The sequence below is a fragment of the Larimichthys crocea genome, chromosome VIII, assembly GCF_000972845.2.
Source record: "Larimichthys crocea isolate SSNF chromosome VIII, L_crocea_2.0, whole genome shotgun sequence".
In the NCBI taxonomy this organism is placed as follows: domain Eukaryota; kingdom Metazoa; phylum Chordata; class Actinopteri; family Sciaenidae; genus Larimichthys; species Larimichthys crocea.
In genome coordinates, this window is record NC_040018.1 from 5,278,487 (window position 1) to 5,350,575 (window position 72,089).

The 72,089-nt window shown below is 39.5% G+C and overlaps 1 protein-coding gene across 1 annotated transcript; it reads right to left on the reverse strand.

Annotated features, from left to right (window-relative positions):
* Positions 1-3,197: 3,197 nt before the first annotated feature.
* Positions 3,198-7,911, reverse strand: slc35c1 (solute carrier family 35 member C1). The gene is made up of 3 exons (XM_010739554.3): positions 7,764-7,911; positions 5,639-6,150; positions 3,198-4,780 (listed from the first exon to the last, which is right to left on the reverse strand). Exons 1-3 carry the CDS (start codon positions 7,880-7,882, stop codon positions 4,203-4,205), a joined length of 1,209 nt encoding a protein of 402 aa, XP_010737856.2. The 5' UTR covers positions 7,883-7,911; the 3' UTR covers positions 3,198-4,202.
* Between the last annotated feature and the right edge of the window lie 64,178 nt (positions 7,912-72,089).

The window sequence follows — 72,089 nt, forward strand, 5'->3', positions numbered from 1 at the left end:
AAGTTACTCTAGTAAACAATACACTGGATATGAAGCAGCAAAAGGTTCAATACTCAGTTTTTTAGTTTGGTTTCCACCAGGGACGTCACTAGGTTTAAGAAACTGGGGTGGCTTAGCCCATAGAGGAGAAAAGTTAAATTTTTTCAGAGCACCAATTAAAGCTTTGTCAATCAATTGATTAATCTAAGACGATGACGCCTCCATACACCTTCAGCTGCTTTACCAGCTAAACAACACCAGTTAAATTGTGCTAAAATACAAATAAAAACAATTGCAGGTGCCATACATACCTGCACAAAATGAAGAGGGCAAGTGTTTCATAACTCATCATCTGGAAATCATACAGGAGCAGACGTTCTCTAACCACCAACACTAGACTTTAACATCGTTCATAAAAAGGCCTCACGATGGTTAAACTCTCCTGCCCTGTCTTTAACCCATCTATTTCCCCTTCCACCTGCCGAACAACTAGGAAATTCTGCACATGTTGGAAGCCATTAACCAGGAATGAAATCTTGGTCTCAACCCCATATGTCTGCCCCATTTATTTGCAACTACCTTTTAACTTTAGATTACTTTTTAATACCTAACCTAACTTTACTGCCTGTTAGCTAACGTGTTCTACCAGCAGGTATGAATGTCTTTACTTTCTGAAAAATCTTAAGGCTCAATGTACATCTTCACCCATGCTGTTCGCGCCTATCTGCCTCTTGCCGCCTGTGAGGTTCGGCTCTGTGTACTTCAGAGGTAAACAGGCAAGCGGCAGTGAGCAGGGTCGCATGGGAAAAATGGACTGGAATTTCCAGTGATGTGGGCGTTCTCTATTATGAAAAAGTGATGGAATGGATTGTATAATAAGGGGCTCTCCTACGTCTACCGATTGAAGTGAGAGATTTTATGATCATATTTAAGTGGAATAATGGAAGGCCAGTTTATATGATTATTCCGTTTTTTAAATATATTCTGGCCCACTTGTTATTGCCATTAAATAGGCTTTTTTTTTGCATTTTTTTGCTGAAGCCCCCCTAAAATAGGCCTAGTGACGCCACTGGTTTCCACCAATTCTTGTCATAAAAAACTGATCTGAGCTTGCTACATGTTTGACTTTTCTTCACAAGCTTGTCTTCATGTGTATGCTGTTTGGTGCTGCATGGACAGTTAGTGTGATCTTGAGTGTGAGCAAACATGCAGGAGGAACGGAGAAAAAAAATGATATGTGAAAATTACAGATGCCAAAGAAAATGAAAGCAGTAATAAGCAACAGTGTTGCTCTTAGAAGACACATTCTCACAGTAGATATTTCAGCTGGAATTAGTTTAGCAATAATGATCACACTTCTGTGTTGTTTGTTCCATGGCGACATCGTTTTCTCTGCTATCACAAAACACAAAGATGTTGTCTCACAAGTCAACGAAAATGAGTTTTTATCCTGAACATATACAGCTGGAGTGTCACACTGAAAAATACATGGTCAGGCAAAGATTTGTCGATACCTAACTTTGGCCCATTATATGTTGTTGCGTAAGGAAATATTGGTTGCTGGAGACCAAAACAGAACTAAAAGACAAGGGAATATTGGACTTTAAATTTGTCCGGTGACTGAAACATGATTTAATACTGATGTTGCTCCATATGACTGTTTGCTATGTGAATTTTATATGGTGATATAACATCAGGGTGGTGTTTACAACTTGTTTTGCTGCCCTCAAGTGCCCCAAAAGTGAGATTGTGTTTCTGCACACATTAAGAAGATCCCAAAGTCAGAATCTTTGACTGAAAACATTCCAGCAGTAATTAACTCTCATGTCAACGTGAAGTGACAGCCACATTCTGACCACCACTTTGAGCTGACACACATAAAGAAACATGAGCGACCGCCCGTGATTCTTGCAGTCTTTGAACTGTCAGTCATTATTTAAGATGTTGCCTCACCCTGTCATGTTGAACCTGACTCCCGCCAGACATGAGAGAGGAAGATGAGGGGTGGGTGGATGGGGTGAGGATTATGCATTTTTACATTATGACACAGTTATAAAACTTTCATCGGTGTCACAAGGCCAACTTCACTGTCGAAATGAGTTCTTGACATCAGAGACCAGTGTTTTTTGGTTCGAGTAATTACCCATGGTGCTCTTGTCAGCTATTTTTAGCCCTCCTGTTGCTCAGTGAAATATTCCATCTGGAGCCCAGAGACTCCCCCGCCCTAGCCCTGCACCACCATCCACTGACCTTCTCCACCTCCATCCACTGTTGATTATGAACCACATCATGTTGTTCCATGGCAAAAGTGACACACAGAAGCGACCTCACACCGAGGCACATCTTGCCGCCTTAAACAAGGCTCCAGAAAGACCAAGAATTATGAAGATGGATATCAAGCTTTGCTCTTCATAGACTCAACAATATATAGTAATAAAACCACTCACTGTATTGCAGCCTCGAACAATGAAAATAAAAATTATTTTCTGATTTTCTCATATACACACTAGTATTAGTAGTTCATTAGTAAATAGGCATCCTCAACAATGTACTAGTTTTGTTCATGGTCTTACCAGAGACCTACAATTGGATAATTGAATACATCTTTTATCTGTCGAGGTCTGCATATTCATCTTTATGTATTTATTCCTGCAGGTCAAAGGCCTGCCACGTCTTAATGTTTTGAATAATGGCAGTTGTGCAATGCATTAACGATGTTTGCACGGAGGAGTTCTTTCTTTGTTCTTCTGCCTTCAAATCAAACATGGGAGGAGGTAGCTGTTAAAATATTCACCTCTGCATCTCTGGATGACTGCTCCATATGCCAAGCATTGGTCACTTTGATGAATGTGATCCAGTGGTCCGTGTGGAGACACTCTGCGGTTTTTACGCTTGAAGCAGACTACTCAACACAGTATTGACCTTTTGAGGTCTACATACGATGGCAGCGTGTTTGTCAATGTCTCGCTTCGACGTGACCGTCAGCTTCATTAACTTCTCATACACTTTGGCGATGAGCAAGGACGCGAGGGAGCTGACGCTGACTTACTGTCTTACATATTTTCTTTATAATTATCAGACAGATAATAGGTCACACTGGGCTACATTTGTTCCTGTTCTTATCATGAGATAAGATTTGTATTTTAAGATGTAGAATTAATAATAACGCAGTCTCTGAATTTAAGCAGCATGCAAAGAATGTAGACTGACACAATAAGTGTATATAAACTATACATATTTTATTTGACAAGAGCGCCAACATTTTTATATTTAAATACAAATAACCAGTGAAAGTGCAATGTTCCCTTCAACAATTGAATTTACACACCATCTTTAATGTTTTTCACCGGCTCTGATTAACTGTTACAATGATTCAAAGGCATTTTTAAAAAGACACAACGATTTACTCAAACATTAATGAGCCGGTAAAGACGTACCGGAAATGTCACGTCCTTGGTTAAGAGTGTTAACAAAGACTTCTCGGTTGTAGTGCAGTCGCGCATTATTCAGATGAAACATGAGAGTTATAACAGGACCCTATTTCACGCTGTCCCACTTTTAAAATGCAATTATATTTCATAGAACACGTGTGTTTGCTGTTTCATTCTCAGCTCGGAAACTTAAAGCGTCGTAGAAATTAGTGTAAAAGCGCTTGACTGCAAAAGTTTCAAATGCAGGAGTGAATTCTTTGGAGACAGAAGCCTTTTTGTGTTTGTCAAGGTTTGTGATCACCATACCTGTCATATATCCGTTACAGGATATGACAGATCCAGCCTCGTCTTGTTCATATTTGACAAAGCAGAAATGTTCCTAGCCAGAGGCTACCGTAAAAAAAACATTATCAAGATAGTGACATACATTCATCATAATGGCATGTAGCTGTAAAAAAAAGAAAAGAAAAAAGGTTTGTATCTCAACGGCAACACCCTCAATTTAGTGAATAAACCATACCCTCCCTGTGAATAAAAACATGATTTTTTTTATCCTTCACTAGTAGTCTAGTCCATAAAAGACACATTATTATATTTCTCAAGGCCCCAAACAAATGTGAACATATCTTTAAATAAAATATATATATATATACAAATGCCTTCAAGCTTTAAGTAGGATTGTATAAAATCACAAGACTATTAAACCCAACCAAAATGACACATCAGTCATATTCTAAATATTATTTCACATTCTCACATGACACAGAAAAATTTAAGCTTCCCCCCAGAAGGTTAAACACCGATGTGTTCTTTCTCTGGCAGTAGTTTTTCCTTGGCTGAGTCCACTGGCGCTTTGTAAGAGTCCTTCTTCATTTCAAGACTTCTAACCCAAGTGTAAGCCGACGAGCCACCGAGAACCATCATGTTACTGGTCCACCACAGCAGGCTTTTGCTGGAAGAGTTGTACACCACGGCGATGACAGTCTGCACGCATGCCTTCGCCGTGCCCGAGACATTGTGCGTGAGAGGACTGGTGAACTTGATCTGGAGGCCTGTGACGTAGCCGATGGCGAAACCAAACACTCCCCCGATTGTCATCATGCCCCAGAAACCGAGGTCGGTGAGGCGGCTGAAGCCGGCGACGCGCGGCAGCTCGCCAAATATAACAATGAGCGGGAGGAAGAGGACGCAGGCGTTGATGTTGTTGTAGTAGGACAGTTTCCAAATGTTGCCGTCCACCGCGGGCATCACCTTCTTGGTGTAGATGGCGTTCATGGACACAAAAGCGCTGGCCAGGACTCCAAAAAAGACACCTGTCCACGAGAGGGAGCCTGCCAAGCCTTCCTGGTCCACGCCGAGCCAGAAACCACCTGAGGGGCATGAAAAAACATGCAGGACTGTGATATCACGCAGAGGAAAACAAGCTGTCACAGCTGAGAAAAACACAACAATGACTCCAAGTTTGGTCTACAAGAACTTAAGTGGCCTGCACAGAACGCTGATCTCAGGAATGAACAGGAATGTCAGGTTCTGTTGTCTCAGTCATGCAGCCAGTGATACCGGCTGCAGGCTTTTCCCAGAGGAGTAGAGGCTCCTATATCAGCGTGACAATGTGCATGAAATGAGAAATAGGTGCTCTGGTGTCCTGAATGCATGCAAGTTAGAAGTATGTGCATGAGTGCATATCTCATGCACATCCCAGCACTGTAAGACCTACACAGATCCTATTGTCTTAAGAAAGCCCACAACATCATAAGGGACACTTCACACCCTGGTCACCCCCTGTTTAAAATGCGATACAGAGCCATTGGTGCTAGAACAAATAGACTCAAACACAGTTTTTATCCAACTGCAATAAAAACACTGTGAATGCTGCTTAAAAAATGATGTGCACAATGTTTTAATGTTTCACGTTATGGGTGTATGCTCCTTTTAGCATATTTAGTATTTATTTTGATTTTAGCACATGTTTAATTTTATTTATTTTAGTACATTTTAATGTGTCAGGTATTTTTTATTCTTATTTATTCTAGTTATTTTAACACTCACTAGTCACTTTAATGCTAGGATTTCTATTGCACTGACTAGAAGCACTTTCAATCTCGTTGTACCTGTGACAATGACAATAAAGATCTATTCTATTCTATTTCTGCAAAATTCAACAATACTGTTGGTGCTAAAACATGCATTATTCACGCAAAACACAGGAAGAAACAAAGTCCACGTACCTAATATGACTCCACAGCATGCCAGGGCTCGATATGACGTGGTCTGCTTCAGGACAACATATGAGAAGAGCACGTTGAACACCGTGCTGAGTGAACGACCCACCGTGTAGAAGGCCACCCCGACATACTTGAGGCACAGGTTGTTGAAGGTGATCATGCAGATGAACACCACCGACAGCGGAAGCACCTCCCGGGCCGTCTTCAGGTCGAGTTTGACCGACGGGAAGTCGATGAGCTGCGGCGACAGTTTGGACAGCAGCTGCATGAGCCAGCACAGCCCGACGGTCACCACACACTGGTAGAAAGTGACGAACAGCGGCGCGTCCAGGTCTCGGTTGTCTAGGAGATAGTTGTTAAGGAACACCATCGTTATGGAGACGAACCAGTACAGAACGACCACCGCCGCTATCTTCACTGCCCGGACTATGAACGGCTCTCCACGGCCGTCCTGGTCCACCGTATCCGGGTCCGCTAGAGCCATCCTGAGGATGCTGGAGCGCTTCAGCTGAGTCCTGTTCATGGTTACAGACAGAGAACAAGTGTGTGCAGCATTTACAAGAGCTAATATGAAGCTACACACCGGCACAAACAAACATGACGACTGATTTCCGCCAGCGGCAACAACAGCGCGACTTCCTGTCGGTTTCTTTCAGAATAAAAGCATCTTAAAACTTCATTGACCCCCTTTTTCAGTTAAATAATTCTTCTATCTGTTTCATTGTTTTTGTTCTTTATTGTTGAGTATTTTGTCCCATTTTTATTTTTGTATTTTAGATAGATTTAGATAGAAGAAGAAGATATACTTTATTAATCCCTCAGTGGGGAAATTCTTTTTTCACTCTATTTTTTTTATTTACATGCATTTTAACCCGGACACACACACACACACATGCAGTACAACGGCATAGACATGCAAATGTGGAGAGAGATGGTGGAGTGATGGGCAGCCAGCTAGACCAGCGCCCAGTGAGCAGTTGGGGGGGGATCGGTGCCTTGCTCAAGGGCACCTCGGCAGTGCCCAGGAGGTGAACTAGCACCTCTCCAGCTACCAGTCCACCTTCCATATTTTTGGTCCATGTGGGACTTGAACCAGCCACCCTCCGGTTCCCAAGCCAAGTCCCTATGGACTGAGCTACTGCCGCCCCTATAGATAGACATACAGACAGACAGACAGACAGACAGACTGACAGACTGACTGACTGACTTACTTACTTACTTACTTACTTTATCCCAAGCTGGGAAATTACAGTGCAGCAGCAGCACACACAGTGACAATAGACAACAACTTAAGAATAAAAATATAAAGAACAAACTATACGTGATAAAATATCAAAATAGCAATAGTAAATAAAATATATTGTACAAAAGTATATACAGCAAATTGGCAGTGTTGATTTGGTGCAAAGTAAGAATGGAGTTTTTTTTAGCTCTTATTATACAGTGTGATGGCATGCGGCAGGAAAGATTTCCTGTATCTTTGGGAGAAGCTGTCTGTGTGTCCACTGTGTGATTTGTTTTTTAATTGTCTGATCTTAAAAGTGTAAAACATCATTATTATATTATTACATTTTATATATAAGAAGAAAAAGAAGAAGAAATACTACTATACTGTTTGCAAGAGTCATTCATCTGTAAATGAAGCTGACATTAGCCACCTTAGCTTGGCCTACTGTTAAACCAGAACACATATTTGAATATAATTTGAACATTGCTCTGACAACAATAATGGGTAATATACTGTATGTGTAATGATGCCAAATATAAACATAAAAAAAATAAAGTTTTTTAATTCCCTACTTTTATTTTGAAGGAGACGCTCAAACCAGAAGTCTTGTTAACCGTGACTGCTTCCTTGTTTGAACTCACTTTCTCCTTATTTAAAAAGATAGTGCCTCGGAATAAACACGTTCACCGATCAGGATACTGTCCATAAAATCCCCATTATATAAATAAATACATAAATAAATAACTCCTGAACTCTCGTTAATCAAACTAGTTCACTCATTCAGGCCAACCACTGCATATAAAGTTTAGTTTATATGTAATATCACAACATACAAGTATCACATTGTTTTTTATTGATTGACAATATGAAACATAAAAAAAAAATTAAACGTTTTCATACCTTAAACCGTCGTGGACTGTCCTGCGTCTGGTGAATCCAGCAGGCAGGTTGGGTGCGTAATAAAGTCTCTGCCTTGCCTTACACACCCATCCAGGAAGCAGGATTTGTTTGACCTGCATTTCCTGTTACAGCCTTATGACACAATGCATGCATGCACTGAATCATGCCAGGTGACACACACCAGCAGGTGAATGCAATACACAATGCAGTTACCAAAATAAAATGCAATATAACAAAGAGTTTAAAACTTTGACACCCTTTTAGATTAGATATGTTGGTATTGTTGGTATGGTACTGTACCTGAGGATCTCTGACTAAACTCTGGCTCATTGAAGAGAAGAACATCCTGACCTTTAAACTCCCTTTCACACACACACACACACACACACACACACACACACACACGCACACACACACCAAAGAAAGGCAAATAAGAGAAATTACCTCCCATCAAACATTACATGTTTGAACAGCACATGCCTGTGGAAGCAAAAAGGATGCGAACAATGGGAATGACATCATGGATGTGTGTGTTTCAATAACAGGTGAGGTTACCATACCAGTTTTTCAAGTCTAATAGTCACACAGCCAAGCAGGTTTTCATTATTACCAGCATGTGGATTTGTTTTATTTTGTGTGGATCAGTCATTTTAGATAAGACTAAAGATTTGCTCATGCAGCCTGCATCGCCCTGAATTACAAGGCAGGACAACACACAGACTTTACGCAGCCATCTATTGCATCTTTTGCCCAGAAAGTGCAGGTCTACAGTTTGCATTCACCAAGGCAACAAGCCATCAGTGAAGCCATTATCTGAGATTTACTGTGTTAAGTGGATGGTAAAGTTGATTTCAGCTCCTTAGTGTTTGCATTTGTTTGCTCATAGAAAACAGAGGGAAATTCCCACACGTAAAATTCATCTCTGCAGTGCCTTTTTATTTATTTTTTTAAAGACATTTCATTATACATACATAATGAAATGTGAACTATACATAATATAGGTCAACAAAAAAGGTGAATTAACAGGAATCTTTATTTGTTTTCTGTGGGTGTTTTATGGGAATGTGGATTACTTACAGATCTATTTGAGGGTGCTTATGGTTTGCATGTTCCACATTTTATCATAAGTGTGCCATGCAGTGTGGGACACTGGTCTGGTCTTGGTCTTGACTCGGTCTGACCCTGCCTCGGTCTTGGTCTTGTCTCGGTCTCGACCCCTCAAAGTGTTGGTCTTGTCTTGGTCTCGATACACTGTGGTCTTGGCCTTGACTTGGTCTCGGTTTAGGTGGTCTTGACTACAACACTGCATGCAGGCGTATTTTATAGGTCAGGCTGTTTTTTAAATTCCAGTTGTCATAGGTTTTGATACATTTATTTTAAGTGCTAACCCCCAAAACAGTTCTTTGCAATGTTTGTTGTTATTCTCATTGACTGACCTTCAAGATTAGGGTTTTATTTTGAAAGTAAGATGATAATATCCTATGCATTATTCATAATTAGTTTGAATGAATTCTATAAAAAGCAAACGATTCAATTAAAGTAAACCTCAGTGTTAACTTTCAGGATAGTTGACCACACTTTCTGGGCACAGTTGGACAGTGTTTCTGAGGCACCTGCAACATCAGCCATGTGCTTTAATTAACCCATCATCTGTAACGAGATGTGCACTAATAAGCCCAATTCATACATTTGAACCAATTCTCATTTCTCAAAAATCCAAGTTACTTTTCAAGATGCTATAAAACTTGAATAGTGAAAAATCATAAAAATACCAACACAGTTTTCCCCTTGTGTGTTCTTTTTATCATTCTACTGCACATAGACAGCAGCAGGCATTCACAATTCACTAACATTACTAATAATACTATTGTACTATAGCTTCAAGACACTAGGTGGCAGCAAATAATCAGCGCTGTTTATATGACCAGCTGCAGGATTATGACACCTATAACTCGTGCTAGGTACTGATCAGCATAAATATATTTTAAATAGTGAATGAAACAGTACAGAATAGTATTTTTAACAAAGTGTACAGTGACCTCAAAAACACCGCCGCTGATCTTTTCTCATTCCTTTTCACATGCCTCAGAAAAGCGGTCCTTAATCAGGAACAATGTCAAAATGTAAGTCTATCCATGGGTCTCTTTAATGAATACTGTCTGTGTGTATACTTAGCATTATTGTTTTTTATTTGACGGTGAAGACAGACATAAAATGTGGTGAGAGACTTGGCTGACACGCAATAAAAGATCCCCTTTCGGATTGTGATTAATGGCATCTCAGACCACTAATCCCTAAGGAGGCCAGAGTTTAGAATATTTTCTTATCCCTTACACTACAGAACCATCTTCACCCATCTATTATATCAGCTACAGCTGCTGACTGCTTTAAAAGTGACATTATGTAACTTTTCTACCATAAAATAACAGATTTTAAATCATTTTGATACCGCACTGACTTTTAATAAGATGAATGGTGCCTCTGCCGTTCCCACTCTGTGATCCACTTGATCTTGCACTATGTAACGTTGTGCTTGAGCTGGGAGAAGTACGCAATGTTTTACAGCACTAAGTCACACACCACCGGCTACATGTCACTGATTTCGATGAAACTGGATCAAATTTTATGAGGAAATGTTTCATGGTTTCTCTCTGATGTCGGCTGTCTGCAATCCTGATAGACAGTCAAGGAGATGGTGTGAACTGTAGTTGCTGTTAGATAATGTAAGCTCACTTAGTTTGCTGTGCTGCCCAGACTGTGAGCTCAAAGCACTAGGAGAGTGTTAGTATTTACACTGGTACCACAGACGTTTTGGACCACCGGGAAGAGATCGTTTTCATGCCTGAGGTTTGTGGGGGGGGGCCACAGGAATGGGCACCAGAACTGTACCTGGATGAGTGGGCAAGAGTAAATCTGAGACTGGTTTTTAGTCGTTGGTAAGAGATAGATATGTATAGATAGGCTAAGGATAGATGCTGGACTGTGATTCTCGGGATTCTGTAAAGAAAGTTAAACTTGCACTTCACTTTCCCATTTAGACCTCTTGTCAAAGACCCGTGTCTTCCTGCTGTCATCGTTCACCTGCTGCACAGTTGCAAGCTATCTCAGTTTTCTGGGAAATTGTTATAAGCGAATCTTGTCTGTTGGCGTTATATTTTCTGCTACAATACACCGCAAGTCACTGTAGCTGGTGTCCCAGTGTTGACCACTGAGCTGGCAAGCTATTCCCGTGGACTCATATATGCTCTCAGCAAGGATGTAAAACTCCATTTCCCTCTAAGAACACAGAGGCAGTATTTGTGGAGCCTGACTCAGCCTATACAACGCATCCATCAGGAGGGTGTCTGACCCTTCATTGTGCTCCCTTTTGCTCAGACTTTGGAAGGGGAGAAATGCTGAGCTGGAGCCAAGTTTGCTATTCACAAGACGGTCTCCCTTCCTGACCCCTGTCAGCTGGAGAGATTTCCACACTTTATTAGCAAGCACACACACAAAAAAAAAAAATAAAAAAATGGAGAGAAGCTACCGCTTGTGATATCTTGGATCACGGAGGCTCTGGAGCATCTACACTGTGCATTAGTATATCTTCACCTAACAATTCGGTGAGACGCTCACGTCAAATACAAATGTCAAATATAGCAAGCAGTATAACAAGCAGTTGTCCATCTCAAAATAAAGACAAATAGAATAGTTGCATTGGATAAATACAACACCAGTTTTGATGATGCTGTGTTATAGTCCAGAGACACCAAAGGCTTGTTCTTGATTCTGGATCTCAAAGATTGCAATGAGAATAAATAAATTTAGGAGTTTTAGAATAATGATTGTCTTCCTGTGAAGCTCTGTACCTAATTCTTGCCTACATTTTATTGTCTCATCTTTTTACATCAACAACATTAGACTATACTTCAGTGTCTTTCACTTTGTTATAAAGAGTACTGGATACACATCTAATGAGAAATTTTCTATGTTGCTATGTTATATATTATGTAGGCCAAAGATTTTGCCATGTTTCTACATGTTCTTGTGAACTTTTGTCCCTCAGTAGCCTACTTTATTCACATAGACTCCAGATGGCACATTTTTACAACATAAGTGATCTATGCTTGCATTAATTTTCCAAATATGGCACATTTATTTTGAAAACATTACAGTTTAATCTGTGTCAACTGTGTAATATGTCTGATACTTTATTCACAGAGATTCAGGCAGATGCTAGATTGCAGACGGACAACACCTGTCGGGAAACAGTGCGATGGAATGGCAGAATGACAAAACTATATGTTGCTATGCTGATATCATGTTGTTAAAAAGACTAGAATAAAATATATGAAACTAAATCCTTTCTCCTTGTCTATTATTTTATGTAATTAAATAATTATTAGCTTTTGGTGTCCAGATTGTGCATGTTTTGTCCTTGTGTGAGTGCATTACATAACATCTGGTCGTATATTGTGGCGCAGAGAACAGCAAAAAGTAACTCAACCTCAACTAATTTTATTGTCCTGCCCTTGTCCTATTGTGACACATCAGCATCACAGAAACATACTGGCTCTTTATATAATATCAAGCTAGATCATTTAAACATAGGCTACTAGATTTGGTCAAAAGCTTGTTGTGATGCTACAGTTATCAGTCAGCCAACACAAATCAACCACTGTTCCTCAGAAGGATGTAAACCATCTCACAGTACATAGGCCTACATACTGTATCATCCATGTAAACATCAGGGATGTAATTTATAGACAACCCTTCATGGCGAGGCCTCGTTCAACAAACATCGACGATGGATGATGTGGCTGCATGACAATCCAAATGACAAATATCCCTAAATGTTGCTCTAGTTTCAAAGCACATCATTCTATGTCAACACTCTATTATAATGCAGTAGATGTTTGGTGCACAATAAGCAATGTAACAACAGCAGGCTTAAGACCATATAGAACAAGGAGTAGTTTTAATTAAAGATTTATAATGAAGGCAAGGCAAAAACAAACACACAACTTCACAGCAAGCTGTCACCTTTTCTCCCTCTGCACACCACTCATTTCTCATCCTCACCTAAACTGGAACATACCATCTGTTCAGGAAAGCACGAGGTGAGTTAAACAGGTGCAAACATGCCAAGACCACACAATGGAAAAGATATTTAAGATTCCCATTGTTTTGACATATGAGAACACGTGACGACAAAAATAACCTGAACAGAAGATGAACTGCTGAACAAAAAATGTGCCCCTCCTTTTAACGACATAACCACACACACCACATGTTTGTACTACCGCTGGCATGAAAAAAGACAGAACAGACAAAAACACACAGGCCACTCTGGAGAATAACAGAAAACTACACAAGCTTGTATTCCATTATTTGTTATAGTTGGCTGGGAGTGATTAATTGATGCAGGGCTGAGTGCACAGAAAAGTCAAGGAAGGAGCCTTTTCCCCCGACCAGACACAATAGACCTCCTTTTTTATTAGAACTATGGGCTTTTATTATTAATGACCCCACTATCATTAAATGAGCCAGTTGTGACTACAGTTTCAGTAGCACCACATGGGTAAACCAACGCTGGTGTTGGCAACTGCTGTTCATTGTGAATCTTTCAGCAAGTAGGGTGAACAGATATTAGGCCAGAGAGGGTGATCTGTGCGGTACAGTCCACAGGGCAGCTTAATTTCAAACACATATAATCCTCCCTTGTGAAGCTGGTTTCTCAGCTAGACTGCTTTTACTACTTTGATCTCCCTGTCGTTGTAACAACCTCTGCCTTCTCACTATCTAGAGAGAAGAAAGAGCAGCAGGTCCTTCTTAAGAACGTTTCCTATCAATTGAAGTGGTATAATAGGCTTGAAAGAAGAAAGAAAAGAAAAAAAAAACAGGTTGATGGACAAAACATAAAAATGTAATGTAGAGCTTGCATGTAGACCTGCACTATTGGCTAAACAAAGCTATTCCAATACACTGATCAAATGTACAAGGCTGGTTTTTCTTACCTTTCTTACAATTGTTCAACATATTCATTGTGAATCGGGGCACCTGTGGCTCAGGTGGTAGAACGCTTTATCTTGTAATTGGAGGATGGCTGATTCAATACCTAACTCCCCCAGTGCAGTCAAAGTGCAAGGTAAACTTTTTTATGCTGCCCCCAAGTGGCCAAAAAAAAATCTGTTATTGCAGATTTAAAATCGAGAAATTCATATTTTTTTATTTCACAATTATGCTGCTAATTCAATGCTGAATCCCCCAATCCAGTTGAAGTGTCCTCCCCCAAATTGCTCCCAATTGCTGTGAATGTGTGAGCTTTGGACAGGAAGCGCTGTTCCGCTCCTGATGAGCAGCTGGCACCTTGCATGGCAGCCTCTGACATAAGTGTATGAATGTGTGAATGTGACAGGGGTTGTATACACACTGAGTGGGTCAGTAGATCAAAAAGGCACAATGTAAATACAATTTACCAACTGTCTATAGCTAGAATTCTCAAATGCATGTTTGTGTTGCTGAAGTTGGCCAGAATCTAAGCTGCTCCCTGCAGTGAGTACTGGAGTGAAAGGCCTTTAATTGAGGGGACACTTCTTTGGCCATCGTGACACATATCACATCCTTGTAAAACTTTTAGAGCCAAGAAAGGAGGACACCCTCCTGAAGAACTAAGATCATAAAACATGAATGAGCTATCCTCAGAATTAAATTGCACCATAAGAGCTATTAAGAATCCCTTTAACTATTCAGAATAAGCTGACCATCGTCCTCACGGCTCTGCAACATGAAATACAGCTGCAGTATGAATGCAAATGTCCTTTTTGTCACTGTCAGACTGACATGTTTGGCTTTGTCGAGTAGGCTGGCACACTCCAAACTACTGTCATCCGAGTCTGATGACTCACCCTCCTCCTCATCATACTGTGGAGCAAGCGTGATGACAATGGGGCCGCTATTTTGTCCAACAAGGCTTTCCATCCATCAATTCTCCCATTTACTCCTTTTCATTCACGAGGACGGCAGGAAAAAAACAAAAACCCCAGGCCAGTCAAACAACATAAGAAAATCATTTACACCAGTCACCTGAACTGTGTGTCCTTAAAGCGAGGAAGGTACATAAAGCAAAGCCACATGAGCAAAGATGGAACATTCACGCAGAAAGACCTCGAATGGTTTTAACTGAGCGTATTTATTTTCCCTCACCTGTTTTTGGTGTTTGTGCTTGTAGTGTGTAAGCACTCACCTTTGAGAAGTGGCTATGATTGGTATCTGTTAGATTAACAGCAGTTCACATGATTTGAATGTGAAGCAGGCTGCTTGTAGTGCAACTCCTACAGAGCTTTATGGCACATACGGCTTTTAGCTCATTGTTTTGGTTTTCTGGCCTGCAAATGGATTTATTTCTCATACCCAGCACAAAGACAACGTTTACAACCATCTGTACAACACACAGAGAGAGAAAGAGACAGATATTTTTCTTACAAGTTAGTGGAAAGCACCTTGGAGAACTAAAAGTACAGTGAGCTTTGGACGAATGGACACAAAGAGAACTCCAAGTTTGTGCGATTCTTGCTGGAAATGTGCCTGTTTGCTCATAGTTCATCATATCTACTGCAAAGATGACAATACAGGATGTTCTGCTGCCCCCATGTGGCCAGAAAAAAAATCAGTTATTGCAGATTTAAAATCATAAGAAAAAAATAAAAAACCTTCCAGAGTTTGTCATATAGTACAACATTTCCCCATAGCTTTTGAAAGTCTTTACAGTTGAGTTTGCAGTCATACTGGAACACTATGTCCTATTTTTAAATTGTACACAGCATTAGAACAAAAAAATAAATCCTACCTGGACTGAAAATATGTGGATTCAGTGGAAAATACATGGAATTAAACTAAGTAGAAAGTTTTCTGCTCATTTTTTTTGCGATTTTGTCATTTCTTTGTGAATTAAGTTAAACCAGTTCATCCCTGTGAATTGAACACGGCACATAATGGGCATATGAGTGCAGTACAAAGGTCACCGGCAGACTACCACACTGACTGAGTCACTGCCTAAAACGCTGCTAATGAAGCTAAAGTGGTTGTGTACCGCACGCTTGTGTTTCCACTCCCCTGCACTGCTGCCCGAGGGCTTGGTTAATTATCTCCTTTGTTTAAAATTGTTCTCACACCAGCTTAGAATGTGCTGTTAGAGGGCTAAATGAGCAGGTTGTGCTTGATCAATAATAGGACTCCTGTGTAACATAAAAAAAAAAAATCCAACTTTTTCTCATCTTGTGTTTTTCTTTTCTTGTTCTATCTTTGCTGCGTATTTCTTATGTTCTTTCCTCAATTTGTCAGTTTCTTGCTTTAGTTTCCAGCTCTCCAGTCTGACTTCTCTTCTCTAAACAAAAGAAAAAGGCCCAGTAGGTTTCAAAGTCCAAATGGATGCAGGTAACACATCCAAAAGTGCTATTTTTATGTGATATAAATAGAAGTGAAATGATTATTTTATAGATTCTTCTCACTAGATTGGTATTGTTCCCTTTCAGGATTGTTATTAAGGAAATGAAGGGCACTGCCTGTGGTCTCTTCAGCTGTCTGCGGTCTGGGGTGAAGTGCCATATTAGGACGTTTGTTAGTAGTAGTTTTGGCATGCATAACCACCTCCATCACTCTTCAGGAGAGAGTGAGTGCAGGTGGAAAGCAGGGCGTCATGGTGGCAGTGCTTTACCATGCCACGAAACATTTGGTAAGGTCAGTGAATTACCATCCCACAGGGAAATCAAAAGGACTGCCTCAAATTACTTTTTGTAGTTGACAAGGCATCAAAACATAAAACCAACTAGAAATGTAGCAGAGAAAACACCAAGATCATTTTCTTTTAGACGGGTGAAAGTATAAAGTGTCAAACAGAAACAAACACAATGCCTCAGCTGTGGAATGTAATTGATTTTTGTCAGTGATGGAGCTTTTCCTCATTACCAATCTTCTGTTTTATTACACTCCTGACTTGGGCTTCCTTCAAAGCCAGGCTTCTGGTTGTGTTTTACTTAATAGCAATACATTAACAAGTTTAAGCTGAACACCATCAATGACAAGAACCTTTTCATCTGCAATTCATTCATGCACATTGAGTCCATTGCAAAAACAATGACATGTTGCCTTTGTTAAGATTTCTTTACCTTGCACAGGCATTGAATAACCTGATCACATCGACATGAATCACTAGGTTTGCTATTTTGTTAGCATATACTGTATGCAACTACATATAATCTCAAAGCCTCATGGGGACTCTTTGACAGAGTAATCGCTTGTAACTAGCAAACTCAAGTCTTGAAGTGTCAAGTCATTCCCTTTCCTGGAGCCTTCGATGGCATTCCTTGGTCTCAGTTGTCATGGAGATGGTTCACTCATGATTACTTGACCTCAAATGGAAATTCGGTCATGTGATAACAGGTGGTCATGTATGAGGGGAGATCCTAACCCTCTCTGTAGCATCTGATGTGGAAAGCCTCTGTGATCTTCTACGCTGTCTGCTCGAAAAAAACCTTGATGCAACAACAGCCCGTGTTGTGTCTTTCATGCGGTGTCTCGTCTGCAGCGTTTCACCATTGTTGTGTTCGCCACAGTTGCTGCACGTTAAGTTAAACAGCACTCCAGGTTTCCTCTTAGGAGGTCTATTAGCCATCTGTGTGCTGGGAGAGGTCTTCGAGTGTTTAATAGGTAATGGTAAGTGTTGTGGTGCTGCTCCTTGTGAACTGAAGACTGCTGATTGAAGTGTATTCCAAGGATCTAGCCAGTTATAATCAGAACATAAACAGCAAAAGCATATCCAAGCATGTTTCGTCCCCATGTGGACAGAATGACTCGATGCAAAAACAGCCAGTAAATGTGTATATGAACTACTCTAAAACATGTTCAAGGTAGAGCCACCAAAAAATAAATCCCTACTTAATTTCAGCTCTCACTTGAAGGAAGTCTTAAACAAACCCGATTTCCTAAATGGATGAAGCCCAAACTCATTACGGTTTTATTATGTAGGCCTGCAGCATCTGAGTAATAACAGCTGTTAGGACTTTGTCACAGACATTTAGTTATTTCTTAATGTCTCGGGATAATACATTTTGAGTGAGAATCTTAGCTCACTTGTTGTGCTTTCCTGTGTAAATTCACTCGCTCACTTGAACCCTGAATAACCTCTGTTTTTTTTTTTTTTTGGTGTCTTGCCCGTGCATCTGTTTGCCACATCCAGCTGCCTGCAGTCTTCAGTTGCAGGTTTGGATTTCGCCTCTTCGTCTGGACCAAAACCTTGTTTGTCTCTAAACCAAACCCTGAAGAACCTCCCTAAGCCAAGCCATCATCTTCTATCCAACCTCTGTGACAATAAAATCTCTTACGGCTGCCTGGTCTGTGTTTGTATTTGGGTTCAACAATTCTGTCTTAACACAAATTCATGTGGACTCGCCATCTGTTCTGGGACAATTCAACAATAGGTATCGTCCTTCAGCTCATGGGATTTGTCAAAACACAATGGAGTACGAGAAAAAAGCCAACATTTTCCCACAAAATAGCGATGGTTTCATCCTCGGAACAGTTTTTATGTTGTAAGGCAGGGGATGTTCGATGTTCTGTAACTTGAATTATACATCATACTGTACTCAAGTTCATGCTGGCAATCATTCAGAGCGTGTCTGTCTAATTTTGGCAGCTCCTCAGTTGCGGTTTGGGCTTTAAATACTTGGTCAACTTTTGACTTTTCATATCGTGAATCACCCCATCCCTCAAAATCAGCCACGAGGGAAAAGAACTCATCAGTGTGAAAAGACAGATGATTAAGTAAGTGGGTCGGGCATATGTGTGTATGTGCATGTAGACTATACACGGCAGTGTGATAGTGTAGAAGGGGGCAGGCTGGTAAAAAGGAAGCTGTATTCTCCATTATCTAGTGGCCAAGGCTGTGTTTCTGCTGACATAGTGAAATATTGATGTGGAATAAATTCCTGTCTAATTAGAGTGGCTGAATTAATCAGGAAGCGTTTAATTAGCAGAGTTTTCTTTTCAGTTGAGGGGAGGTTTTGATCTGAGCCATATGGCTGCTCCCTCTGATGTGCCGTGGTTCACAGGCTTTTAAATATAAATTACTTTTGTTAGAGGCCTCATGAAAACGAGCTTTTTGGTGACAGAAGGTAAACTGTATAGGCTAATAGAGCGTGATAGTATGGGACACTTGAAATAGCATTACGTATGGTATTCTAAGTAGCTTGGAATTGGCATACTAGTATAATAACTAGGTTATTGGTACTGGTCTTTGTGTTTTGGATTATAAAAAACATCTAACAACTACGTGTTTTGCATGCTGAAATAGTTGAACACACTCACGCACAGTAGTCTAAATTTACAGGTTATATTACACACACAAAAAAAAAAACAAGTCATCCAGCTCTGTGAAGCTGAACAAACCCTACTGTATGTCATGCTTACAATGATATTATAAATGCTGATGTTCAGCAGGTGTAATATGAAGTTGAGCCTCTTGGAAATGTCATTAGAAAGTATAGAAACTGAAAATCTTACATGGTGATGGAGCCAGATTAAAAGTTAGGATTCTGAGAGGAACATGAATGTTTGTGCCAAATTTATGTCATGGCAATTCACTGAAAAAAAACAAGTCAAATGTCAACCACATGGTGCTGATCGAGGAAACGTCAGGAGTAGTATCCGAAGCTTTCCTCCGCTGCAGACCATGACTGTATGTACCAAGTCTTCATGGCAATCCAGTAGTAGTTGAGATATTTGTGATATCTGGAACAAAGTGACCGCCAGACCATCATTGCCATCCCTTGAGCCATGCAGCATTTGTCTTTGTCCATTTTTTTGCCACGTCCTATTTCAACCAGCTTTGCTTTGGTTAGGGTGGGCTGAGGAAAATGAGAAATGTTGTACACATGAAATAGATATTTGATGAATTATGTGCCAAGACCAAGGAAAAAGGAGTGAATGAGTAAAAAAAAATTAAAAGTTCTCCAATCAATCACCTAAGATCCCCCAAAACACTGAATGTCATCATATCAATTTAATCAAATTCTCACATTTTGTGAAGCTGGAAACAGATGTTAGTGTTACAGTTCAAGGATACTTCCACAAAAGAACTCCAGCGACATCCCAAAACTATTAGAAAACACAAAGAAGAGGCATACTGTTCTCTCGCTACAATGAACATGTCAAGTGTAGTTAATTCTTGTCATCCCGTCCCCGAGTATGCTCAGTGATGTATGCCTGACATGAGGCAACTCTCTGGAGACTGAAAATGCAGCAACAAAGTTGTTTCAGAATAAATGTGTGTCTAACCAGTTTGACAAAGCTTTTTGCTTTGTGATCCACCTGTTGTAGCAGTTTACAGCAACGCAGAGTGTCTGAGTCAAAAGCAACCTTAATTTACTAACAAATGAGAAGCCACGGAGCAGATTCTACAGTGGAAGTGCATGTAAATAAGGATACCTGTGAAATTAAATGTGCTCACCACTGCTCAGCAAAACAAACATGAAAGAGATGACATTTAAAATTACCTAGCACAAAGCTGTGAAGTACACCGCCGTGTCGAGCAATAATCTCAGATAACACCAGCGTGTGTGTGTGTGTGTGTGTGTGTAGGGTTTAATGTGCAAACTCACAGTATCGTTGGGCGTTTGCACATTTGATTGATGAGATGGTCAAAAAACAATCTGCCCTGCTGTCATCAGCCCATCAATGATGAGTGGGATGAAGGGAATAAAGATGGCAGAGCAGTCAGCGGTGGGATTTATGAGTTTGGGCTTAAGTATTGGTGAAGATGTGGATGCATACAGATGACTGTCACACATGTATCAGCAAAGGTAGAGGAGGTTCATTACTGAAATGTACTTTTTCAAGCACAACTTATCTGCTCGCAAAGCCTCACAATATTGTCAATACTCCATTTATTTATAGTGTGTCATCTACAGTTAGTGATATATGTTAGTTATACACAGTATATTTTTACTTTTCCGGCTAAATCACAATACGCCAACAGTTTGACTGACTGTCCAGCTATCTTCTTTAGCTATCAGTGAATACAGCATTTTCTGTCTAGTTTGCAGTCCAAGTTTTAGTCCAACATTATCATGAATAAATTGTCTGTCCTGAGGCAGGAGCATGTATGGATGGTAATTATTTTTTTATCCTTTTTATTTACTTTTTGCCGCCAAATGATGAATGAGGAAAACGCACGAGGACTGTGAAAAGCACAAGTCAAGTTGGACGTCCATCTCTTGTATAGAAGAACTGGATATCGGACTCCAACGTTTCAGACCGTGGAATGTTTTTTTTTTTTTTTTAATATTAATAATACATATTTCCAAAACTTAGAAAGAGTAATGACTAATGGATTACTCGCTGCACTGCATCTTCATACATACACAATTTATGGCTCCCAGCTCCTGTTTTGTGACTTTGAAATATTAAAAGAAGTGACGCCTGCTAGCTCTCTGTCAACAGACATCATTCATGCTCGTGGAGCGAACACTGATTCTACTGTTGGTTAAGTGCAATTGAGACTTGTTCCATTTATATTCCTTGATGAGACGCGTTCAAGACAAATAGCTAGCTGTGTTCTTCTACCCACCCAGACCTCTCCGCTGCGGCGAGATAAATGCGTTACAGCATTAGCGTATGTGGCTAACATGGGCAGCATTCAGACTGAGAAGTCAAGGAGACAGGAGATATGATGATATACGATGTAGGAAGTTGGTCTGAGTAATAGACTTGTGAGTTTGGAACCTTATTAGACACAAAACCACTACAGAGAGCTTCATAATGCCACATGACAACATTGTTTTGGTCTGAACATGGATTTGTGAATGCCTCCATCCATGCCAACTCTCTCTGGCTTTTGAGGCTTTTTCATTTTTGACAGAGACAGTGTAATATAACACGGTCCAGCAGAGTTTGTTAGTGAGATTTGATAGTAGCCACCTGCTACAGTTAGATAAGTAATGACAAATACTCCTTAGAAATGTATAAGAATCAGTGTGGGACTGCCCCACCCTGAACATTTTCTGCAGACTGTCTTGTGCATTTGTAGAACTGTACCTCTTGCAAGAATAAAATGACAAAACCTTTAAAGACCAATTGATTGATTCAAGGTCCTTATTTTGTGTCGGCGAATTGCTTCCCAGAAATTTCAGCAACAAACTTGGCGTTGTCGGCAGGATCTCAGGCTGATCGCTCGGGACCCGGAGAAGGTGACTGATCATCTGAGACTGATCAAAGTTGTCTCACCTCCACCTCAGTTCATTCGAGACGGGAGGACCCTCTCCGTGGACCTAGAAGCTGTCACCTCGAGGTCCAACGAACTCAGATTAACAGAAAACATCCTAAATTCAGGGTAAGCAAAATTTTCAATTGTTTAATGAATCTAAGTCAATCAGTCTTTGAATATGGAGAAGAAGGTTACTCTGGTCACTTCTTAGGACAAGTGTAGTAAGGTACTCTACACTGAAAATCTCTGAGAGATTAACTGAAGAGTGACAGGAATGTGGGGAGAGAGAAAGATGGGGAACGACATGCAGCAAAGGGCCGCAGGTCGGATTCGAATCCAGAGCCGCTGCTGAGCCTTCATACATGGGGCGGATGCTCCACCAACTGATCCAATCGACACCCCCTACTGTGATGCTATTTAACTCTAGTAAGCATTATGAGAATTCACAACATCATTCAACATCATACAGTGGTTAGCACTGTCTCCTCACAGCAAAAAGGTTCTGGGTTCAGACAGCCGGCTTAGGTCTTCCTGTGGCTTGGGAGTTTGTCGCCGGGACCTTTCGGAGCGTGTGGGGCTCACACGTTCTCCTGTGTCTGCATGGGTTCTCTCCAGTTTCCCTCCCACAGTCCCAAAGACATGCAGGTTAATAGGTTAATTGCCCATAGGTGTGAATATGAGCGTGAATGATTGTTTGTCTCTATGTGTCAGCGACCTGTCCAGGGTGTACCCTGCCTCTTGCCCAATGTTATCTGGGATCGGCTCCATGTCCCATGACCCTCCAAGGGATAAGCGGTTATGGATGATTGAATATATTAGCTGCATAGCTCAGTATACTGGTCCCTGGGCCTCCTTCAGATGACCTCTTATTCATTAGATGGAGACAAGGGCAGAACATTTTCACTACATGGGTAAACAGTCACAGTACTATTATCATCCTGGCGTCAACCGTACACTTCAGAGTTGTGAGCGGGTAATGTGTGCAGATGTTGTCACCTGTTTAGATATCACAGCTGCTCAGCTTGCAGACCAAACATGGCGCTGTTTGTTTGTCATTGGGATCTGTCTGTTTGCAGTGGTAGGTCATTACCTTTGAAAACTGTATGTGGATGATGACCCTTTTACAAAGTTTCCACGACTGCGTGTGATTCAGGTCCAAAGTTTATCCGTGTTGATTAGAAAAGGTTTAAGACTCAAGATCATTTAGTAAGAAGGGTGGCTGAAAATTGGTTTTAGCAGCTAGTATGTACCGTGTAAAGAAGGATTCAAAGCTCGGGTGGTAACTAGAAATGTGCCCACTGAGGTGCATTGGAAAGGACGCAGAGATGTTAGGATGAAGTCATATTTATTAATCACAACAGATAGTTCACTAACAAGGACCACTGCAATATAGATTTATGTTTGGATTGGTTAATTGCAAGTGATGGAAAGGATGCGCCCTGGTGACCTGTAGGAGAGAAGAAGGGGTGAACAGCCTTATCAACAGTGGTCATTAAACAGTGCTAACAACTGTTATTAGCAAGCCTCATGAGTAAAAGGTACGCAGCTAATAAGCAAACCACTGGTATTACAGCATGACCGAGTACAGAGTACAGATGTGCTGTCGTCTCTGCTCCGCTTTGCCCTGCAAACTACAACTAGACGAAACACATGTAAGCATGGCAGAGAAACTGATAACAAGGGTGCCAATTGGCTGATCCCTACTCTCAGGCGAGTGACCAGGCTACTACAATACGTGAATGAGTGAGTCCTTCATTACACAGCTGATTACACTTGTTTCCTGTGCTGTAGTTGTGCAGTAGACGATTAGAGTTGTCATCAGCATTCACAAAGCTACAGCGCAGTCAGTATTCATTTAAACACATTTGAAACGGCGTGTAAATATATGCATGATTAGAATTTGATGTTGTAGACCTGAAGAGAGGGCCGCAGTCACAGCAGTCAGGTTGCCAGTATCAATATGGTTTTAAACAAAGAACAAACACCTCGAGGAAAGATGGGAAGCCGCGACTATTAAATCTAAGTCTTCCTCGCTGTTTCCTACATCATTATATGAGTCGCTGCAGCAGAAATGCGACCAGCTTTGATATCTAACATCAAAACACAGTTTGAGTGCATTTACTAGCCACACAGTGTAACTGTTCTATCCGAGGGGGTGATGTAAACGGACTCTCTGTCTTTCAGCATCAGCACAAGCACAAAGATGTGCAGCGGATATATCAAACATGCCACTCAGCCACCTGTCTCAGACAAAATGGCCAGTTTACTCTGCTCTTTGTTATCATCGATGAGCACAGAGAGAGCCGGGGTGCCGGCTCGAGTGAAGTGCCAGGGATCTCTTTTGTTGCCTGGTGAAATGTGACACTGATGACTGAGCGGGGAAGGCGATATCACTCGTCTCTTCTTTTATTCTGTTTTTTAGCTACTTCGCCATTCAGTAAGTATCACAGAGGCACGATTAGCGGCCACATCTCTCATCTCGTCATCTTGTCACACCAAATTGAATTGGTAATGCGCACAGATCCAAGAAACAGACTGAGAGAATATGGATTTGTATTTGAAGTGCGCGAAGCCGAGACTAATGCATTTGAAACTTATGGATCAAGTCGAGCCATTTTTTATAGATTGCATGCATATGAATTTAACAGCTATTTTCTCAATCAATCATTTCTCAAGAGTGATTAAAGTGAAGAATAGATTTCTGTGCCACAATTAATCATCTGATTTTTTATTTTTTTTTATTTGCTGAGATATTTTTAAGAGGTGAAAAACATCTTCTCATCTCGTTACCTCACGTATGAGTCACAATTTCTGATACATAGTTAACACCAAATAATTGAATGCCACTCAAACTGAGGTGGGGGGGATTTTTTAATGGTGTCACGAGGGGTCAGTATCGATCACCAATGCTATCACCACCTCACAGCTGTATTGTGTTCATTCTGTCCTATAGGGCAGTAAAAAAAAAAAGTCCTCTTTACGGCCCTGTCAAAGTGGAGGTGGAAAATGCAAGAAGATTTTGATAGTTTCTCTGAGAAAATCCTCTCACACTCGATGCTAATGATGAGGAAAGTGACCCAGAAATCAATCCAGGAACAGATACTCGGGTAAGTAACTTGACTAAGGAGGCTCTTTCTTGGACACACAAAAGAGAAATGGTGAGCAGCGATGTAATCAAACAAGGTCAGTGAAGGGCCATATATTTCTGGAACAGAATGGAGTCTGTCACTGGTTTACTAATGGGCACTTGACTGAGAGGGGAGGGGGGTTGGGGATCCAGGACTACAAGACTAATTTCTTTTTAACCAGCAGCCAGCAGCTCTGTGGACATCAATACTAATCTGGGATGAGTTTTGTTACAGATTGTATACATGTCAGGGAAAGTGAATTGTACATTTGCTGGTATCACTCACATAGTGCGTTCTTTTTATTGTTCGGTCTGATTGAAGTGTTAAGTATGCAACCATTCGTATTGGTGGTCATGGTGTGGAGATAAGATAAACAAAGCCGCCCTGTAAGGATCTTAAGTGCATTGCTCAGACAGTGGTGCCCCCCGGAAGAAATGTTTCATTAGGGTGGCCAGATGGGACCACTGGAAATCTTGTGATGGATGATCAAACAAAGCTTTCCACCTTCATATGTTATTTTCTTTTATATTAATTTAAAAAAAAAAGATAAAAAAAAGAGATACACAATGATGATGATCATGATTTAATTATACATTTAGTTTAATTAATTGATTCAAATGTATCAGAAAGGTAAATTGGACATTGGGGTGGGGGTTTGGGGTTGTTTGCAGAGGTGGGTGGGGAGTGCATTACAGTAATTATAGCATGGTGGAAATAAAAAAAGGAACTGTAAGATGTATTGTGCTATATTTTATTGTCTAATAAAAGGGCACATATGGGGTGGTCACTGATACGTGAATATGGAATAATAATTACGTTTACACCACTGTGGTTTGCGCTTTAGTCAAGTCAACTTTATATGGCACATTTCATATGACAGATTTAATGTCCTTTAAATAATAAGCAGTAAAAAAAACAAAACATGACAAATCATATTGCATACAGTATATAAGATTAAAGCATATGAGGGAATAATACTGATTTTAAAAAGGTTTTCCAAGTAAGCAGACACTTTAAATGCAATTGAATCTTGCAAAATATGTTTTTAGTCAGACTTTAGTTAGTGAATTTCAGAGACTGAAGATTTATTTTAGGTAGCGAGGAGACCTTTACTTAATGATCCAAGGGATATGTCCAGTGTGTATAATGTCAACAACACTGGAGTAGAGACATTCATAGTTTTAAAAAATAGGAAATATTGTAAAAAATCTATTCTTCTCTCTGGGAGTCAGTGCAGAGAAGAGGAAATAGGAGTGATACGTTCAAACCGTTTTTGATTTTAGTTAATATTCTGGCCGCAGCTGTCTGATTAAGCTTGATTAAATTTGTTTAACATCTGCTTTGTCCGTCCAATAAAAAGTGCATTACAATAATCATAGTCTAGTGGAAATAAATGCCTGAACCCGCTTTTCAGAGTCTGACTGTTATGGGAAACATCCAACTTCAGCTCTACAGTTGTATTTCTAAAATTTTTAAAAAAAGACAGTCTCAGAGATATTAGATACATGTTTCTGGAATATAAAAACTAAAATCAATTTAGACTAGGAAAACCCATAGGGGTCACAGTTTAAAGAGAAATACAGGGAAGATGATGAATTGGACCCAGATTCAGACAAGCAGAGGCAGAGCTTTGGCAGATCTGATGATTTAATTACACAAAAGTCAACATACAAAAGCTTTTGAATGTCAGGCAGGCTCAGGTAAAAACCAGGTTAACCAGTCCAAATGAGAAAACAAATCCACCAGGGAAGAGGAACAAAAAAAAAAAAACAAAGTCCAAATGGCAGACGAGGAAAGAAAAACCGGGCAAAAAATCCCCCAAAACACTTGAGTGTACAAAGAAACTGGTGAGAACTAATGAGGAACAAGTGAAACTAATCAGGGCAGACAATCAAAACCGGTGGTTTCCTACCGGTTTTGATTGCAGGAGATGGCAGGAAGTGAAGTTACAGACCAAGGAAGGGATGATGGTGACAAAATAAAACAGGGAAAACATGAAACCCACACCATAACAACAGGTTTCATAAGACATTCATATGACTATTTTTAAAACCAAGGGCTGCAAATGTCTGCTGAGATGGTGAATTTCTTTTTGTCCTTTCCTTTTCTCAGCATCCATGTGAGCTTACTTTGTCCTGTAGGCTTGATAGGAATGTAAATGTGTTTAAATGATTGTTTTCCGGCAGCTGTCAGAGCTTTTCACTAACACTTTAATGCACCAAAGCTATTCTAGCCTCCTTTCTTTGAAAATCTAACAAAATGCATCCAGACTTCAAAACATCTATGACAGATTTTGGATGTATTCTGTCGTGAATGAGCTAAATCATTTATTTTTATGAGATGTTATTAATCTTCTCCAGGCCAGAATGATAAGAACTCATTGGGGGAATATATAGAGGAGCCTGAGAAAAGTAATATACCTTTACATCCAGCTGAAGTATAAATATAGTATATTCCTCAGTATAAAATGAACCCAGCTAGCTTTAATCACCATCTCGCCTCTTTTCCTTCAATTGAAAGTCTATATGAATTAAAGTTTCCTTTCTACCGTTATAAATTATTGATTTCAGGACTTTTACAGTCTATTGCCATTAGGAACATATATTTTTGTGGATTTCTAAAGACATTTTATGTTTTATATTCTTCACCCTAAGTGGCTCTAACTGTTTGCTTAGGCTTGCAGCTAGTCTGTGATTTCATTAGCAGGATTGCCGATAAACTGAGCTGTGTGATTTATAATTTGACCTGAAAACGAAGCCTATAGGAGGCTGTCAGTGGGGAAACGAAGCAGGTTGTGTAGCTTGTGAAATCAGGCTTGATATCACCCTGTGTGTGTCTTCGCACCATATTCAACATGCAGTATGCAAACAAGCAACACCCGTATTATGCATATTTTTATGACACAATCTTGGCAGGCGGAGGCACAGAGCACGTCAAAATATGGCCCTGGCCCAAAGCAGGCTTCCTGGAGAAATTCCAGAGCCAGAATCAATCTATTGCCAGCTGCTGCTGATCCACAGCCTAATACAAGGTTCATGCAAAGAAGAAAAGAAAAAATAGAAAACTGTAGGATGAGATTTTTTCCCTCTGTGTTAGGGGAAAAATACTCATATGTAAACCTTTATTTTTTATCACGCAGGGAAATAATCTATCACATATAAGAACCAAAACTATTTGTTTTGATTATTAACCACCATTAATTGATGCTTACTTTGTAAGTAGTAAATGAAGAGATTGTAGTCATACCTCAAACGTCCACTTGAGGCTGGCTACAGAATGAGTTTACCCCTATGGTAAAATGTCCAACTTCACAGCAGAAATAAACATGTTCATAGTCTGGTGCAAAAAAACAGTTTTAGTCTTTATTTCTAATTTCCCCGTTCAAGACAACTGTACCTAGGCTGAATATTTATATAACTCACACATTCAGATTACATCAAGACTTACAGTTATGCATAATTAATAGTGTGGTTGCTTTGATTGACAGGTGCTGTTACAGGCGGCTTGTTTGAGCAACAGGGCTTCATTCAGCACGTCTCAGGTCTACCCACGATCCAAGTCTTTGACAAGACAAGACGGCAAGATGGTGGCTTACCCGAGCTACTACACTCTGAGCTTCACAACAGCTCTCCAGAAACCTGTGGGTGACATGACGGACACGAAGTCCACGTTTTATACTATCTTTATGCTATCTATGGTCTATGGTTAACTACACTTAGGGTACATGAACTGTCATGACTTCATGCACAAAAACGCATGAGTTTATTCATGTAGTACTTCATCCCTATCAGGAATGTACGACAGTTCACACTATCTCATGCATGGCTTTATGAAAGAACAATACATGTTGTAATGGTCCATCTTTCGTTTCATCATGTTTGAATATACAGAAGAGAGAAAGAAATGAAGAAAGAATTTGTAGTTAAATCATGATTATAACAGAATACATATGAACTTAACAGGTCACTTTTTCCCCTGTAGACTATGAAGGAACAATTTTAAAAAAAAATCTGTTGAGTTAGAATTTTTTTGCTGATTAAAACTAAAATTGTCATGCTGATTCCAGTTTTTTTTTTTTCTATCATGTCAAGTTTTTCCTCCACAGCTGACCCTCCAGATAAGCAAAGTTCCACTGATCAGCTGTAGTAAGACTTGCCAGCTGATTACGACTGGACTCATCTACAGCTACGTGGCAACTTGATTCCATCTTAGTGTTTTATTTACAAAGGTGTATATTTCCTTTGTTCCAGATCATGTCTGCTCCTGCTACTTCTCGTAGTAAATGCCTAAACAACCCTGACTCCTTTTGCTGTATTTGTGCTAGTTTCACCATTCCAAGAGGAAAGCAAACATCAGTGCATTTGTCAAAGAAGCATATTTTGCATATTTTAAAGTAAAACTCTGTGATCAAGACAAGCCATGGGCCCCTCACAAAGTGTGCAAGCAGTGTGTCGAGAGATTACGGATGTGGACCAAAGGAACACGTGAAAAGTTGGCATTTGGCGAGAGCAAAAAGATCATTGCACAGACTGTTACTTTTGTTTAGTGAAAACAAGCACATATCTGTTAAGTATTTTTCATATTTTTTTAAGAAAACAGGGATCCTGTAGTTCAAAAACTTGACGTGATAGAGAAAAAGTGAGATCAGTTTTGGATACCGCTCCCAACGATTAGTTAAAAACAGCTGTCAGACCGAACTCAACAAAAATTGTGTTCCCCAAGTGTAATGAATTACCCAGATAATCATTATGATTAAAATTCCTTAGCTGTTGCATAAAATCATGCATGAGATAATGTTATTATTGTGCATTCCTGATAGTTATGAAGTACAACTTTAATTTATGATAACTCATGTATTCCTGCTACAAAGCGTCCAAACAATGAACTTAACCCTCTCGTAACAATACACGTACAGACTAACAAACTAAAAACTGATGAAACCGCTTACATCTGAAATATATTCCTTTTCTTTTTGGATTCTGATTGAGGTATAGACATCATTTTTTAGTTTTACTTTCATAAGACACTTGAAAAGTGAATTTGGGGGAAAAAAAGAAAAAAAAACACACACCTCTGAAGTTCAGCTGAGAGAAACCGGGTCACAGAAAGAAGTTCTGACCACTGAAGCCCAAAATTAAAGCACATGGTGGAACAGTGTGGGAGCAGCTTATTTCATGGGCTAGCAGCAGACAGTTTCAGGACTTCCTACTGACTGGAGAGCATACTGTGTGTGTGCGTGTGCGTGTGTGTGTGTGTGTGTGTGTGTGTGTGTGTGTGTGAGTGAGTGTGAGAGAGAGAGAGAGAGAATGTGTGAGTGTGTGGCAGCAAGCTGTTCGGACCCCCTTTTCCCTACATTTCCATCTGTCACACTCTGCTTGGTTGCTGTGGAAAAAAAAAATAAAGTATATATCACTCAACTGCAGTTGCAGAGGATTCACTTGTTATCAGGTTCACACCTGTCCAACAAAGTCCTCTAAGTGGAATGTGACCACGGTCATGCAGCAGAGATCAGCTCAGTAAATTACTTCCATTGCTCTTCAGTGCTGTGGTAAATTTGTAAGGTTAGATCAGCCGTTTCGGATTATTTTACAAATGTTCTTTGCTTTTACAACAACAAAAGAGAACAATTAATCGAGCATGCACCATTTGCTCTGCTGCATTTATTAGACAGGTTGTATAAGTTAATACACCGTTCCACGCACACACACACACACACACACACGCCTTGCAACCCAACAGTATTCTCTAAACTCCTTCATCCACTGAAAAGACCTTTTAGGTTTTAGAATAATCCAAGAGAAAGCTGAGTGTGCAGAGTTTCCAATCAGTCTGTTAGACAAAACGTTTTGTTCGTTCAGCAATCGCGTCGCTCAAATTTGTTGACCTTGCAACGGCCATGTAGCAGTCATTTTCTACCTTTCGCTTTCACTTTCCAATCTCATGTCCAATTCTTTATAATTACTGCCCACAGCTTGCCCTTACTCCAGACCTTCAAATTGAAAGAGCACAGAGGGAAGGGAAATCCAGGGAAGGTCGGATCGTGTGCAAAGTAAAATATAGATAATGCAAGGGAAAGATTAGTTTTTATGCTGTGTAAAGAGCACATAATAAGGGAATAATGAATACTGGAAACAAAACATGTATCTTAGTTTAAGAATGTAAAAGTTCTTGATTAGACAACAAAGATTTAGGTGAGTCCGTCATCCGTCTTCTCACGATCCCGAGAAATAAAAAGTGTTCCGTTAACAAAGCAAAGGAGGAGCAAACTAGGGAACACACAAAAAAAGGAAATAAAGGCAGAAAAAGTGGCATGTAAGTAGGTCCGCTTTTTTTAGCAGGTAATCATTCTTGGTAGAGACTTGTGTGGCACCGGGTCGATTGCTGGGCAAACTTCAACATAAAAAAAATGTGGTAAGAAATCCCATGGAGTTTATCCTCTCCAGCCCAAAGGGAAATCATACTGCGGTTTACCTGGCCTCTTTCTTAAATCCGCCATCTCCGTCTTCTCCATAGATTCAGTGTGTTTGTCGCAGGCTTAAGACACTTAGGTCGAAGCTGTGGTGAAGGTTTATTACTGTTTCTTATGTTCCGTAGTGAGACACAACAACAACGGCGACAATATCTGTTACAGCACTTTTTCTAAAAGGATAAGAGTATGCGGTCTGGTTTGATTGTGAACATTATATTGTAATGTTCAAAAATACTGACATAACGAGGACTAATCCTCCATTTAATATCTGAAAAAATCTGGATTTTGTTCCAGTTTTTGAAGCAGCAGCAGCAGCAGCTCAGTCTCGACTAAAGGTCTGGTTGCGGCTAAAAAGTGTTCTGTCCTCTCGAGGGGTACAATGATAGAGCCGGTTTGATTTATAATACAGAATTACAGAATTACAGCACACTTGAATAGAAGATTACATATTTATTCCTTCCCGGGCATATCATGTGCAAAAACAAACAAACAAACAAAAAAAAACTGGGATTTAAGTTCCAGTTCATTTTCTTTTATAGATTTCAGTGCACAATCCAAAGGACAGATCCCCCCCCCCAAAAAAAAAACACACTGTCCAAAGCCATTCAACCAGATTTTACAGCACAAACTGGTATCTAGAGGTATGCAAATAAAACGAATTGAAAAGAAGCTGCAGACAAACAGAAGCAGATTTGCCTCAATCTGTGGCAGTCTGCTCGAGTGGAGAGTGGAAATGTATAGTCGGATGACTTCATGAATGCAGAGGCAGGAGCAGAAAGGAGAGGCTCTGGAGGGAAAATAAGAGAGAGTGGAGTTTGTAGTGAGGCTGGAAATCAATCTGTCTGAATTGTCACACTGACTTGCTGATTGTTGTCTGTCAGGGAGCTTGTCTATTGAGTGCTTGTGGCCAAATGACAGGTTGGAAAAAAAAAAAAAAAACACTCCAGCAGCCAAAACGGAGCCAAAAAATCACTTATATATTAATACCTAAAATGCAACCTGCTTATCATAGATTCGCTGCTGCGCTCCAAACTGAATCTCACTTATGAAATGTTCAATCCGTCAATTAAAGATTACAGTATGGCCTCTCATTGATCTGTTCCTGCGTTGTCTTCTCCATCCGTCAATGCTTCCCGCGTGTGCTCGAGGCGAAGCCTGGCGCACGTCGTGATGCCGTGGCACTGTGGAGCGTGTTTCACAGTGGAAGACCCCACTTTGCATTACACACAGGCAGCTGATTTAATTTGTGTTACATTGCCATCATAGGGTCCCATTATTGTATCGTGTGTTTCCCTTTTGTTACACCTCACATCAGCGCATATTCTTCTTCGGATGATCACGTTCGAAAAGTAAACTAATAAGCACTATGGGTGTGTCACAAAGCCATCGGCAGGCCCCTAATTACAGTTTCCTGGCACGACCATAGCAATGCTGATGTTGATGAAGTAGGACGTAATACACACAAACAATGATTCGTACAAACCGCTGAATAGCAGCGTCAGACTCCAACTTGAAACGGCATTTCTCATCTCGGAAATGAGTTTTAATTATTGACCAGCAGAAATCTTTTCATGCAGCTAAAAGCTCGGCCTTTCCCTTCAGTGTTCGCTAACAGTTTCCTCCTCTCCATTATGCTCTTATCTCTCCCCGCCGAGGTGGCAGAGAAATTAAATTACTTATCTCCAACTTCATTAACTCTCTTATCTTTACCAAGGCACATATCAAACAGAATTTCTCTTAAACATCTCCCCCTATTCCCAGCCTTTTTTAAACGCATAAGATATTTCAGCAAGGCACAAGAGAACCAACTGTATTAGATGTCGACTAATATGGGAAAGAATTTAATTCTATTTCAATTTCCTGTCATGTTGAACACGTCCTGCTTTCAACTCTTCTGGTTCGGGATGATTCTGTGGTCTGTCTGGATTTGCATTTGGGAGATGCTCTTGAATAAATTCATCAAGCCGCAGACACAAAAAAACAAAACAAAAACGGCGTAGGATTATTTCCTCACGGGAATCTGTTGAGATATTTGTCTCAAAGTCTTTCAAACTCCTTCCTTTGTCGTGAGCCAGCAGAGGTGACTCACAAACTGCAGATTCTGTCTGGCAAATTCCTGTTTTTGCCACTATTGGCGCTGAATGAATTAAACTTAATATGAACTTCTCTCTGCATTACATAACATGTCTTAGAGCTGCTTACGTTTCCAAGGACCAAACCTGGAGAGCGGTGAGCGCAATATAAACACACGATGCAAGCAAACAAAAATATTTCCAGAGGTAAACTACTTTACTCCTGACCTTGCATCAGTTTGACTTTTTTTTTTTGGTAGGTGGAGCGTTATAACATTTCTATTGGCTTTAACTTAAGTTAGGCAGTGTTTCAGCAGACACATTGATTTAACTTTACTGCCAGTGTATGGGCTGTCAGGTCCCAAATCCATCAAATGTGGTACATTTCTCTCTGCCCGGTGAATTTAGCACACTGAAATTCACCAGTTCTTCCGTTTTTATGGCTATAATACAGATTAACTGGTGGTTAAAGGTCAGTTTAATAGCATAAAATAAGAATAACTGTATTGCTTCTACCAATAAATCTCATGGCTAGACAGGCAAACAAAAAAAGAGGTTGATGAGTGTCCTTTCAGTCTGGAGGCACTTCTTAGTTTGCCTTAAACATATATTTTTTTTCATAGACAAAGTGACAGAAATCCAAAGAAGTCTGTCTTTGAATGGTAGGAGACTCAAATTTCAAAGACCAGCATCAGTTTAAACAGTTTATTGAACCAAAGAAGAATGCAGTGGCAGGGTGGGATCTTGCAGCGAAGGGGGGTGGGTGGGTTGTCGAGGACGGTGCAGGGCTGGTGGTGGCAAAACTCCAGGAGGCAGGTGCAGAGATGAAACAGGGCTGAATGTGGCAGGGGACATGGTTGGCAAGATTCCTAAAGCACGGGAAGATCAGCGTTAATCAGGCAACACAACAAAGTGTAGTTTTCAACAAAATCACACAAAGCTGGCAGTGATGCTTATTAACACAAGGAAGATTGAACGATCTGGCAGCGTCTCGAGGGGGGTTGAATCAGTCTTTTGCACTGCATGGGTTGATTGGAAGATGGGGAACAGGTGGTGAGGTGATTAGGAAGGTGAGAGGGAGTCCACGCCCAGCAACACACACAACCGAGACAGACCTAAACACAAGGGAAAGGGAAAAGGTAAACACTAGGAAGGCAAGAAGCCTCCGTCATGACATCTATCACATGAAATATAGAGTGTTTTCTCTCTCGCTTGGACTCTTCACATATTGTCAGGCTCTGAAATATATAGAAGCACACTGACCGTTGATACCCAGTGAAATGAGTGTGTTGTTGGATGTCAGATCCAGTTTGACTTTAGGTTATATACAGAGCAAATCATGAAATATGATGCAGTGTGTCTTAAATTAGGGTTGCCTGTGTCCCCCCCCAAGCCTCTCTCAAATTACAAAACTCAGATACAACCGCTCAACAAAAGAAGCTCCAGTAAGCTTCAGTTTCTATGGAAACTCTCAGGCATGCATTATGGTAATGTGTTTGCTGTTCAGAAGGGAGAAAGACCAAAAAATAACAGATAACGTAATTTTCTGTGAAAATGAATACGTATGGTAAGATCAATTTAACTCATCAAAAAACATTCACATCTAAGTGGAAATCAAGGAGAGGGAGGGACAGAAGAACGCAGCCAATTTGTTGGACAAAGCATTTCTGCCAACATTCAAATATTCCATACATTCCATACTGTCTCTCATGTTACGACTTCACTCTCCGTTGATGACTTGTTGAGGCTGTTCATGTTTGGTTCTGATCTCTCTTTCATTAGATTTAAGGCTACTGCAGCTACATGGCTGAGTCCAGATTGTGTGTGTCTGTCTGAAATATATATATATATATATATATAAATAGTTGGAGAATAATCTGCAGTAAAATCTGATTGGAAGCCTTGAGGGAACATTTTTATCACAAATTCTCCTGGATGTTTTGATGAGCTTGAACCAAATCTTATTACCCAACATCATTAAGGAACCACTCTTATCTTTCTTAAAAGTAAGACTGATATTTTACTGTTGGGTATGTTGTAAGTATTGCAGATGGAAAGGAAATATTAATGTGCCTAGTTCATAGTTAATTTGCAGAGGCTTTTATCAAAGCACGTCTTCGTAAATATCTAATTATTGGAAAATGTAGCCGTCACAAAACTAATAACTCATATAAACCAGAATAAACAAATGCATCACATCAATTTCTTCAATCTTTTCCTCTTCATTGTCTCTAGAGTCAAAGCACAGATGACACGTTTGATGTGCCGCTGCAGCGTGGACTTTCATCATGTGCAGAAACAGATGTCTCTGTTTTTATTAATTTTCCTAAATCATTTCTTTTGGTGCACCCAGGGGAATGCGAGTCAAACTGACGGTTGGTTTATTGATTTTGAGAATGGTGTTTATCTATTTTTGCAAATGAACTGCTGATATGCGTGTTTGAATATCCGCATAAACACAAACACACAAGTGCATGAGCTGCAGCTTAGATGTCCAATTATTGTTTGTTCTCTCGTGATTTAATTGTGCGTGCATTTTTCATCCCCATAAAACACATTGTGGGTAATTTCTTTTTTAGAAACCCCCGAGGACACATGACTACATTTTCATGTGTGAACATGTTTGCACTTGAAACTGTTTGTTCAGATGTAAAATTCCATATGCATGAATGCATGAACAAACAATGTAGGAATTAATGTATATGTGTTTTTCTTGATTACTGCATGAAGAATCATCATTGCCAAGTCAATGAAATATTAATATACACCCAACAAAAACATAAACACAACATTTAAATTTTTGCTCCCATTTTTCATTTGCTGCAATAAAAGATCTAAGAAGGCAGAGCAGGGATACTTGAGATGTATCTGTAGCCCCTGTGTGAATAGCTTAGTGCACTCCTTCAGATGCATTTTTATTCAAAATAAACTTGCACATTTTAAAGATGACTTTTCTTGTGATCAGTCCGAAGCACACCTATCATGCTGTTTAATCAGCACGTTCTACCACACGGCTCATAACACAATTTTGAGAGAAATAAATCTTAATGTGTATCTTTTACTGCGCTCAACAAATATATAACAAACTCAACTTTTGTGCATATAGATTACAACAAATCATGTTCTTGTAGAATGTATCTGATGTCACCCACAGGTTTCTGAAGAGCCGTAGTGAAGCTCAGAGTGTGGTGCCACTGCCACCCGCCCACCATTTAAAAATTGCGTGACATGGACCGTCGGTTGCCTCCCTTTGGAGGTGTTCCGGGCACATCCAACTGACCCAGAACCCGCTGGAGGGACTATATAGCCCCTCTAGCCTGGGAATGCCTCAGGATGCCCCAGGAGCAACTGGAACTGTATTGCTGGGGGGAAGGATGTCTAGAGCACCCTAAACCTGCTGCCACTGTGACCCCGGATAAATGAAAGAGAATGGATGAATAGATGGATGGCTCGTTGGTGGGCTGAATGAAGCCTGGGAGTTCAAACAAGGCATCTATAGCGACACCCAGCTGTCAATCAAAGCAATTTCAATCATGTATAACTTTAACTTCTTTAGAAATTCTGACTCAGTACAGTTGTCATGAATGGATAAATTAGCTATAGAGACCAAAACTGTTTTTTGTACCAGGCTGTAAACATGTTTATTTCTGCTGTGAAGTTGGACACATGAACATGGGGACTTATGGAGACTGACTCACTTCTGGAGCCAGCCTCAAGTGGACGACAAGAGGAACTGCAGTTTTTGACACATCTGCATTGACTTCACTTCACAACCACGGAGGTTTCCATTTTCCATCACACTTTTTCTCATTGCGTCAATTATGTTTCCATGAATCTCCCTTTAACTCGTAGTTGGTGTAAGATCACTAATTTTGGCTGAAGTGCAACAATATTGAACTGTAGATGTAGTGTCAGATTTAATAACTGCAAGCAGTAAAATACCTGCAGTAAAAAATACACCATTAAAACCAAGATGAAAAATGCATGTGTTATACGCTACATTTAATGTTAAATTTAGTGGCTCCATTGCTATAAAATGATATTGTACAGCTTCATAGCTTATTATGCATAGGTTCCCACTGAGGCAGAAAAATATACCTGGAATATATTTTGAGAGAGAAAATGTGTGAATAAATACATTTTCTTAGCGTTCACAAGGGAACCCGACACGTATGTGGTTTGCCCTATAGTATGTTACACTACATTAAATCAGGAAATCTCCAGCTAACCTCCACAAATCGTTCATGCATTACCTTAATTGGTTTCATTTCCCATCTATATTTCCCAGTTACTGTGTGCAGCAGTGTATGCACTGGTTTGGTTTTATGATGGTAGTAGCACTTGCAAGGAATGGAGTGCAAAATATTTATGATTGCTAATTTAGTATGTGACCCCACTTTGTGACCTTCAGATTTATAAAATTGGAATAGAGAAAAGAAGCCTGTGGTTCAGTGTTAAAGGCAATGATGACGCTGTACTAAACTTCAGGTATTCACAAAACAGGCGTATCTGTTTCCTGCTGACCTTGTGCAGTAAATTCATTTGATTGTCAGTTCATATTTTTTCGGCGAGCGCAGTTATTAAGTGCCCCCATTCTGATTAGTTGAATTATGCTAAAACAACATTTCTGCCGGCAACTTGATAGATGATTTAAATCGCCTCCACTGCTCTGCATTTTCTCAGAGCTTGAATGCGTTCCCTAATAATAAGATTTATTTAAATCAATCTCATATTTATTTCTCTTGAGGTTGAACTGTTTTGTTTGTCTAATAAATCCACTCCCACAACCTCATACATTATCACTTGAAAGTGCGACTTACTGAGGTTTGAAAAGGTGGGAATATTTCAAATTTCTTTTAAAGTTGATTGATGATTTTTAATTTTAATTGCTGCTGATATCAATGTTTTCCCAAAGGCATTACCTAAATGTTTTTTATTTCTTTGCTTCTGTTAATAATAATGTTTAGCATTATCATCAATACCATGTGTCGTATCAGCTGAGGCTGACAGACTTGCACATTGCTTCATTTCTAAATACTGGAAATGTCCATAATCAAGCTGTCAGGACATTGTGGCAGCATGTTTTCTACCCGTCTGCTGCGTGTACATCCTGGTTTGTGGGAAACCGATCTATATAAGACATTGATAATCATTCATTCTTTGCCCAGAGTGAGCTCTGACATTTTAGCCTACACCATGCAACATGCGATATCGTCAACATGTTTTGTATTCATGATGGAAAGACAGCTGTAGTGCTTATCTTCATTTTTTTTTTTTTTTACATTTAAATGTAAATGTATTGGTAAATACAGATAATAAACTACCAAGCAGCCCTGGATGTCTAAGTAACACGAATGAAAAAGCTCAATATGTGCAGAGAATTCTACCTTTAACAGGCAGTCTGCTGAATCAAATCCAAAAAAAGACTTGTTATATGACTTGTATGTTAAACTCCACACTTTTCACTCTGATAACAAAGCCAGCAGAAATCCCACTTAATGATAGGCGAGAGCCGAGGGAGCTCTCAAGAACAGCTACAGGGAGAAAAACGCAGTTTGTCCTGAGGCGCATAGAAAACCAGTTCAGGCACTAATGTTGAATTCGTGTCAAAATGGCTTTACTGTTATAAATAATGCTGACTGTAGAAAAAAAGGTGGTGACTACAAGCAGGATAATGTGTGTGTTAACAGACATGAAACGCATATTGATCAGTGTGGCTAATACCTCCTGAATTATCTGCTAACAGGAACTACATGATTAACCATTTCAGGATACTTTTAACCCTAGAACACTAACGTTAAAATTAGTAGCACCATCACTAACGCTGGGTAAATTTCACCCGATAAAATACAGTTTTCATCAATTTATGTAAAAGTACAAAACTGTATGCCAAATTGTAGTACTCTTTAATTTCCCAATATACAAAATCACATAAAATAATATAAAAGGTACTATGGGGGACCCTTTAAAAAGGCAGCAAACCTGGTCTGGTGAAGGCACAGTCTTTCTGCAATACATTGTAGATAGACAAAAAATGGCACTCTCTATCTCTATCTCTCACTAACGTCGGGTGAAAATAACCCGAACGCATGCCTCTTGAAAAAACCATAGATGGGAGGAGGGAAACAAACAAACCATTAATGACATCAGTGAGCAGCCTGAAGCTACCCAAGGACCCATGCAACTCAGACAGCAGCAACACAATGAAAATCACATGAGAGGAACTGTGTGGGTGAGAAACGTTAGTGTTCTAGGGTTAACAGGGCAAATTTATTAAAATGGCTATGTATGGGGAGATGAGTGGGTAAATGAGAATATCTGTACCTAGCTGTAGCTGACATTAGCACAGGTTTCTGTAGAGCCATTATGAAGCTCAGAGCTCATCTTGGCGCTCCCAGATAAACTAAAGAATCAGCAAAGATGTGGACGGTGGGTGGAGCTGACGTGGGGCTTGACTTACATTTGGGTCCTTGAACAAGTTACCTGTAATAGCGTCCACATCACAATCAAAGCAGCCATGCTCTTAATCATGCAAAACTTTGTTAGTTATGTAGAAATGCAGCCTCAGTAAAGTTTAAATAGTTTTTGTAGCAGGCTGTAAACATGTTTATTTCTGCTGTGTAAATGGATATTTATGGAGATCGACTCATTCTGCAACCGGCCTCAAGTGGCCATTCAAGGAACTGCAAAAAGAAGAAAAAAAAGAGATAGTAGATTGTTCAGTTTACATCCATGCAGGGACTTCATTTCATCTTTAGGGATGTAAAGTCTTCTTGTCTGAGTCATGTCGTGATAAACTGAAGAGGTTATGTTTGGTCTCTACAGGCTCAGCAGCTGTTTCGCACTCCACACTACCTGCTCACATTAATGTTTCATAATTGTGTAAAAGATGTGCTGTCTGAGTTGGTGTAGGTTTACACTATATTTTTCTCTCCAGCAGGACTTGGGTTAGCTTTGTTTCTCCCATGCGGCAGCTTTTTTTTTTTTTTTTTTTTACATATAGAAGCAAACAGCTCAGTCAGTCCCAATCAGTGTGTGATGTGTGAGGACAAATGAGTGTTTCATTTCAGATAGCAGCAGAGGAGAGCAGCAGTTTAAATCATACACCTTAGTCCAATGTGGACATTCGATTTTTCTTTTTTCAAGGGTATTGATTGACTCGTTTCATTTACACTGAGCAGTACTCCAAAGACATGTGTGCATCAAATGTTCCAAGAAATTGCAACATTATTGCAAAAAACTGCATTTATTTTGTGTGTAAATTGCTGCTGCACAGCATTTTCTTTCTTCATGGCTGTTGTTTCCTTTCTCAGATAAATGCAGCATCTGTGCATTACCACCATCACCTGCAGTCCAGATGTGCAACCGGACGAGCTGCTGAAGATATTCGTCTCGTCTCTTTTCTCGAGGACACTATGGCTCAAGTATTAGTCCATTCTGTAGAAAAAAAAAAACAACATTTTGTTCCTGTACACGTTGCTAACAGCTGGCGACGAAGCACAGGATGCAGCACTACCTTGAGCTTTAGTATTTGAAGATTTTATGTAACATCACTAGTTATGGAAACATAAAACAAACCTGCCGGCTGTTGAAAATCGATATGATGCCACATGATATTAAAGGCCTCTCATGTTCTTCATGTGAGACTTCACAACAAGATCTGTGGTCTTGTTATGGAGGTCTCACTTGGCATCCAGTGTGGACGGGTGGAATGATGCGACACACCGGCAAGTCTTTTTAACCTGCATGTGAGCGTGAGTGTGTTTCATTATTATGTTTTATACTTTCAGACCCTCTCCCCCCATTTTGCAAGTGCACATTCCTGACTTTACAGCTGAATATTATTTTATATATTTTATATAAACCTTATCGTGCATATGTGTCTGCACATTCTACAGTTTGCAGATCATGAAGCTCTCCTCCAGGACACCACAGTGAGAGTGCATGTGATCAAAAGCCAGGATGCAGACCCATAAACCAGCACGCATCAGGACTCTACTCAAGTGTTATGACCCAGGGTCATTATTTAGTGTTGTGTTATTTTTGTGTTATTGTTCCTCCCTGCCTAGGGGTGGTGCTACCACCTTAGGGTCTCTCCCTCTCTCCAGGTGCTGCCTGCCGATTGGTTAATGGACTGGTGGATCAGCTATAAATGGCCGCTGCTGGATTCATTCGCTCTCTTGTCTTGACCTCACTCCCAACTGCACCAGGCCGTATCGTGTTGTACTGTGAAGTTGTACTGGTCTGCCTTAGCAGACTTTAGTTTAGCAGTCCAGGTAGTAGTAGGGGTGAGTAGCTCTTTTGGTTTGTCTCCTTTTCTCTTGTTTATTTTATAGGGAGGCAGGTTAGAACCCTGTATTTTGTTTTCTGGTTTTGGTTAGGCAAGTTAGTTTTTTGGTCAGGTTGTTTTGTTTGTTGTTTTGGGCCATGCTCACCCTGAAGCTTTAAACTACCACTTTTGAAATAATAACAATAATAATTGAATAAATGATCTTCGGTTGGACTGCAGCTCTGTGGCCTTGGTCATTCTTGGGAGTGGGGAAAGAGGGGAGCGTCCTTTTCTTGTTATGTTCGGTTCCCCTAGGCCGGACGTAACACAAGGGTAAGGCTGCATTTTGTTTGCCCCTTTCCTCCTGAACTCAAATAGCCTTTTAGAGCACTCCTGTAGGTTGTCATGGAGCTAAAAAGCAACACACTCTCTGGAATTAATATAAAGTGTCAGTGTGTTACCAATGTGCAATGGTGGGGTAGACAGGAGGAAGTTTTCTATGTTCAAAATCTTGGATTATGGACATTACTGCTCCCCTTACTGATCATCTCAAAGACCTTCGAGTTGAGTTAAAGTCACGTCAGAGATAATGTCCAGTGAGCTGGTCATTGATGTGAAATAAACCCAGACAGGATGATGCAGGGTCTTTAGGCATATAAAAACTGCAAGAATGACCCGTCTGCTCTACAGCATCTCATCGATTACATGGCTTCTCAATTCTTCTGTGAAACGATTGACTTAAAATGACTTTATTGCATATTCTGAGGTCTTTCAGAGCCTGTGATCAGAACTGCATCCAAAGCAACTGTCCATTATTCATAGCAGCGTCCTGCTGTACGGAAATAGCAGACCATATAGCGACACTGTCCAAATGCTGTCTACAAAGTAGGCCTATTTTAAATGTTAAACACATGACTGCTTTCAAGTCGCAGCAGTGAGATGTCGTCCTCTTCTTTCACGTCCTCCGATATGATCTGAACATGACATAAGCGCAGAAGATACGCTACATTATTACCCACAGACAGTGTCGTGACTAAGCTGCATGCATTTCCATACAGATTGCATTTGTTTCCGCTCAGCTGCCACGGAGTAATGAACAGCTCTGGTATGTAGAAGATAACAGGATGGTGCTCATTTTCATGTACCCGGACACAGTGTTGAGCAATCATGTCCCTCTAATACGAGACTCATTTGATCACCTAAAGAAGCTATCTGCCATGTGTCGATGAGCAGCTTGATTCATGTGTCAAAGTGTGGGATTAAAGCTGCTGGAGTCCTGTTTAAGGCAGATTTATGTTATATTGTTTGTATATCTATAACACGGTAAACATAAGCATGTGAGTATGCTAAGTGACTGAGATACAGCTGAGCCCAACTTAATTCTAACTTTCAGTCAACATGATTTTCCTTTGGCGAAACTTCAAACCACATTCTACAGTTTTTTCCCTTAATAGTGGTAACACTAGTCAAAAGTGCTTTTTAACATTTTTCATTGTAAGCTTGGGAATTTCTATTCATATCCAGAAAAAGCCTAGACTGACAGACTCTCTTACAGTTCAGAACATAAATATATTCTGTTCAGAGCACTACTTTGTTAAGGTTAAGGAAATACTGCAGTATATATTGGTAGGGAAGGTGAAAAAAAGACATCAGTCCTCTGTGTCAAAGATAAATGCTTTGTTGGCCCATTCATCCAGCACAACCTCCTCATTATGTTTTCAGCACATCAGGAAGGCCTCTGAGAATCAGTCTCTTGGGAATTTAGGACACCAATATGACTTTTTCCAACAGGAATGGTCTCAAAATGTGATTGATTTTTTTTCATTTCCATTTGGAAAGAATCCTCTGGGACTTCACGAGTGAACGATCAATGGAAAGCAAAGTTTTTCTTCCAGTTTAGATCCAAATCACAATTTTATTTTGTAATATATAATGAGAATTTCAGCCTCTCAGGGCTATTATCGCGGTAAAATGACTTTTAGTCTCGCCTCTCAGGGCTATTATCGCGGTAAAATGACTTTTAGTCTCATTAAGAAGACATTTGTGTAATAAATACCTCAATCAAAATAATGAATTGTTTTGTACTGGTACCGAAATGCTGCACCAAAGCTGAGCTGAAATGATTCAGACACGGAGGTAAAAATCTATCTAGAAACATACATGTAAAGATTTTAAATCATTTTCTGGTGTTTATATGCTACACAGCTTTTCATGGATGACTCACATTTTTTTAATATCTAATTCTGACACTTTCTTTTCCTCCTTAGGCATCTAAACTAATCTACACTCTCCATGCAGCTGCCACAATTTAGTTTACACCACTGCAGCGATACAGACTCATTCTCCCTATCCGAGTTTTAAAAAGGCACATCATTCCCTGACCTGTAACAAATACCGAATAACTGATCCATAATAAGAGCTGATCTTTGTTGTGATGGTTCATTTCCCTACTTCTCTTCCACACATTAATTCTAATTATGGACAAGCTGTTTCCCCTTCTCCTCTGTAAGGATTTTCCTGGTGTCAGACTTTCTGTCGGATCTGTCTCCCCATGATAAAACAGGGAGCGGAGCCAACATTCCTCAATGCCAGAGAGGCAGCAGATTTATCAGATGACACGTGCGGAGCCAAACAGCTGCAAACACACTGCCAAGTTAGCACTAACAAGTACTTGTGGACACGTTAACTTAGCTACTGTATATTATGTAATCTACATCACGACGAACAACATCGCTCTAAATCATGAATGCTCTATGCTTATGTGTGTATGCCAACATTAATTAATGAATTCCGTGTTAACAGCATGCAGATGATTCGTTAAGACGCCATTGCAGCTTGTTTCAGTGCACTCTGGTTCTTGATCTCCGACAGGCTTTAGCACCTTGCCAAGCTTTGGCTACAGGCAGTATGAAAATAGTTTGACTGTACTGGAACAGGGCTTAAAGGGGGGTAAACATGAGGCCAGACAGAGGCTTGAAAACTTCATTTAGTTAATCTGGAGTTTGGAAAACAGCACGGTAATTCTCCCACGTCTGTCCCAGTTTAAAGAAAAATAAGCATTTTCTGCATCTGGAGCAAACAGATCATTTGCTTGAAGCCCAGGAGATGATTTTAAAGCAGAGATTTGTCTTAATGGCTCTGTTCTTTCTTTTTTTAATGAGCCAGATGTCTGCCTGTTAAATTATGTTGTATTGCCACCTAACTTCATCTTTTTTTTTTTTCTTTTTTAAATGATCATTATGAAGGTCACGGTTTTCATTTACCTTTGTGGAGAAAGAATTATCATACCATTAAATAAACAAACCACAAAAAAAAAATATAAGAAAGAAATGAAAGACAAAGACAAATTAAAATGAAAAGGTCTCTCTTCTAGCTGACCGGCCAAACATTTGTCTGTGTGCCATCCCTCTCTTTATTTAGCCAATTACAAGTGTTAATGATGCATCTCCAAGGAGCACTCAGAGGTGAAAGCCCTGAATTAAGGAAATAAAACACTGCAGGAAAGACCGTTATCATGATTAAATATTTTTAAAAGGCTCTGCCTTACTCATCCGTCCACCTCCACATCCTTCAAACCCTTATCCATTAATTGACACTGGACATAAATCATGAGCTTGCAGAATCATCTAATGTGGCCGTAATTTGGGATGAACTGGAAATCCACTACGGCCCTTTTTCCTTTATTATCTCCATCCTTATGGAATTACAAAACTTTTGATAAACACAATGAAGATACAAGATAGAAGACTGAAATACCTTGTATATTAATGTAATATGTAATAGCTGTGAGTAGGTCTACCTCCTCAGACACATGATTAATTTTCCAAATATGCTCTCAAATCCTTCTAGAGAGAAAAACGATAACAGAATTCAGAAATAAATTGAATTGTTAGACTTGATTTAACCTGCAGGCGGTAACCACAGTATATCAGGAAGCACAAGAGATGCTGGCTGCAGACCTCCACTGTCAGGCACCTACCTCCACTGTCACGCACCTTCACTGTCAGGCCCGGAAATGAACGGGATACATTTCAAAATAAAACTGCAGACCTCCACTGCCAGGCCCTTCCGCTGTCAGGCCCGGAAATGAAGGGCATACATTTCAAAATAAAACTGCAGACCTCCACTGTCAGGCCCGGAAATGCAAGGGATACATTTCAAGATAAAATTGTGAATTTGTGAATGCACTTCTGGTTGAATCGTTTTCCTCACAAATGAATTAATTAGTAAACAATGACATCAAATCTTTCAATTCCCGGTCTATTGTGTATTTATTTTTACAGTAAACTTTTGTTGGTCAGTGCCCATTTTCTCTTAAGCTATTACTCTTATATATGTTCATCAATGATTAATCATTAATCAAAATCAGTTAAATGTAAACGCTAGTGCTCTTTATTCAGAAAACCCTCATGTCACATCTACATTTCAGGATTTCAGGATCTGGTTATTATAGACACAGATTAATGTTAAATATAAATATTTCATATTATTATCACAGTAACAGTGTTAGTAGCTGTTAGCGTGTAAACACTCAGCATTAGAAAAAACATACGTTGGTTGTGGTTATATAAGGAGTAAACATTTATAATCATCACTTAAAAGTTACATCGTTGTTTTGGTGCCTATTTGTTTCCTAGATATATTAGTGTGTGTGTGAATGGGTGTATAAGAGGCACTAACTTAAGAAAACTTTGTAGAAAGGCGGCTTTATGAAGTTCAGTCCATTTCCTTGTATTAGTTTACGGGAAGATCTGCACATCCAATATGGGACGCGTTAACGTAACGCAGCAACGCAGCAACGGACCAACCTGCTCAATGAGGCATCTGAAAATCATTTTCACCTGAAAATGAAAATGACCCTCTCAAAATGTCCTCTCCACCACCCCACCCCCCAAAAAACGTCATCACTTCCGGGCCTGACAGTTTAGGCGCGTGACAGTGGAGGTCTGCAGCCAGGTGTCTCTCGAAATAACCCTCACTGTCTGATTTTCTTATTACATCCATTCTATCTTATGCATTCTTGTGAAAGAGGCAGCTAAAGCTGCACTGATGTCAGCTGTTGTTCTGTCTCATTATCCCTCCAGACCCCAGTAGAATTCTACAATGTTGCTGCAGTTCACTCACAATGAGCACTAAAATTGTTAGAAAAGCTATATCCTGTTCCTACATGGCGATGGCCTTCTGACTCTTTGGTGAACTGCCCGCTGGAAAACATCCGTATTTAGCCGGATAAATCCTGGGCTTAGTGATTATGTGATGTGATGTTAGGAAAACAAGAACTCATGTCCTGCTTGTTGCTTTCCGCTAAGCACGGTGAGTCAAACTTTTGGGCAGTTTTCAAACAGCTTCAGGTTTGTTACCATCTCCTTCCAGAATGGAGGATGGCCGACCTTGATTTGCATGTAGCTCAGGGGGAGAGAAAAAGACAGACTGCAATCATACTTTCAGATGCCCAACAGAGATGCATATACGGTACGTGGCACCACGACTACGAGACACTTGAAATAACAATTGTAAATTGGCTCCCGAGCTGAAAACGACAATGTTGACCTTGACTCAGAATATGCAGCGATAGTTACTTTGCATCTGTAAACCAGATATGACTAACTGAATGCAACCTTTCCAGTCACTCAGAAAGTAAACAGCATGAAGACAATAATAAATAAAACAGTTGTAGCCTCCTCAAGGCTATGAGAATACCCGATTAACCATACAGACGGTCTGGTGAACACAGTCTAGAGATGCAGATATTGTCCTCAGGAGTTTGTGGATGTGAAATCAGGGCTGAATATAGCAGCTCCCATTAGTTAGGTGGTCAGAAACACAACTCTAAATGAAGGCCTTTTTGCCCGAGTTTCCAACAAACAAACAATTTACTGCATTAATAAGTTCACCCGCTATCCTATTATCAACTCAACCAACCAACTCCAATCATCCCCAACCATCCAATACTCACCCAATAGCTAATACAATATCTCAACTAACACTTCCTTATATACAGACTTTACAAGTCATCATAGAAGATCTCTCATATTTTCCTACATACAAATAAACAATAAAGATTTACATAAATCAGCAAGCCAACAAATTATAATATACAATACAAACAACTGTTTACAGGCCCGATTAACTCTAATAAACATCCAAACGTACATAAATGAATATACTTACATGAACACCCAAAGTTCCCTCTTCCCACTTCCCATTTATTCCCATCGGCTGTGGCTCAGGAGGTAGAGGGGTCGTCCATTAATCAGATGATCCGAGTGTCCTTGGCCAAGATATTGAACCCCAAATTGCTCCCGAAGGCTGCGCCATTGGTGTGTGAATGCAAATGAATGGTTTGGCTCCTAAAAACTGATGAGCAGTTGGCACCTTGCATGGCAGCCAATACCATCAGTGTGTGAATGAGTAAATGAGATATGTGGTGTAAAAGACTAGAAAGGCGCTATATAAGTACAGTCTATTTACATTTACATTTACCATCCTCCTGGAACTATTCATAAGGTAAACATGAGGTTGACTGGCTCCCGTTGTAGTTCTCCATCCTTGACTGCAATATGCAACTATTCAAAGAAGTAGTTCTCCATCCTTGACTGCAATATGCAACTATTCAAAGAATTTACAAACTGTCAGTCGATCGATCGATCGATGGAGTTGTTCAATTCATCATTACATGAACGTCATTTCCGTCATTACATTGCAGAACTTTAATCTTAAGAGATGTGCCATGCATTAATATTTGGTATATTAAATTATTCTGTGCCTACTGAGGGGCGACCGGTTGGCTTAAAACAGATATATATATATAGAGTAGTATATATTATAGAATATTATATTAAGATATTGAGTATATATATATATAATATATATATATATATCTCTATATCTAGGGCTCCTATGCAGTGCAAGTCTGAACAGTAATTTATTTTCCCATACACACAGTGGTGACCTTATCTCAAGAGTTAATTAAACAAACTATCCAGCTAACTCTCAGATAATAAGCCTGCAGTAAAACACGTACAAGTTTGCCTTTATCAAAATAGCAAACAAGTCAAAGACCAATTCTAACTCCTGTGGAAAATATGTTTTATTGCGGGTATGTAACATCCTATGTTATTTATTTAAGTCTTACAATAACGTCTCCCTATCCATTCCAGCACCTCATTTGAGACTGTATTACAGTCTGACAGCTAAGTAAATTGAGTTTTTCCAACAAGAGTGCTTGTTTTCCATCCTTGTGGGTTGATCTTTGACCTTAACACACACCCCCACCCAGTATGCGGAATCGAATTGTTACTTTCTGTTTTTCTCAGCACACACACTCTCCTGCCTGCATGTTATAATTTGCAAAAGCTCTCAGTCACCTTTCACAGAGGTCAAAAAGTCACTTTCTTCTCTTAGGAATCCGTTTCCCAGATTGCTATTTTGGTGCTAACAAACAATCCACCGACACATGAAAGGAGCTGCTGTTTAACTCACAAATTCTTCCATGGGCCACACGTAGTGCGATTGACCTTCTGAAGGCACACTCAGCTGAGAAACTTGTATTTAATTAATGCACACATTCTAACCTCCAGCTCTTCAATGACATTTTACTAAGGCAACAATTAAAATCTCTGTACTAATATTAAAAAGCTGTTGATACACTGACCATTGAGCAGTTCGGGACACTGTATCTACAGCTAATTGTAATTAATTCAACACTTCCTGAATAGGTCGATTGCAAATGTCTCCAAAAATGACAGTGACAGGTACGTTGCATGCCTAACTTGAGTTCAATACAGTCTGGGTGTGTTTGACCCATCTATGCATCACAACCTCCTCATACACTTTGACAGTATTTGTACTACATCACCTGACTCCAGCCTTTATTTCCATCATAATTACTACGGTCGCCCAACTGTAAACCTATTTGTTGTGATTAAATACTATAAACCTATGCGGTAATTTTTCTGTTGAAGGTGGGATAGATTAAATTGCATCTTTCAGAAAAAACCTCTCTGAAAATTGATTTGGCCTTTTTCTATTCACCTCCTCTATTTTATAGGATCATAGGCTCATAGCTGGTACAATTTATATTGTTAAATCTAAATGACTTATGAATACAGATCCACAACCAAAACGTACCGTAACACGTTATCAATCAGGTGAGGAAAATACTTACTGAGAAAGTAGTAAAGCTTTTTAGTCTCACAGTTTAATAAAGACATACTATGAAACAGAGCTGTTGGTCTTCAGAGGAAAGCTACAAATACAATCTAATTATTATATGCAGATCGTTTGATTATAAATGATCAAATGTTTTTTTTTTTTATGATCTGAATATTCATTATATGGTTTCATTGTATGGTCTCAAGATTATTGCTTCAAAATAAGTTCTTCTATGCACTTTGATCAGTTCAAAAAGTATTTCAGTAAAGCACGACCATCCTTTGCTATAAAGGACATCTGAATGATCTAATCTGAATAAAATATGTAATTAAGATACTTGCAGCTAAAACTAATTTATACTCAGCATCTTGCGTACCTGCATATTTGCATAGACGTCTTATTTGTTAAAAGTTAGAAGGTTCAGTTAATAATCTGCTGTTTTAAGTCATAAATACATAAATAATCATCTATAACACAAAGGTGACTGATCTCTTTGATTATTTGTTGTTGTTGTTTATATGTATGGAGGAAACATATGTTTTAAAAGGCACTGTGTAACAGATGCTGATGTGAGTAACCACTTAAAAAGTGATGATATGCCACCATCATCATAATTACCTCGGAATTCCACAGGGACGAAAGGCGGGACTAAAAAGAGACAACTCGATTTTAATGTGGCGTCTCATTACTTACTTTTATTTCTTTTAGGTTTTCTATTTTCTTATTAATGTCACGACACGGTGAAAAATAAATGGGTGTTCCTTTTAATATGTTCCGATAAACACAGTGTTTAAATCAGACCCCCTCGGGAGGATACTTTCTCCACGTTCACAAAGCCTCGAGATTAATTCAAGTCATGTTTCAGGGGCACACTTGAAGAAACAAAACACCTAGAAACAACACTTAGAATAATCACTTCATTTAATGAAATGCATTGTTTATAAGTGGTGTTTATTTATCCAGAAAATGGATAAAAAAATAATAATACAATAAACATTTACTGTAAGATACGGGTAAGACACCTATTCTTGTAACAGATTAATAACGTAACTATTAACCTTTAGCTTTGATTTGTTTTTTAATTACATTTACGTATTACGTATTCAATATTTGTGGAAATAGGTATTTGTTGCTGGGTTATTTCTGGCATCATCTTTCACTTGTACACTGTTTTGACAGCTGAGGTAACTGTTGCAATCAGTTTCAAAGTTCTTTATTAGTTTCTAAAGTTCTTTATTCATCATATGCGCACAACAATTATACTGAATGCCTACACAATATGCATAAAAAGAAAATTATGCAAAATTAGGATTGCAATAAAACAGAAACCCTGACAAAAGACAAGTCCGTACATCGATGGACGAGTGGAATTTTTCATACTGTTAAAGTACAAATGGAAGCAAAAAGCTTTCTCTAAAGGGAGGAAAGACAGACATCTGACGTCATCCAGTTTATACTGATTCCCAATACTAGACAGAAGCACACATATCATTCATCGATTTTGTCAGGAAAGACAGAATGTACTGACAGATGTACAGTGCTTTGCAGCGATGTACTGGGACTGAAATCCAGCCTGGGACTCTGAGATAGAGATGGCTTTTATGTGAGTGCCTGATGGGCATGAGCAGAATGAATTTCAGCACTTATTTTAATACTAATGCATTTTCAAAATCAAAGATCATCCACATCAAAACAAATATACGGAGACAGAAACAACCAACCTCAAAAGGTATACAGATGGCCTTGTACCTTCTCCCTTGTCAATTTAGCACATTTAGCTGCATCTTGCAAAAACATTTTGCTCTTTTTAGCTTGTAATTTTTCTGTACCACCAATTTCTCTCATCTCATCCCCTTCATATTTATTTTAACCATTCTCTCTAAGTTTACCACAAAAAAAAAAACTTCAGACAGATGGAAACTGCTCAAGATGAAAATGACTGAGCCAGTCCGATTTTTAACAAAAACAAGAACCGGTCCAAATTGGGAGGGTTTTAGATTGTATTAGATTGAACCAGTCTGGCAGGCAGCGTTCTACTCTGTGCTGCCTGCAGCTGCGAGGGCCAGGCTTGCCAATGCCACAGCCAAGGACCATACAGTCACTACTGAACTCACAAACAAACAAAAAAAAATGACCACTGGCACTTTGGCCTGGAATGGATCAGCTGTTTGGAAGTCTTCCTCACACACTGTGTCACTTCAGGCATGTTATTTAAAGCCACTGTGTGTTGATTTCTGACTTTTGGTGGCTCTGCACAACCGTACCAACCCCAACCACCACCCTTCTTGGGGACCTGACCTTACTACTGTAGTGGCTGTCACAGAAAGAAAGTCTGCTATGGATGATCCTGTGGCATACAAGGCTGCCAGAGGCTAAATACAATATTGATGTTTGTCATTGCTAATATAATTTGTTAGCATTATTTTGGATTAAAATGACTCGGCTGTTGAAGACCTCAAATGGCACCACATTTGGTGAAGATAAATGACTAGCTAGAAGGGGAGAGAGAGTGGAGCTTTTCCACCTGGTGACATCGACTAAATCAGCAGAAAAAAGAGGAAATCCATATCAGGAATCCTTCAGAGCTGGGAAGATGCAGCAGAACACATCCATCATGGCTGCCAGTGACACCAGAGGCTGAAATCAACCTGATCTATGGCAGGATAATGAGGTAGGGCCTCGTAAGAGGGTTACCTGACAGAAAAGCTCATTATGGTGAGCGATATATACATATATGTATGTTTTATCAGGCCTCCTAGCTTTTATCTTCTACTATTGACATTGCATGTAGGTCAGAACTAATCAGTGACATGATATAAGCTTCAGGTTATCTTGGATGAATTTGAACCCATACAATCGAAAGCTTGTGCACACACGAGTAAGTATCTTATCTATGTGAATTACTTCTCTATACTTTTAACTGCGGCAGTGTATTTCCAATGTGCCCGAGAGTCTATTAGCACTCAGTTTCAATTACCAGCACTCTAATGGATGCTGACACTGAATCTACTCCACTTGCAAATCCAGGAAGCTCACTTCTTCAGATGAGCAGGGACGTCTCGTCAGCAGCTGCAGCAGATGCTTTTGAGATTCAGTGTGACAGCACCAAACCAGATGGTCTGTATAGAGTCTGACCCACATCTCAGGAAGTAAGAGGAGATGGTTAGGGGTTTGAAGTCGTGACAGTACTTGCAAAGAGCCATTCAGATTCAAAGCAAGCAGCACAGTGGGCTCACCCACAGGACCGACTTTATTGCGTTTCCAATTACCCGCCTGGTACTGGAAGTGCAATTGCACATTTAGTCCTTGATTGAGCGATAGTGTTGTCTTAACTTGTCCAATCTAATTGAAAAAAGTTTTTTGGGAAGGGTTAGTAAACCCTCAGAACACTATAGGACCAAAAAAAAAACCTGTCATTACTATGATAGCATATGGTGTTTTTATCACTTTTATGTTTTTGTAAAGCAAAGTAGATTTTAATTTGAAATTTAATGCTTGGCTTGATACCAATGAGACTCAACTCTCCATGATGTTGTCTGCATATACAAAATGCTTACAGGGTTTTGAAACACACACACACACACACACACACACACACACACACACACAAAGCATTTCAGATCATGCTGCATGCAACTGAATAGTTAAAATATCTAAAATATTAAAATGAAATATAAATATAAACCTTATGAGGGTCAAACCTCCTGGGATGTAACATACTTTAAATAGCAACACATTAATGTCAAAGTACTGTGGCAGGTTGATTGACATGCAATTTAAAAGCCACAAATATGACATGCAGCCAAATAAATGGCAGCTCCAAACTTACCCTGATATCTAATTATTCATAGTTTGAAGGAGGGATGATTGAAAGAAAGAAAACTTCATATACTTTAATACTTGCTCCTGTCAGAATGAAACAAATGAACGGAAAGAAATATTACATATCCATATTGCAATCTACCACGCTACAGTAAAAGTTCTCTTTATGATCTTAAATATAGACTTCAGACTTTCCGAGTGAACTTCATGTGCCCCTCATTAACACATATTATTCTCTGTGCGTTTCTCTTTTAGACGGCAATACTATGCTTGATAGAGGCGGTGAATCTAACAAGCATTTAAGCCATCAGTTCAGAAGTATCACAGACAAACTGCGGATGATTTTTATTCCTTCCAGCATATTGAATCTTTCTGAATAACATCGACCAGACAACAAAGTGTCAAAACAGTCTGCTGTATAATATACAAATAATATAATAATCTCTCCATTTGCTGCTGCCATCTTCAAAGTACATGTTTTTTTTTCTCTGATTATGTAAGAGATATTAAGAAATGCCCTGCCTCATCACTGTATTCACCAACTGAAAAAACATCCACATACAGAACAGACAAAATCTACTAAATAATCTCTAATATTTTACCCATGATTAAATATACATATTATATTGGATTAATTTTATATCTGCATTGTCTACACTCGAATTCCACATCTCTTGTGACCGCTACCTGCCCCTTCTCAAGGTCTGGTTCACAAAAGATGCTGCGCTAATGAGATTAAAGTGCAAACACACCCAAAACATTTTGCAGCTTACTGCAATTTGCCCTTGTTTTGTATCTAATTCATCCATGTGGCAAAGTATAACTGGTGGCTTCGTGCCAAGAACACAGTAGGCAGGACAATGGCAAAGAGAATGAGAAAAAAGAAATAATTTTCAGAACACAGGCACCAAGTCTTGACCCATGAGGTGCAGAGACATTTCTCGGAAATTTCAGGCAAGGAATTTAAACGTGACAGACAGAAACCATATTTGAGATTTAATATCCCAGTCTGTCAGAGCTGTTGGTGTTTTCAAACGCACACCTTCAGGCTGTGAAAGAAGATGGCATCATTTGGAGTGGAGCACAAAATAAAAAAAATATCACACAATAACTCACAAGCTTCTCAAACTGGCAAAGATCCACTTCAAGAGCAGTCTTGATATAGCATTGAGAATATTGTGCAGCAAACTCTCCAGACAGATGGTATGGTTATTATTATTATTATTATTATTGCTGTTATGTTTATTAACATTAATAAGATATAACCTACTATCCTTAAAATGTACCGTTTTTCTATGTGCAACATGTTTCCGTTGTTTAGATCCCATACGCAGGCCAGCCACAGCGAAATGATGGGGGTCATGGGTCGAATCACCAACAGTTGTGAAAGGTCAGAGTCAGCCTAAGCCGGGGGTCTTGTCAGGAGGGTCTCGCCAGATTGCCACTTTGCATCCAACCCCTCCCAAAGGCAGTTAATAGAGAGGAAAAGGACAGATCTTAGCCCAGGATTTGGGAAAAGAGAGAAATGATTTGTTTATTCATTTATGCATATAATAACCTTATTTTCTCATTTTTTCTCATTTTCAGAACTGACATTTATTTTTCATGACACAGCTGTCGGTTCATTCTGTTACTGTAGTCTTAAATAAATAAAATAAATGGGTTTGTGTGGAGCATCCTCCATCTTTTTAGGCCAAAATAAAGCTCATTGTGTTGAAAGGTTCTGTATTAATTGTTTTTTCGCTACCTTTGAATAAGTAGTAATATTAATGATAATAACAATATGAAAATATTGTTTACCTATTGAATTTATAGACAATGTTTTTCTTTGGGGCTCACAAAGGTGGTATTGTTGCGGACATGTTTGCAAGGTCAAAACAGGCTAACTGAAAGCACAGGATATTACTAGAAATAATAATAATAATTAATAATGATGTCTGTCCTTGTCTGCTTTGCAAATGAGGCATCATGGTAGGTGGCTCCTCTTCATCTGGTTCTGAATATTGATGGCCAAGTCGTGAATACTCAATCACACAGCATGTTTTGTCTGCTTCCTTGTCATTTGTTGGATTGTGCACTGGAGTCATCGTCCATGTTTGCAGTTGGTAGCTGCTGTTCCTAAAAATGTAGCTGTTATTCATGGACCTGGGGAATTGGGCAGCCACGTTCGTGATGGTGTTATTGGTGTTGCGAAAACCACTTTGGACATTGATAGGATGTGTGTGCTTTTGTTGTACTATGTACTAGAGGATTTCCTGTACAGTCAGTGGTGCCCACAACATTGGGGAAACAGGAACATTAAAAAAATTCTTGTTTTTTCCCGTCAATTTGCCGTCAGTTTTGGGGAAGGCTGCACCATCCATTGCTCAGTGACATGTAACATCCCACACGGCGTTGCTGATGGATAGTTGTGATTGCCCAGAGGCAACTGTGATAGGTGTCTGAAAGGTGCAAGAACTGCTGACAGCAGTTTGACAAGGCAAGGTAATGTATGGAATCTTTGGGTAGCAGGCTCAATGTCATCCTTAATGTCATCAGGTATAGCAAGAATTGTGTGAGCTGGCAACCTGTACCTGTGAATGATTCTGGTGACAGTAAAGTCAAAAAGTGATATCTCTTTCGGAAATATCCGCTCACGAGCGTGCCCGGCATGACTATGCCTTCACTTGGCTATAATTACAGTGTTTACTGGGAGGTCTAAACGAGAAATCTCCACCAGTCACCAATTTTGCACCACATGTAAGCATATTGCCTTATTTAAACCTCTATACCTCAGAAGAATTGTAGAAAGTTGATGCAGTTCACTGAAAAACGTCACTCAAATGAGCTCAGTCAACCAATAGCTCTATCTCAATAACAAAATGAACTGTCAATCACAAGTTGTTTTCATCTGAAAGCTTGAATTTGATCCCAAATATGTGGCATTTGTAGCTTTAACATAATTTGATTCAACATATATATGTATATTTCCTGTTTAAGACCAAACAACAGTACAATTACATGAGAAAAAAAAAGAAAGAAATCACCCAAAGTCACTACAACGACCGGCCAGTTAAATCCTGCTCTTTATCTATGTTGAGTATGTGATGAAATCTGAAATTTCAAGCAAAATACATTGGAACTTGAACTCACAGCTACCACTAACCATGGTGGTAGTGATGGGAATTTGACTCAGCTCACCAAGAAGAGCCGGCTCTTTCGGCTCCCAAGTGGCTCTTCATTTTACCTTTTATAATTCAGGCAAATTTAGCGGTGTTTTACTTGTGATTTGTATTTGAACGCATATATCACTTGAATTTCAATAATTTGCTGTGGCCTACTGAATTTACAGTTGTAAAATCCCTTGTAACTCCCTGAAACCACCCAATGAATGCTCTAACTTGCTTGAAGAACCACTCTGCTACACAAAGCAGATAGAAACGCCTATAAAAACCTAAGCATAGAAATTTTTAAAAAAGGACAGCTATTGACATTTTATTTTTTTATATTTATATAAACACACACACACACACACACACACACACACACACACACAAAGTACTGAAAAAAAAAGAGAAATTAAATAACAGCACTCAAGTAAATGTGCTTTGTTAATGCTCACCACTGACAGAGGCGGTCCTGGCTACATTTACGGCCTGGGCAAACTACAATTTTTTTGAAGCAGTTTGTGTTGTGTGGCCTCCGCCTGGGATCAGTCTATCCCTGCCCCCCTCCCCGTGCCTCTGCTGGCACACACACAACCTGTATGACTCTCAGCAGTAAGTTGACGTGACAATGAGGGCGCCCACTCCACTAACTTGATGTGGAAATGAGCGGTATAGAAAACTGCATTTTTTTGGGGTTTTTTTTTTCCAGTGCGTCCTCACATAGATTGTGCCCTGGGCAGTCGCCCACATTGCCCATAGCAGAAAACCGGCCCTGACCACTGACATCTGGACAAATAAAACCAAAATGTTTTTGGTATAGTGTAAAAAATAATATATTTTTGCACCACACTCCTCTCTCTCCATCAGCGTGTCTCCCTCCTCTTGTCTCTTGTCACCTCTTAGCGCTGCTACCCCCGCCCCTCCCTGCTTGGTGGTATGCTCCTTGTCAATCCTTACATGATTGGTTGCACAGCATGCACGTGTCACCCGTAGCCAATGCCCGCAGTGCCTGCAGATAGTTTTCCTAAAGAGAAAAGTTAAAAAAAAGAAAAAAAAAAAGAACGGTTCGCGGACGGACGGGAGTCGGCTCCCATCGTTCACTTAAAAGAGCCGGCTCTTTGAACCGGCTCGTTCGCGACCGACACATCACTACATGGTGGGTCAGGATCTCCTTCATAACACAATCTCAGGGCTTCCAAAAGATTGTAAACCTGAGGATGCAGAATTATACGGTTATTTTTTAGCTTATTTGTGCAGGTCTAGCAGCTGCTAAAAAACGTGAAATCCTTTTGTGAATTCGCTCCACAGTGCTGCTGATTGTTAACTGTTGACGTACGTCTTTTTACATGTCAAGATGTTGCCATGCTCACTGTGAATTTAGATCAGACGAGATGAAAGCTGCTCCGAGGCATCAACACCTTGACACTAACATTTTCTCATTTCACAAGGCCATTGTTAACACCTGTACCTCTCACCCACACACTCACACGTTTCTGTTTTAATACTTCGGAGGTGTCTCATTGACACTATGCACTCCCTTACCAGTAGCCCTAACCTTAAAAGGGCACTGCAATTTCAACATCAAGGTCAGATGTGAAGGCAATTGTATAATGTCTTGTTTGGCTCCGACTAACATGAAACTGTGTTATTATCTGGGGTTGTGGAAGCATCTACCAGTCAGAATGATTTAAATGAAAATTAAAGATGATATCATGTTGCATTATGGGAAGTGTAGGATCCAGAGTTTTATTGGGTCATGATCCATACTATAGGGACTGAAGGTCAATTAATCTCAGCCTCTGTAAAACTATTATTTTTGTAAAATGTCTCTCACAGCCACCAAAACTTTATGAGTGTGTAATACTGAAAAAGTATTATTGTATTGTACTATTGTAACCAGAAGCTTAAAACCAAGTCTAAAACCACAGTTAGCCTTTGAGGAAGTTAGGACTGAACAAAATGTCCTCACGTTGCCAAAATGTCCTCTAAAGTCCTGAAACTCAGTCCTCACAAAGCTAGAAGTACAAGCGCACACACACACACACACACACACACACACACACACTCCCTGCTTGTCATACACTTCCTCACATCTTTTTGCAGTAAGTGAAAAAAACGCTCAAAGCTGTCACACTCACTGGCAATAGTAATATTTTCAAATGTGGATTTGAAGCCGTGATCTACTTTTAATGATACATGTTGAGCTGTAATAAGGCTCACTGAGAGTGTGAGTATTATACCTCATTCAGGGCTTGGTTAGAAATAAAATGAAAATGACAATGACCACAAAATGAGTGTAAAATTGTCAATTAAAAACCAAATTCAAAATGTGGAAAGAAACTTGGGCTTGTAGTAGTACAGAGGAGAAGCTTTGCATTTTCCCCTGAATGTCATTTCAGTAAAACAGAATTTTCATATCGCATGCTTGACTGCAGTCCACTGCACATTTTGTTATTATTTGTTCATTGACTATCAAAGGTGATGTTTTGACTGAGATATTTGCAAAATAAAGGCATTATAATTAACATAAATCTCAGACCAATCTTACCTGCATGTATTTGTTCATGTGGTCACGCAGGGCAGAATTTGACTAATCAAATATAAAAAACATAAAATAACTGCAATTACAATAATGAATCCAAATGTGGGAAGACACTGAGTTGCTCTGCATTTTTCCCTGAACATAATTTTGATAAAAGGTCAATCTAAATTTTATGACTTGGAGGCTGCATTGCATGCTTGACCACAGTCTAATGCACACATTCACAGGGCAGAATTTGACTAATCAAATATGATGTTTTGACTGAGAAATTTGCAAAATAAGGGCATTGTAATTCACGTGATTCTCAGACCAACCTTTCCTGTACAGTGGTCCCTCGTTTATCGCAGGGGATGCGTTCTAAAAATAACCCGCAATAAACGAAATCCGCGAAGCAAGTTTTACAATTATTATACATGTTTTAAGGCCGTAAAACCCCTAACCACACACTTTTATACACCTTTTTACACGCATTTTGTACAGTACTCCCTTAGTTAATCAGGACACAGAACACAATGCGCGTTCATACTGTACAGTACGCTGTAAAAAAAATCCGCGAAACAGCGAGTCCGCGAAAAGTGAACCGCGTTATAGCGAGGGACGACTGTACTTGCGAATCACTGTTTCTCTCATTAAACCTGTTTGGATTACATATTTATAGATTTTTACTGAACGAAGTTCTGCTGCTCTCAGACTGTAGTCCTTTGGACTGCTGAACATCTTGGGCACTGAATTATTATTTTGAACCACTCTCAGCTACTACAATCAGCCTTCAACTCCGGGTCAACTGGATCAGTATGACTGACAGTGAGTCGACTGCTACAATATAATCAATAGCCCTGTTAAATGAGGGAACCAGGTGGGTGTAGAATATTAGAGGATTTCACATTGAGTTACTTTAGCTGTTTCACAAAATATCATCCATTCCTGTTTCCCCCTCTAATCATCCTCCACTGTAGCTCCAGATACATGTTGCTGATGTTTGCCTGGAATCTGGTGTGTATCTCTATTGTGTTTCCTGTCAGTCAGCCAATCATGGACTGAGACTGTGCAAACATTTCTGTCCTCACTCCTCTGTATCACGATGTGCAGTGCAATGCAAATACTGTTTGCAGCATTATTCTTTATTGCTCGTTTCCATTTCTTATTTCTTGGCTTCATTCCCCTCATATTCAAACTATTCTTGTATGGCACTATGCCGACAACGTGACACTGAGAGAGACTTTGTTGTCATGCACACTGTAAAAACGATACTGTAAGACTGACAGTAATTAACTGGCAACCATTGACAAGTAACTTACTTTTAAAAATGACAGTAATTAACTGCTAATGTAAAATAAAACAGAATATATCGTGCTGATTTTTTGTCTTTGGAGAGAGTTTCATGAAATATGAAACATGAAAGCTGAAAGACTCTGCACTGAGCTGGGCTTCTTGCTGTTGGACTAGTAAGTAATATTAGCTGGCTGCTACGTCCTGTGATGTTGCACTCGCTTGATGTTTGTCTGTCAGCAAAGTTGTCGTCTCGCTAGTTTTTGATTATAAGTAAATACACAAGTATAACTGTCCATATTTACCACACTCTGAAACTGGGGTTGCTAAATCATAAGAATAACAGTTCCTATGTAATGGCCATATTAATATTTTTGAAGCTCTGATCTACTTTTAATAATACATGTTGAGCTGTAATTACTATGCTTACTGAGAGCGTTACCATTATACCTCATTCAGGCCTTGGTAAAAAAGAAAACGGAAACTAAAATGACCATAAAATAACTGCAATTACAATAATGAATCCAAATGTGGGAAGACACTGAGTTGCTCTGCATTTTTCCCTGAATATAATTTTGATAAAAGGTCAATCTAAATTTTATGACTTGGAGGCTGCATTGCATGCTTGACCACAGTCTAATGCACACATTCACAGGGCAGTATTTGACTAATCAAATATGATGTTTTGACTGAGAAATTTGCAAAATAAGGGCATTGTAATTCACGTGATTCTCAGACCAACCTTTCCTGTACAGTGGTTCCTCGTTTATCGCAGGGGATGCGTTCTAAAAATAACCCGCAATAAACGAAATCCGCGAAGCAAGTTTTACAATTATTATACATGTTTTAAGGCCGTAAAACCCCTAACCACACACTTTTATACACCTTTTTACACGCATTTTGTACAGTACTCCCTTAGTTAATCAGGACGCAGAACACAATGTGCGTTCATACTGTACAGTATGCTGTAAAAAAATCTGCGAAACAGCGAGTCCGCGAAAAGTGAACCACGTTATAGCGAGGGACGACTGTACTTGCGAATCACTGTTTCTCTCATTAAACCTGTTTGGATTACATATTTATAGATTTTTACTGAACGAAGTTCTGCTGCTCTCAGACTGTAGTCCTTTGGACTGCTGAACATCTTGGGCACTGAATTATTATTTTGAACCACTCTCAGCTACTACAATCAGCCTTCAACTCTGGGTCAACTGGATCAGTATGACTGACAGTGAGTCGACTGCTACAATATAATCAATAGCCCTGTTAAATGAGGGAACCAGGTGGGTGTAGAATATTAGAGGATTTCACATTGAGTTACTTTAGCTGTTTCACAAAATATCATCCATTCCTGTTTCCCCCTCTAATCATCCTCCACTGTAGCTCCAGATACATGTTGCTGGAATCTAGTGTGTATCTCTGTCAGTCAGCCAATCACAGACTGAGATGCGCAAACATTTCCGTCCTCATTCCTCAGTATCATGATGTGCAATGCAAATGCAAATACTGTTCACGGCACCGTTCTTTATTGCTCATTTCCATTTTTTTCATTTCTTGGCTGCGTTCCTCTCACATTCAAACTATTTCTTGTAGGGCACTATGCGGACGACATGACTCTCTGAGACAGATATTGCTGTCATGAGAGGAAATCGTGGCTTCTTTCCTGAAGGGAGCAATCAGATTAGAGCTCACTGAAGCCATCCACAGGGCTGCTGAATGTTATCTGCTGTTATGTTTTGCCTGTTAAGGTCATTAATTAACCAGCTGAGATTCAATTTTAAATAAATACCAAACAGGGGCTAATTGTTATGAGAATATTTTCAGCTGTTTGAGGCAGATACATATTAAGTGATGGACCGAAGCCTCTAGGGAAAACATACATTTTGAAAAGATTGGTTCAAAATTAGAAAATGATCAGTCAGTCAGGAGTAATTGCATATGTAAAGAAAGGTCTTGTTTAAATATTTATGCACTATTGAAGTGATGCAGGCTGATAGTTCAAACTCTAAACCTTTTAGAATTGGCTTGTGGAATCGCAGTAAATGTATTCTGGGTGGTTATTATAATTATTATTATTATTATTATTATTATTATTAAAGTATTAAAATTGTGTTGTCATTTCTAACGAACAGTCAAAGCCGCCACATTCCTGCTTAAGGAACACAAAGTAATGAAAAATATTTCTGCTTTGCAGCGGCACAGATTAGAATTCATTCATTTTTTGGATCCTGTTTCTGTTTTTAAAAATACCAGTACTCTTATGACGCTGGCAATTTTGTGCTATTTTTTTCACCCCTCTGTTCACTAGACATACTCATAATCCACACGAATACAGAGTAAATTTAAAAATGTATCAAGCCTGAGGGAACCTAAAGTAGAAAATATAGAACATCGTGTTATAAATGTTTCATGCACTCATGCATGCTGTATGGAGGCTGTGGACAGTGCATTATCAACCTGTGCTGTATCACAACAGTGACCTGAGTGTTTGCCTCATGTGAAAGATTGATGGATAAAAAAGCACACAGCATGTCAATCACGCCCCTACCAAGGACATAAACAAGCCTGAATGCACTTTAGTTCTATATTTATTCTTGAATCTAAAATACAGTCATGACTGAAGATGTGTTTTTTAACAGATGGTGTGTCTCCCACAAGATGAATGTTGATTAAAAAGTCAGTCCATTCTGTATATTGTCAGCTGGTTTAATGTTAGCCATTATATAGGACTGACAATAAATAAAGTAAATAAAATACATAAAAGATTTTCATGTAAATATCTCCAGATTTATACTTCTACTTTCACTCTATAAGTTCCAAGATTCCGATAATTAAAATGCAAAGATTTTATTTCCAGAGAAATTATTCATATTTTATGACAAAAGGTTAAACTTATTTAAAATGCTGGGGAGGGGAAAAAAAGCACAGCAGGAGATCTGCCTCCACTTGCCATATGCTGTATAGAATATGAGCTTAATGAGACATACAGACGCAGTTACTTGCGTGGATTTACAAGTTGACAGAAGCTGTAAACTGATTTTCTTTTGCTGGCAGAGAGTGCGCATGATAACACAGCAGAGAAGACATGAGGCAGAAAAGCAAATAAAATTGTATGTTTCCACTGAAGGTTTCTCAGCGGTACGGCACATTGAGAAGAATCCCCCTTCTTTGGGTTGGAGTACCCGAAATGACTACCGAACATGGGTTGACATAAAAGGGAAAATTGCAGCCTTTTCAATTATATGCCGTGAGCGCCTCCTTGTCGAGGAGCAGACTCTTAAAAATTCAAGAATTCTTTTTGTACTTCTAAGGGACAAAATATTTGACTTTTTTATAGTCTTTCCATACAATGTCCAGAAGGAAAAGTTTAACAAGATCACATATACACTGTGTATTTTAATTTCTGTCTTTATATATGAACAGTTATGACTTCCAAAAACTGAATCCATGGCTTTTAATGGGTCTTTGTCTGTCCTTAATGGATATGAATAATTAACTGACCAAGACTTTGTTAGTTTTAAAAATCAGAGTCACTGAAAACATTGGATTGAATCCTGTATAGAAATGACAGTTTCACCCTCCTTTGGCTTGGACCCCGAGGACTATTATGCCCTCTTTTTAGCTGCCCTGCATACTCACACAGCACAGTTTGGTTTCAAAACTCTCCATGAAGTTATGCACATTAAAAGCTAAAAAGTTATAGCCAAATTGATATAACAGTGGCCTTGCAACTTGGGAGCTGCTGTTGATGTTTTCTCATCCGAATCATGATCTGCATTCAAACGATCAGCTCAAATTTGTACGTTGGCACATTCAAACCAACATTTTATTCTTGACAAGAAAAACATCAAGAAGGAGATTCTCTGTGTAATTCAGATTGGAGAGTGCTAGAAATTTTAATTGGAGCGCTAAGCACCTTGGAGTGTGGCTTCAGTCTGGTGGTTCAAATTTAATGTGAATCTTTCAACACCTGCAAAATGACACATAATGTTTTCACATCCAGAGCACGGTTAACTAAGCGCGACGGCAACATAAAACAACCTCTGCCTTTGCTTAGCGACCGGAAACATTTTGCCCGCTCGTTAATTCTTTTGGCAACATGCCGCTACTTTACCGGCTAGGTAGTGACTGTACCGTGAGCTAGCATTGCTGTTTCTGTGTAAACTTAACAAGAGATATAATGATATGAAAATGAGTTTTGCCAATTTATTTATTTGTTTCACAAATTCTTGGATGATTTCACACAATGGTGTGAGTTTGTTTCATATATAATATATATTATATATAGATATAATATATATATATATATATTACATTATAACATATTCTATACATTATATAGACACCCACACACTCTCTCTTTTAAAAACCATTGCAGAGATGATGTCTCACCTGCTCATTTTTATAATGTTTAATAACTATTATTAACTGTCTGTGAACAATGCCATTATGAAAATAAGGTGATAAAATGTTGGAAATTATGGTTATTAACTGATGTTTTATTCACAATCTGTATGTGTTTTCCCTTCTTCTCTGTATTAAACGTTGTGAATAAGATCTTTAATTTCAAATGTAATGTGTCAAACATTTATTCCAAGCATCCTGCAGTCTGTAGAAGTTCCATAAAGTTTGATTAAGGGTTTTTTTTTTATTAACCAGCATTCTTTCCATTTACTTCAGCTTCCCAAAGTGGAGTTTTATTTTGGCCAGCGGTGGGTTTAAAGTTCTTCTTTAGGTCGGATGACAAAAGTGCCTTTGAGAAAGACATTGGTGTGGTTGCAATAAAAGTTTTAAAAGTTCATAAAAAAATTCCCTCCCTCACATTTCATCCAAGTCCTTTGGTGTCCTCTGTTCATGGGATCTTAAAAACAAGGGAATAACTACTTCATCACCACAAATTCTGGATTTGACATTATTTTTACACCATCCCCAGAAATCCACACAGTACTTTTCCCTCCCTCAGTGGTTGGAAAACTGAAGGTGTTGGAGGTGTATAAATGTGTGTGTGCAGTAATCTCTACCCTTAAATATTCCAAACAAATTCCTTTACATGAACACTTGTTTATGACGTGTTGACACACTTCAGACCTGCCAGTCATATTGTTTAAAGAACTAAATTGATTGGTTAGACTTGGACAGCAGGAACAGGTCCAGTTTTGCAAGCCTGGCATATGAAGGACTGTGTTGGTGTGGAAGAACATCTGGCAGTGCTGCTGTCAGCTTTCTTTAGCTGTCTGACAGGAGATGTTAGCATCCTGTCTGCTGCACGTCTGGAGTTTGCTGCCTGGCTGTAGGTGTTCCTCGTAATACATAATCATCCTGTAATCAAGAGCAACATGTCATGTTCGGATTAAAGCAAGAATGAGGTTCATTCTCAGTTCTTATGCTGCAGCAACCTACTGTAAGATAAGGGCTTATTTACAATGCACATGATGCATGAGTGTGTGTGTGTGTGTGTGTGTGTGTGTGTGTGTGTGTGTATATATATATATATATATATATATATATATATATATCATAAAAAAAGCTGCTGGCCATGCTGCTAATAGATACTAAAGTTCCAAGTTGCTGTAGCTCTTTTGTTGAGCACTAGTGGCAATCTAGCAGGGAAAACCCTGGAAAGGTTGCCAGTCTATGACAGGGCTAATACATATAGACGGACAGCTATTCACACTCACATCCACACCTACAGGCAAGTTAGTCTAATTAACCTAACCTGCGTGACTGTTTGAGAAAAAAAGCGGAGCATCCTGAGGAAACAGACAAAGTTGCAAACTCCCAATAGAAACACAGCAGCTGGCCAGCAGGTTTAAACTGAAGATCCTGCTATGAATCAGCAGTGCTAAGCTGCACCACCTGCCCTGATACTGAATTCATTCATTTCTGTATTCACTACATTTGTCCTTGTCCCCTTAACAGAACCTTTTCTGTGCAGTTTTAATGCCACAAGCTGGTCAGCGTTGGCTGCCATCAGTTGCTACATGTGCACAGATACTACTATGTTAACGAATGAACAGCAACATATTGTTAGGTTGAATGTTTCAGCGGACCTACAGTGCAAACAACAGCTGAAGACTGGTTGAATAAGTTGATTGGTAATATGGGTGAATGTGTAATGGCAGATGGAGATCTGGCTGAACTGTTGCATGGCCGATGGTGGCAACAATCTAAAAACCAATGACAGTATAAAGAATCGACAGACTGCGACCTGTAGTCACCCGCAGGTTTCCAAAGTGTTGTTTTGAAGCCAATAATATGCAGCGATCTTGGATGTACTGCTTCTTACACCACCCGGCAGGTAGCTTCATTATAACACACATTGTGTAATATCTGACAGGTGATAAACATATTAAAATGTAAACAATATAATTTATGTTCTGTAGATTTGAGCATACAAATATCTTTCTTCACCATGAAACAGTCCAGGCTCTGTAGCCTAAAGCAGCGACACATTTTACATCTTTTTTTTTTTTAATAAGGTTTGGGTCCTCGGGTGACAATGAGAACATAAAGGACCACCGTGTATGACACTACGACTGTGTTAAAGGTCATTGGCGTACAAAAGGTCAAACATCTTGTAGATTCAAGAAAATTAATTGGACTGTTCTTTTCAGTGGGAATAATGAAACCCTTAAGCAAGTCTTGAAAGCACGCACACACATTGGGTGTCCTTTATTTCCCTTTGATTCACTGGCAACACACAGCGAAACTCAGTGCAACTCTCTAAAGCCATCTGGCTTGCGAAGCTGTTACCTCCTGTGCTCGAGGTAAATTTTCTAACTTTTTTTTTTTGTTGCCCTGCGGGGTTTTCAGGTTCTGACCAAAGATTTTAAGGAATCAAGCTGAGATCAGCTGTTCTTTACATCATCTATATCTCTACAGCAGATAAAGGTTATAGCAAGAAGTTGCACTTATTTTTTTTATCTCTGTGTTTCGGTGCATGAGGGTCAGTATTCATTAACTTTGAGTGATTTAAGGTTCAAAGTGCTCTTACTCATCTACAACCCAGGGTTGCGCAACAAAATACACACACACAAAACAAAAATCACATCAATAGACAAATACATGTATTTCAGAATGAATAGATTATATTAATTTATTTTATTTCTGAAGAAAAACACCATATTTTCTTCAGTGAAGTGCGGAGGATGGTCTCACAGACGAAGATGCTCTGTGGTCTCACTAGAACTCTAAGTGAATACTTCTGTATTGCTTGGCAGACGGCAGCAGGGTGAAGGCCACGGATGTCTTTTAGTATGCTTTGTACATTTGTATCCTCCTTTTATATCTCTGGTTCCACTTCATCCTCTGCACCCAGCTCTTTAGTGTAAAAACTAAACATTGGTTCAAAAGTTTGGTGAGAAAATACACTTTTGTTTTAAGCCTGACTTCACTTGAATGCAATCAAAGAAAAACACACAAGGAAAAAAAACAACCTATATGTATTTTCTATGTAGTCCATCCAATCATTGCATTCAGGCCAAATGAAACAATATGATGGGCTTATACCGTGCCCGCGACAGCCAAAGATAACAGATTGTTTTCTCTGTTTCTTTAGAGCATTTGATTTATCGATTGTTGTCGGGTTGTGAACAGAATATACAACAAAGACTGCTTCTGAGAAACATGACCTACTCTAGCTTTAATGTGTGATATCACAATAACGAGACAATCATAACATAAAATAAAAAAAATAAAGAAAAGCAATCATAAGGATTCTTACCTGATCAGTCAACATTTTTTCTATAAAATATAATAAGCAAAAATCCATAGAGTCAGTAACTGGATTAGAAGGGAGGTGAAATTAATAAAGCTACTCCCCTCTATGCAAAGAAATCTGAGATGTGTGTGTGTGTGTGTGTGTGTGTGTGTGTGTGTGTGTGTAAGACCGTGTGTGATGAATAATTTTAATATGCCCATTTCACTGTCTTGGTGTGTGATATCTTAAGTGGTGAAGGAAAATTAAAATTCATGTAGAGACAGTAATGTTATGCTGTAGAACCAATTGGATTTGAAAGTCATTTGGGTGTGTTTATGACTGTAGGAGGATGTCATTGGGTTGGATGTGGGGGATAAGTAATTTCGCAGGATCACATCCAATTTAACAAATCTACTTTGTTCAAATACCACACATCACTTAGGCTTTAACCTTATCTCTCACTATATGGCACAGATGGAGTTTGTACATTTATTACTGCCTCAATCTTGTCTTTTTAAAAAATGTAATAGAAGTTAAATATGCAGATATTGTAATAGATGGTGAGAGACTGGATTTGAGTAATCTGGTGTTGTGGATGAAGTCTGCAGCTATAGCAGGACTAAAGGACGAGTAAAGACAGTGAAATCTCAAAAGAACCAGGTTTAAGGAAAAAAAAAAAACGGATTTCTTTGGAAGGAAATATTAAGTCCCAACACAAAATCCCACTGCTTTTCTTCACCTGTCAAGTTACAATGTACAGCAAACCCTCAATACAGTCATACTGTAAACTATATATACTTTTACGGCCAAACGTATGTGGAAAAGTGTCACATATTCTTTAAACTAAAACTATGGATAGCTGTTTTAACAGCTTCCACTTTCCTGAGAGAGCTTTCCACAAGACTTTGCAACCTGGCTGCAGGGATTTTCTCCCACTCAGCAACAGGAGCATTAGCGAGGTCAGCCAGCGGGCGATAAAGCCCAGCTCAAAGTCGGTGTTCCACTTCATCCCAAATCTGTTCATTGGGGTTGAGGTCAGGGCTCTGTGCAGGTCAGACAAGTTCTTCCACACCAAACTGGGAAAATCATTTTTTGATAGTAATGTTGAAAGACAAACCTTGGACCAAACATGAAAAAAAAAGCCTGCATGTAACTAAAGGGCACCCACATTTGCAGTTCTTTGGTTGTTTGTGCTGTAATCTTGGTATCAGCAGCAAAGTACTGTAAAGTAACAGATGTAGCTACTCAATCTGATGGACCTTCAGACGCTACCTGATCCAAATGCTGAAGATCCTGATTCAGAATTATAAAATTGACAAGATTAAATTATATTGGAACTGAGATGGGAGGAGGAGATACATCCCACTGTGGGATTTGGGACTACAGGAACACTCCAGGTTGTGCAGTGGTTTTCCACAGGCAGCTGCTTTCAGAGAGCACACAAACGCAACAACAGCCAAGTTTTATTTTGGCCTGCCATCAGCACAGGATTAATGTTAATTAGCGACAGCTGATATGACCTGCTGCCGGTGACATTTGTCATTTTTAACAAGTGGAAGTAACAGTCAGCGCCGGCTGAAATGAGAAGCTGCTTCTTGAATGTTTTGTACTCTGTTCTTTGCTAATGAGAAAGACACGAGACATAACAGATTTGTCACCAGCCCCTGTAACAATTTGTCTGACAACCCGGGTGTCAGAACAGAGTCGATCACAGGTGCAATTCACATTCACGCACTTTCATTTTCACTCCCATTTGCAATGAAATCTTTGTAGTTTCGAGCCTGACTGTCATTAAACAGGACAGTCATTAGACACTATCAGGTTAGGGTGGGCAAAACAGTTAAGCTCAAGAAAGAACCAGACTTTGATTGGCTTCACTTTAGCCAATACCCAGTGGTGTAGGGCCCCTGGAGAGGTGGGTACACTCTTTATGTATGCCCTATTTTTTTTTTTAAAGCAGTACGTCTAAAGTAAAGTAAAAAATTCCCTGTGTTATAAACAGTGACAGGTAGACTACTCTTGTATATTTAGCTCAGCTGAAAATGGGTCTGTAGTTTTTACAAATTGTCACTTAACTTCTGCCGCTTGACTTCAGGGAGTAAGGACCACAGAACAGGTGCAGATTTGGCGATATATACACTGGCCCACAGACAGGTGAGATAACTACATAATTATGCATTGTTAGTGAAGTATTCCTCCTGCTCATGAAAACTGGACAACTATGTCATGCCTTTACAATCCTAAGAAAAAAAAAAGTGGGTATACCATGTGCAAAATGAAAAATAAGTGGGTGTAATCTGTATACCAGGATGTACCCTGCACTACACCAGTGTCAAGACTGATCCATGTCCAGACTGGCCTTGGTACTGACCCTTATATCAGCTCGGGACATGCCTTATTTTCAAACTTCAAGATCAGCTTCTGTTGTGTGAGGGTGCAGCGTAGATCCAGTATACTGTATTGTGGCTGTACTGTAGTTATTTCCATAGGCAGCAATAGTTTAATTGTAACCCTCAATTCAGCAAATGGAAACACTTTGCAAGTGTACTTTTACTGAACAGTAACTCACTTCAACAAAGCTGACATTTACTTATGAATTTGTGACAAATACTCTACACTAACACCGCATTCCCTGATTTGTGTCCAATAATACCCCCGAAATGTCCTCCCAACTGGGTATATTTTGGAAGTCATGACAGGCGACATTTGAGTTTGAAGCTTTAAGGGTAGGCTGATTTAAGGTTGCTGGATTAAGCTTGTGCATCTTCTTCAAATCTCTAAGAGTTAATGTTGTGCAGCCGCTGTGTTTCGCCTTCAGTTGAGTCTAAATAAAGAAAAATTGCGTGTCTCTGCCTTTCTGAGCTTTTCTAAGGATCGCCTGAGAAAAATCAATCATATAAAGCCTGAGGAAAGAAAAAAAAAAAGTCTTCTGCCCATCTGTTATTGTCCTTACGTTTTTGAAATAGATAAGGAAAAAAAAACTGAAATGACAGACATGATGGATATGAATAAATTAAAAGCAAACATCCCTCAGTCCTGCTGCTCTGATAGAGACATTCTGAGAATAGCAGCGTCTGTGCCATCAGCTTTGGTATTATTCACTGGTGTCTCGAAGTTTCTAAAGTGATGCTAATAGTGGCAGAAAACAGCATCAAACACAGCAGGTTATTTTTAACAATATTCAGTATTATCTGGCATTAATAAATACATATGGTCTGTTGTTTATGGTACCTGTGAGCACTGCCACTGACGACAGAAGAAAAAGGCTGATGTATGTGAGAGAGATATGTTTTATTTATCATCTGGCTCACATTACAGATGACATGCACATTACACTTTCATCCTCTAAAGGGATCAGCCATGAATTAAGTGGTCCCAGTACTGCCACAAAGTAAACATTGATCAACACTGTGATAATTATTATTATACCGCACGCATAGCACACTCAAGCCTACCTTGTATACCTGTCTCTGATTTGTGTCCAACTTTTGTGCTCACATGTGCATAGCTGCTTAAA

Coding starts and splice junctions, on each gene's coding strand:
- slc35c1 (XM_010739554.3), bottom strand. CDS start 7,882: ATGCAGGTCAAACAAATCCTGCTTCCTGGATGGGTGTGTAAGGCAAGG. Junction 6,151..7,763: donor ACAGTCCACGACGGTTTAAG/GTATGAAAACGT, acceptor AACCATGAACAG/GACTCAGCTGAAGCGCTCCA. Junction 4,781..5,638: donor ATGCTGTGGAGTCATATTAG/GTACGTGGACTT, acceptor CATGCCCCTCAG/GTGGTTTCTGGCTCGGCGTG.